This window comes from Paramisgurnus dabryanus, chromosome 12 (assembly GCF_030506205.2).
Source record: "Paramisgurnus dabryanus chromosome 12, PD_genome_1.1, whole genome shotgun sequence".
Classification (NCBI taxonomy): domain Eukaryota; kingdom Metazoa; phylum Chordata; class Actinopteri; order Cypriniformes; family Cobitidae; genus Paramisgurnus; species Paramisgurnus dabryanus.
Window position 1 is genome coordinate 23,859,626 of NC_133348.1, and position 72,089 is coordinate 23,931,714.

A 72,089-nucleotide genomic window follows, 5' to 3' on the forward strand; every position below is an offset into this window, starting at 1 on the left:
ATTGTTTTTAAAAACAGTACGGAGCAGTAAAATGTAATGAATAGTTCACCCAAAAATGAAAACTATGTCATCATTTACTCATTCTTATGTTGTTACAAACATGTATAAATTTCTTTGTTCTGATGAACACAAAGGAAGATATTTTAAGGAATGCTTGTAACAAAATAGAACTGGGGCCTCATTTATAAAGCGTGCAGCCCCGTATGCCAGTTCCAACGCAAAGGTTGTGATCTATAAAAAACAAACTTAATGGGAGAATTGGCTTGCAGGGTGGGATATGAGGATGATTCATGTACGTACACTTGCAGGTGATCTGTGATTTATAAAGGGAACATTGGCTTTGTTTTATAAGTCTTAATATTTTTTGGCGTATGACATTTTTGGCTTTTGTGCGTACGTAGACTTTAAGTAAGGATCTTACGAACAGTTTTATAAATGAGGCCCCTGAAGCTCCATTAACTTCCATAGTATTCTTTTTTATTTGGAAGTCAATGGGGCTTTTGATTGGTTTGGTTACAAACATTCCTCAAAATATCTTCCTTTGTGTTCATTAAAGCAAAGAAAATAATACAGGTTTTTAACAACATGAGAGTGAGTAAATGATGACAGAATATTCATTGTAAGATGTACAATAAGAAAAATATTCTGGATTTTGGTAAATTTAAAATGTTACATTTCATGTTGAAATCTAATATTAACAAATCTGAGCTTATTTTCTGACATTGTTGAGACCTCTTTTACATTTGTAAAATTTCTGGGTCTTTTTCTCAAGAGAATTATTTGGGACACAAGAGACCGAAGGTTCTGTTTGCCCCCCATTTAATCTCAGTAATGTCAAAGAGAAATAATTAAGATTTTGAAGATATCCCATCTGTGATTTTTCTTTCTAATGGGTACCATCTACACTGTTAGAAAAATGGTCAAAATATTTTCCACATACACGGGGCTGTACCCTTTTAAAAGGTCTAAATATGTACCATTAGGTACAGATCTGGTACAAATACCTTTGAGATAATATGTATAATAACTCTCAAGGTGCACTTTTTGAAAGGGTACAGCCACAGTATTTTGACAAATTTTTTCTGACAGTGTAGAATTCAGCTATTATGTTCCAAAATACAGTTACCAGTATAAACTGGGTTATACAAATGGGTTACTTGCTGTCTTCAAAGGCAGTTGCCTATACTGCAAAAAAAATTGCACTACAATTTTTAAGTATAATCAACTTGGAAGTCATTTCAACTTTTTAAAGTAATAAGTTGATGTAACTTATAATATAAAGCCGAGTTAGTTTAACTTATTTCAACTTATCACTAGTTAAGATAAAAAAGTTGAAATGACTTCCAAATTGATTATACTTAAGAATTTAAGTGCAAAAAGTTTCACAGTGGACATAAGTTTAACACTTTATGTTGACATTTTTTGGAACAGAGCTAATACACCACCGTATGAAAGAAAACAAACAAATCAACATTTCCAAAATTAGACTTTTATTGGTCATTTGGGCTGCGATGGGTCATAATATCAACAAGTAATTGCAAACAGAGCCCACAGAACTCTGGACAGCCATCGTTCATTAAAAAGCTGTTGATCATTATATGGCTGTCAGTTTCATGAGTGGACTGGTTTTCTTCTGCTCTTTTAATTGGCGCTACACAGGTCATCTCTGACTGCATCCAGTAATACACACACACGCACGCACACCAATACGCTTTTCTAACAGGCAGAGACAGTTATGATGGGGCCTTCAGTCCACCACTAAAGTTCAGTCCAAAAACGAAGATCCCAAAGGACTGTCTGCGATTAGAAATATGGCATCAGAGCCTCGAACGTCACTCGACCTCTTTGATCCATGAGAGCGGCCCAGGGGAGAAGACGATGGAAATGAAGAACGTAGAAGAGAAGAACAAAGAGAAAAATTGGAAGGTCACGATGAAGAGATCCTTGACAATAGACGTCAAGATGTGAAATGAGAGAACGCTCGATTGAAAGGTGGTTAACTGGGCCAAACGGCGAAACGAAACAGGAATGTTAGTAAGAATGAAAGGGGAAGGGTGGAATTAAAAGGTATCTGGACCGAACTACCGCTACTCACTTATTGGCTTTAGTCTCTTTGTCTCCTTAGAGGTGGGCATTTCTTTATTTGTGTGTAAATCAATTTCAGAAAGACTGTTTTATACGGAAAAGATAAAAACATGCAAAATCCTTTTGTGTGTAGTCCAAATGATACATATACAAGTTCTTCACGCCCTGTTCTTCTTCATAGACTACATCAAAAAAGAGGAAAAACGAAACAAAAAACTATGTACACGCCATTTAATTTACAGTGGAGTAAAAAACTAAAGAATACCAGGCATGAAAGAATACCAGGATGACTAAGGCAGATGACATTTGAAAAAACTGTATGTTTTCATTTGCAAAATACTAAATCACTTCAAAAAGAAAATGCAGAGAAAACAAATGAACAAAACAGAGTTCTGCTACCAAATAATTATGATGCTCGTCTCTCATTTGCAATTGGCTGCATAAGTTAACGTTTTGGTGGAAAAGTTATGCATATAAAAAAAAAGAAAAAAACTGAAATCTATTTTCTAGCATACTGTACAAAGCTGTTCTCTCTAAGCGTTCTCGTTCTCCCAAAGTCTTGGTTTTGATACGTGACGTGAACGAACAGCGGTGAGAAACGCAAACCAAAGCACGTAGAAGCGTAAAACATCATAAACGGGCTCACGACAAAAACACTCCAAAACTCTGAGCCATCAAAGCCATCGAACAGAAAAACAACATCGGATCAAATAAACAAGGACCTAAAGAAAAATGTAAAAACAAAAAATGTACAAAAAGGCACGTAATATCCCAGTGCTTCTGTACTGTGAGATTCAAGTGTAACTTAGCATTCATTTAAACGTCCTTCGATTGTTCCTTCATAACGTTTGTACCGATAATCCTTCAAACTTAGGCAAAAAAATCCTGGGCTGAACCGAAACGTGTCACATTTCCTTCATTAGACCCCCTCCATCTATAACAGAGGGCCTCGGAGAGACCTGGTTTTGTTGCCATGGTGATCTTCCTTTCTGTGTCTTTATTCTCTCAGGGTATATTGGTTTCTTCATTGTTTTGATTCTGCACACTGTCACGTCCCGCGATAAAAAAAAAGTGCCACACTGTTTAATTTTTGATGTTGTTTTCTTTTAATTTTCTCCGTCTTCCCTCCGTCTCTTTTTGTGGTCCTGCGGTGATGGTGCGAGCTAGTCATCGTTGCCTCCGTACATGTCGGCAAGTTTGCGGAAGCGAGGCCCCCAGTCGTTGAGGTAGTCATAGTCCTGGTCGCCTCCGCTGCTGGAGGAATGAAGGGAACTGAGCGATCCGGCCGTGGAGCCACTGCCCTCGTAGTCAAAGACCAGCAGGGAATCGTACGGAGGGGCCGTGGGATCCGTGTCGGCTGCTTTGAGACCCTGAAGGACATGATGAGAAAGAATGTGGCTTTAATATAGAAACACAGCACTGAACACAGATGTAGATCTTTTCTTGGTAAGTTACTCAAATATAGGGTTATTGTCTGAAGTACCATTATTACTGTAATACATCTAACATGTGTAATGTCTTTGTACAGTTTAGGAAGTACGGATCAGTACTGCTAATCTGAGTACAGCTCAATGTGGAACCTGTTTGATCTTACTGACAGTTGCATGCTGGCTTTACTTTTAAAGGCACATCTGAATGATCACATACAATTTTGGATTTTATTAAAAAAATATAATTTAGAAGTAAGGGATTGTTTTAAGCCTCTATAAAAAGACGTTATTAATGATATGCGTGTTACATTCAAGACTTGGAGGTAAATGCCCACTGCTCCTCTGAGGATCTCATTTTCCAAATTGTTCTTTTAAGTCAGAATAGAAAAATAACCTGGACATATGTTCTTACAAAAATATGTTCAATTAGTATTTTAGGGATGTGCAGATGAGGATTTTTTTCACATTTTACAGTTATTAAACACAGCGCATATTTTAAATGAAAATAAATTTGGCAAAGAAGTTCAAAAGTTGGCTACATTTCATCTTTAACATTAGATTATTTAATATTTTCATTTATTAATAAAATAAATTTTTTAAATGTTTGTTCATTATTACTCTTAACGAAAAACTCAACTCCAATAAAATAGTAGCTCCAATGACAAACTTGCTTATATTAAACAGCTTGTTTATTAATAAAACGAATTCGATGGATGGTATCTGCGTTAAAACACAAATAAGTGAAAGACATAATTTTTCATTACTACGAATGTTATTTGTTCATTATTATTTTTTATTAAAACAGAACAACAATAAATAAGTAAAATGATTTGCTTATATTAAACAGAACATTTAACAAAAACGAATAGACAGAAAACATTTTACCCGCCCTATAACATAAATAAATCTAAAGATCCTTAGATTTTTCAAAACAAATGATTGGTTTCCGTATCCTATGTATTATCAAAGCTTTCAGACTTTCACATTCACGTGAATTTTGTAAGACAGGAAATTATTTACACCATATGAGTGCAGTATAATTCGTGCTGTGCTGGTGTGATTTTGTTTTTAGCGCTACAGAGGGCAAAATACTTCAGTCGACCGTTCATGCATTTAAGAAATCTGTGTTCTGATTCGGTCCGATAGGTACCGCCCATATAGGCATCGGTGCCATAATGGCACAGCGTTTCGGTACCCAACCCTACCTGAACGTGAGTGTCTCTTTTATCATGAACCCTTCCAACGTGTATGCAGCAGGCACATATTTTGATATGATGCGTGATTAACATAGGTTCACATGACGTACGGAACATATTTTGACATGACGATCCACACGTATGACGATATTTTTGCAAGGTTTCGCATTCGTGCCCCCTCAGAAAAGAAGTCACGAACCACCACTGGTGTTAGCTGCTGCAGTGTAAATTCAACATAATAGACCTGCATGTCTTTCATGTTTTTAATATTAATAATACAAAAGCAAGAAAATGAAAACCCCTTATTGTCACTGCTCATGGCTGGACAACTTCGGGAACTTATAAGTATCAGGGTTGGTTTCCCAGACAGGGCTTATCCTAGTCCCAGACTAAAATGCATCTTTGAGCTGCCTTAAACATTTTGCACTGACATATTTTAAAAGCCAATGTTTTGTCGCAACATGGACATCAGTATTGTTTTTTGTAAAAACTACTTAAATGTCCTATTATAACTAAGGCCTAATCCTGAATTAATCTAAACACTGTCCGGGAAACTGCCTCTTAATGTTTAATATCTCATCACAGTTATTTATTTTACATGTATTTATTTATTTTTTTTAATGTTTGCTTGATACTGCTGTTAGATAACTGAAAAACAATTTACATCTCCTGTTTATATTGTGCTGCTGCTAGTACTATTCTGTGACTGTTTACTTCAATCATTTCTTCAAGTCTTAATGTATATATATATATATATATATATATATATATATATATATATATATATATATATATATTCAAATATGATCAGAAATTAGCTTTTGCTAAAACATCATAGTTTCTTTCGAAAATCCAGATATTTCCTCTATCGTGTGAACCCGACTCAAACCAATTAATTTTTTCTTCAAAAGCAAACTGATTATGTACTGTATGTTAGAAGAGGGCGACGGAGATGAGGAAATGAAAAAGCAAAGGAGGAGGAGGGGAAATGGGAGGAGATGAAAGCAGAAAGGATTGGGGTCGCCGTGCCAACAGATGCTGAGCTGTGGAGCAGGCTGAAGCATTTATAAGCAGTAGAGTTGTGGAATCAGCACGGCTAAGCGCGGTTGTTGAAAGATCGCTCGATTAAACAACGGCACACAAAAAACTCACTCGAGCAGTGGATGAGGGCTGTTTTACTGCAAGAACGACTTTAAGTAAGAAGAAGACGGATGCAAAAAAGAGGATTTGCAGAAATGAAATCAGTGAAGATAAAAGAACATACCAAACAGAGAATGCAATACAATGACCTGTTTTGATGATCATCGGTGTACTCGAATCAAACATTTGGGCTGTCTAAATAAAGAGTAATACACCTGTAGTCTAAACCAATGGTAATGCATATATAGTAATATGTTAACTTGTTAACTTTTGTTTTCATGTTTCTATTCTATAAACGTCCAGAGAATGTTTCAAAGGTATAAGAAACACTTTTGTATGTTCAACTTAACAAAAAAATAAGTTGTATTTTTAATGCTGGTATACAGGAGTTCCTTTAACTTAACTAGTCTGAACAATAAACAGACCATAGTCAACCAGCTGTACCAAAAAGACGATGCTATGCTAGACCAGTTTTATAAGCATGCTGCATGCTAGTCAAGATGGCAAATCATGGCATACAGTAGCTATTGTTTACCAGTAACGCTGTTATATTAGGGATGGGCACGAGTATGCGATTGCTTGAGTACTCGAACATGGCATCGATGTTAAAAACATTTAATTCATTAATAATGTGGTATGCTGTATAATGTGAAAAATTAAGTTTTATTTGACTGTTTTTAATAAAAAAAAAAAAAAATTTCACAATGACAATTTGATTGCCCCGCCCCCGTTAATCGAGTACTTGTTTTTCAGACCTATAGATTAATCAAAATGAAAAAATGACATAAATGCCCATCCCTATTTTATACTGTGTGATACCACGTGGCTTGCTTACTTTGGCTCAGACTTATTGTTAAAGTTGTTAAAGCACCTTTACTGCCGTGACATCATCATAAACGCGACACAAACAAAAGTTCAAAATGATAGTAAAGCAGATTGTCGATGGAATGGTGTTCTTGATTCTCGGCATGCATATGTTTTTACTGCTAAAAGGTAGTTTGGGAAATTGTACACTAAAGCACAGATGATGACATCACTTGTTGACAGCACACGATGAAAGGATAATCTAGCATTTAGCAGTGACACTAGTAGTAACGATTCTCTCTGACCAATCAATGATATGCAGTGTTACACGTCACGTTTTATTATCAGTACGGCTTACTGGGAACCTCAACTGAGGTGGTACTTAAAAAGTATCGGGTGCTATTTACTGCACACAGTTAAACCCCAAAAAGTACAGAGCCGTACTATCTAATGAAAAAAAATTGCCTGAATTTTTAAAACAGTCACATTCGCTTTATTCTTAGCATAACATTGTCCAAACAGAACACTGACATAGACTAAACAATCTATAGATGTTCGCTTGATGTTATATTGTACGGTGAATCTTACATTCACTTGTCCAAACAAATCCTCCGACACGAAATGACTATAAACAAAACTCGACTTTCCAGTCAGATTCACTAAAAGCCAATCATACTAGACCTAAATGTAATCCGTACCCCATCGCAGCACCATGATGCTATAAAAAGACGTCTAAAAAAATCCAAACTGACATTTTTCACAAGTATAGATCATTTCACAGATTGGCAAACGCTGACTTCTCCAGCGCCTGTCTGTCTTTTAAGCGACGCTTCTTACATTTAGCACTAATGTTTAATTCATCACCTGATTTAAGCAGTTTCTCACTAATCTCACACTGCTTTGAATGCAGTAACGCGGCTTAAAACCCGTGAGGTTTGCATGTGTGTGTATGTGGGAGGGCGAATATCCACAGACTGTAGCTGGAGATATTGAATCCCCAGGCCTGGCTAATGACCAAGGAAACTAAAAGGACCTCGGTCCAATTAACCAATCAATCACCATTAAGTCTTATCACTGGTGCCATCGAGCCATTTTATATGGCGAGACTTCAGACGGTAGGACACACAGGCGTGCGGCGGTGCACTGGCTGTACCTCGTGGATGAACTCTCCGATGTCTCCAGGGTGGGGTGCGGCCGAGCGGAGGGGATAGTTGGGCTCGGAGTGCATCGGCCGCTCGTCCAGACGGCGGATCCCGACGGGCTTGATCATGTCTGGCTCCAGAGTATCAGGCTGCTGTAGCTGACTCAGATCGTAGTCCTACACAAACACAGACAGGGTTAGCGCTACGTTAAAAGCCATGGATTATCTGGAAACATTAGTGTCAGTACTGGTAATCTAAGTACTTTCATTTTAATTTGCTTCGTTTCATATCAAGCTACGTGTGCGGTCTCACTTGGGGGACAAATGTATTTCTGGGAGTTTGCTTAATGTGACAACACATTTCTTTGGGTTGTCATGAATAAAATGCATTTATAAAATAGTTTCCTATTTGTGGCTCCGCCCACAATTCATATAGGTCTAAAATACGTACAATGCGTACGTCCTGATTGGTTGTTATTTTATTGTGTGAACATGCATGTGCATGGGTTTTGCCTACACATGCAATATGAGGAAAATTGCTTGTGTCTAAATGAAAAGGGTAAGGTTTAAAGGTTAGGAGATTTCCCTAAATGTCAGTTAAAAAAGAAACAAGTATGCGTGTGACACCATCTTGAATATCAAAGTGTTCCTGATATGCAAGTCTTCCAGTCTCTCACATCCTCGCTGACACCAGCGGGCAAAACAGGATCTGCTTCATCAATTTAAAATTAGTCTCTTGCTTGCTATGACTTAGAATCAGCGCCGGTCGCGAAATGAATGCTGGAAATTATTCATCAAGATATCACACCGCACCACACAGCTCAAATTAAATCACGATGACTGAATAAAAATACTGTTTAACATCCCTTTGAACAAGCTAACTGCCTAGATCTAGATATTAAGGTGTGTATGCCACAGCGGTATACCTGGTCTTCCTCTCCTCCGCCTTCTTCGTCATACTTCAGAATGTTGTCGCGCACGTCGTCCTCTGGGTCGATCAGCAGCTGCTTGGCCTGTCTCTCTTTATCTCGCCTCTTCATCCACATCACAAACATCAGCACCAGCACTGCGGATAGTCAAAGAGATCGATACAAAATGAGCAAAAGTTATGTTCTGTGCCAAGCAGAACATGTCTGCTGGAAATATTACGAACTCCACAAAAGACACCAAAACTGTCTATGTGCGTATCTTACCCAGCAGGATGATGATGCAGATGAGTATGGCGATGATTGCTCCGGTGCCCAGCCCGGCGGCCATGATGCGCTCCATGTCCACGCAATCGCCGTGGTGATCGCACTGGCACACTTTGATGCGCAAGAAAGTCGTGTTGGACATGGGCAGGTTGCCCGAGTCTGTGATGCTAATGGGCACCTCGTATATCCCGCTTTCCAGGTAACTGATCTTAAGACTTAACTGAGCGTGATCGCCTACAAACCAACCATACATGCAACAAAACCTTAGCGTTTGGTAAAAATGTAAGTAATTCAAATATGTTAATATAGTAAAAGTCGACGTACCACTGATTCGAGTAAGTGTCCAGTTTCTGCGTACATCGGTGGGTCGGTTGGGCAGGTCGAATGCGTACGGCCCAGCGTTGGGGTTGAGATCGCCGTCTACCGCCGTAATATTGATGGCGTTGGGCTCCGGGCGCTCACAGACTTCCGCTTCCTGAGGAAAGACTCGGGGAGCGTTGTCGTTTATATCCAGCAGGTAAATCTGCAGAGTTCCTGTCCCGCTCGCAGGTGGGATACCTGTCGAAACAGAGAAGAGATTAAATATGAGCACAGTTTTGTGTAGGCAGACACCTGGTCCACATTGCAGATAGCCAGAAACCACCCACTAAAACAGGAAGATGCTGTCAGGATGAAATACAAAGCCATCTCGCAAAAGCGATAAATGGCCCGGTTTATAATTTAAAATGTAGATCGAAAGTGTGCTCAATTTCTCATTTGCTTACTGCCTCAAATAAATGTCAAAAGGTCTTGTATTACTCTTAACAAGAGTGTTTCCCACAAGTCTGATAAAAATCTCTTTACCCAGACTTCTGGAAATTGTGTCGCAGGCAGCCAATCAGATTGGGACTGGTGATTCCAGTCAGCTCTTCATGTGCAACCATTAAAAATGATACCAACCAAATCTGGTTTTATCAGTGGCCATGAGCTATCTGCAAACAGAAGCTTATGTAACCACCACAGTCTGAATGTTCACAACTGGAGCTGTGGTTTCTTGCAAAAGCAAAAGACCTTTCGACTTCACTGATCTATAAACAAAGACCTGCCAAAAGTCGAGCAGATATGTGCTGCAGCCTTATGTGCGGTTGTCCATTTTGCCCCCGCCAACTAAATCAAGTATGTCTAACTATCCTTTAATTTACTGAATCAAGTGTATGACTGGATGCTAAAAGGTCTCTTAGTGGGAAAGGGAGCCAATCAGCACCGTACTACTCCTAACGCACAAAGATTCTGCTTAACTGAGTGTTTCTGGGGAAGAGAGTTTAAATTTACAGCGTGTGTGTGTGTGTGTGTTAGAGAGGGAGTTTGTTTCACAGCTCGGATGCAGAGAGAATGTTAAACACTGCAGCAGAATAGGGCCAAGCAGACTTCTGTAGATTCATTCACACAGAGAGCAGTGTGAGAGAAAAAGAGAGAGAGAAAACTAAAGAAAGAACGACCAAGAAAAGATGAGCCTAAAGGCTATAGGGCGAAACACGACATGCACAATTTATGATAATGCCTCAAGTTCGTAAAATCAATTTAAATTATAATTAAATATAATCTAAAGCTGAAAATGATATACAAGCATTTCACATTCTTTGGGGGAAAGGAAAGCATCACTCTAGTCTATTTGCATTTACCTAAAACTTTGACTAAACATAACTTTTCATAATTTTAAAATCATTCAGTTATTGCAAACCATTTACCTAACAGGTAATTAAAGGAAAACACCACCATTTTTAATATTTTACTATGTTCTTACCTCAACTTAGATGAATTAATACAATGTTAGCATTTAGCCTAGCACCATTCATTCCTATGGCTCAAAAAAAAGTTTTATTTTGTGCCACCATACTTACTGGTGTAACTACTATAGGGAAAATAGGGAAAACATGGAAGTGTTTAGTGGCTTTTGAATTCATCCCTGTTTGGAGCCATTGGAAAGAATGGGGCTAGGGTAAATGCTAGCACATTCACAAGGTGCTGTACAAAGATTAAAAGTGCAAAAAAAATTTAAATATCGGTATGTATTAATTTGTCTAAGTTCAGGGAAGAACTAGTAAAATATTGAAAAACAGTGTTGTTTTCCTTTAAAAGTAGTTATATAGATCAGTGGTTCTCAAACTGGGGGGCCCACAAGATGGTGCCAGGGGACCCCAGTTTTACAACATTTTATAAAATACATTCATTTATCATAAATTCTGTGTAATTAAACTTCAGAAAACGAAGGCTACTTACCAACAGCACTAAATTGTATAATTTAATTTCACGCATGTACGTTTCAGTCCGAATTCCTCACACTCATCGAAGGGGTGGAGCCAAGACTTTGATACTGTATGTTCCCTTATTTACACATTAAAGGGTCCCTAACCTACGTGTTTTCAGCAATATAAAAATAGTCTCTGGTATCCCCAGAATGTGTCTGTACAGTTTCAGCTCAAAATACACCACAGATCTTTCATTATACGATGTTGAACATGACCATTTGTAGCTGCAATGAAAAACTCGCTGTTTTTGTGTGTGTCTCTTTAAATGCATAGAAAGCTTCTGTACCCCTTCATGTTAGCAAAAAAGGGGTTAGAGTGCTTACACATGTGCTTTGGACTACATCAAAACATGTGTCTCTGGTAGATTTCGAATTATGCGTTCATAAGGCAGAGTCTGTGAGCGGTTATGGGTGGGACGTAATCAATGTGACATCACATTGATAGAGGATCCCAAACAGCCTGTTTTGTGTGACTGTTGCGGTTTAAATGGGATTACACAAAGAAGAATAGATGGATTTGTATAATAACAGGATGTTTCTGCACACACTGGTGACTCATTTTCACACATTTAAAAATGCATTATTTTAGGTTAGCGGGGCTTTAAAAAAGAATTCCTCTTTACTTACCATTGTCAGAGGCCATGAATGTGGCATTATAGATGTTGTTTCTGACGTATGGAGATTCTCGATCCAAAACAGCGATGGTAGAAATTCGTCCAGTATTAGAGTCAATCTCCAGCCAGCTGGCGGGATCAAACAACTTAGAGTACCTTTAAAACAAGAAAATATTGAATAGAGTTGAGATTCCCTTTTTTTGGAGGATAGTCTTAAAACACTAAGGTTACATTCAGAAAAGCTTTCATACTTTTTCCTGCAGTGTACTAGACCATGAAACATTTGCAAAAAAAAAAAATTCCATATGAGCATATTGTGCTGGAAACTGTACCCACAATGCAATGCACTTGAACTGACATTCCAATTTAAGTGTGATAGATGAAACAGAATTAATATCAGTCACGGTATTTAATGAACTGCAAAATGTTTGAATGTTTTCTCAGAAAATTTGATTAAAAATGCAAATGAACCTATTTTTTCTTCAGGATAATTACTGTATGACACTCAATATTTGTGCACAAATATGCACAAGGTTTCTATTTACTCAATGTGCATTTGCGTTTGTGTTTTTATACCTAATGGTTTGCTGCATGTATCTGTCTGGATCATGTGCCGTGAAAGGCGTTAACATCGACCACTGCGGAAGACCCTCCTCCAGTTTGATCGGTTTGGGGTTCTGGTCGAAAATTGGGCTTTCGTTTACGTCGATGACACGCACTGACACGGTGGCGGTTGACTGGCGCGTGCGATGGATGCCGCTCACCAGTGGCACCTCATTTTCAGCCACAACAGTCAGCATGAATGATCGATTTATCTCGAAATCAATTGGCTGTACACAAGGACACACAAAACACACACAATCAAGTTAATGTTGCAGCACAATCTGTTATAATCCAAATATACAAACGAATGAATCTTGTTGCAATTAAATACACAGAGGAAATGTTTGAATAATAATTAATGAATGACTCATTCTCAATTAAGAGACATATAAACCATTAACTCGGCTGAACGGCAGGTGGAAGTTGTTGTCATGGAGACAGTCTTTTGCTCTGGATTTGAACCCATGCCTGGGGGACTCTCAGAGCTTTTAGGTAATAGCAACACGTCCCAATAACACCGTCTGTACAATACAGTATTTGGCTACTTAAGCCACACCTAATGTTTGGGTGTCAGTGCATAGCGTTGTCTACTCAGCAATTACTTTCAACCAAATGGTCCCAATGCCCAATTTGACTTAAAAAATGTGCTTGTGCTTTTAAAAACAAATGTCTCTTTGTCTTTTGGGGCTCTCTGTATATCCATATCTCTTGTTACCTTGACGACAGTGACGAGACCTTCATTGCTAACGGGGTCAGTTGGGATGGAGAAGCGACCGGTCGGATCCCCAGATATTATCCGGTACACGGCATTCCATGACGGAGTCCCCGGTTCATCTTTGTCTGTCACGGTGAGATTCGCCACTATCACATTCACACGGTTCTCTGGGACCTCGCCATGGAACTACAAAGAGAGATGGAGAGATCGATTTTCAGCAAAGATGGCTTGTGCGAGACAAGCGTTTAAGTGCGTGAGCGTGTGTGCCGCTTACAGTATCGCGGGTGAACTCTGGAGGGTTGTCATTGACATCCAGTAGGCGTATAACGGCGGTGGCTGTGTTGGACAGGCCGTACATGGGGTTTCCTTCCATATCAGTGGCCTGGATGATCAGGGTGTACTGAGGCACCTTCTGCTCGACAAATAAAATTAAATCAATTGAAAACATGTGATGACCATCCGAGAGTGAAACAGTTTATAGTGCCTGTGTTCACAACAACAACTGTGTTTACTAACAGAAGTGACTCTGGATCTTACAAAAGAAAAACGTAAACAAATGCCTGTAAAAATAGTAAAAGTAAACAAATGTCTTTAATAAAAAAAAAACAGAAAGTAATAGGACGAACACACCAAATGTGAATTCAACGATTTGCGCAAGTAGATTACATACAAAGTCAATGCAACGACGCTAAAAGACACAAATTCGCCTGACCCAACGTTAAATCCAGCAAGTAATATTGAGTGTGACTCTGGATTAGGGATGGGCATTCGATTAAATTTTTTTAGTCGATTGTCGGGAGAATTAACGATCGACTATCGAATAATCATTCTTATTTTTATAATGATAAATAATTATTTAACTTATTATTCAAAAATGTTGAATACAAAAATACAGCGTGTTTTCCTCCATGAGACCTTTATTACAAGATCAACTTGTGGCAAACAGTTAAACTACATTTAGTTAGACAAACGGACCATATATGCGCTTGAATATGCGTGCTCTAAAGCAGCGGAACCTGCAGCTGCGAGCCGCATTCTTAAACAAAGACCTCATTTGTTAAAAAAAATCATGACCTCTTCATGATTATTTTTTTTTTTAATCAAAACGGAAGGTCACAGATAACGGAGTATGGTGTCAAATATTGCACCCTGGTGGTAAAATGTTGAATCGCTGCCACACGGTGAAATTCATTTAATTGCTTCAAGACACACGATACGCTAGGCAATGCAACCTGCATTAGATAAAAAAAGTATTCGATTAATCAATAACAAATTAACGTCATCGAATAAATTCTTAACGATCAGTTATCGATCGTCGATTGATCATGCCCATCCTTACTCTGGATTTTTCAAAAGACAAACGTAAACAAATGCCTGTAAAAATAGTGAAAGAAAACAAATGTGTTTATTTAAAAAAAAAACAGAAAGTAATGGGGCGTACACACCAAACGTGAATTCAACGATTTGCGCAAGTAGATTAAATACAAAGTCAATGCATGACGCTAAAAGACGCAAATTCGACCGGGCCGATGCGAATGATGTGGATTGGGCGGTATTCGCCTCAAACGTGTCTTGCGCACAAGCTGAAAAAATTCAACTTGAGCAAAAAATTTACCTGACCCAACGTTAAATCCAGCAAATAATACTAGGCAAAAAACGTGCACCGAATGTTATTTTATAAACAAGTCATATTGAAAAGCAAGTTTATTCGTCAAACATGTTTATGCGTAGCGAGACTTGCTGCCCAATCCCGTTTTATTCAAAGGTTTACCGATATTGACATTTTTTAAATCATGAAAATATAACGCAATAATTTCGATTAAAAAAAGTAGTTGTCAATCGTTTTAACAAAACTGTAGCCTTATTTAGCACTCTAGTCAAACGTATTTTGCTACTATGTGAACACAACCAGTACTTTCGCTAATTGTCACAATTACGCTTTTCCACATGTCCGTACCTCTCGGTCCAGGCCGGCAGCTACAGTGATGATTTTGCCGGTCTTGTTGTTGATAGTGAACATGTTTGAGGAGGGGCTCTCTGGGGTCTGCGACAGGATCTTGTATCTAAGCATCCCATTGGCTGTATTTGGGTCATCTTTATCCTGGGCGGTCACAGTCATCGCAAAAGTACCTAGAACCCAACAATCACGACACTGTTTTTGCACAAAAGGGGAAAAATTGGTCAAGGTTGGTCAAAACCATCAACGACATTCACGTACCTGGTTTGGCGCCCTCATCCACAGTTCCGTTCCAGATCTGGTGCGTGAACTCGGGCCTGTTGTCGTTCATGTCGATGACGTTGATGATGATGTCAATGGGGTTCTCCATCTGGTTTCCGTTAATGTCAACGGCATGAGCGCGTAGCTAAGGACACAAGCAAATAACCTTTACGTAAAATTCTTGATAAGAGCTAGGAAAACAAACACAGTCAACAACTAAGCAGCTATATAACCAACATCTACCAACTTTACACGATGCTAGTCCTCGTGCCCGATCAAGTCCTTGATAGTTGAACGATAACTGACTGCTGACTGTGTTATAGCATAACCAGCCAATAAGATGGTCTTACTCAGCCAATATTAAAGATATTAAGGTTAACTTTCTTTATTTCACCATTGTTATAAGCTAGTTTCAAGTTACCAAATAAAGTTTAAGGAAATCAATTTGCAAAAAACACACTTGCTATACATTTTTAGGTGTATCTAATTCTGCAGTTGCCCTGGTCGCACTTTGCGTGCAAGAGCACTCCTACGCCTGCTGCATATATTCATGAGCTAACCGAAGGGAACCTAAAAGCACCACCTTTGGCACCATTAGGTGGTAAATCATTAGATATTCATGTAATCTCTGCAGTTATTTGAATCTGAATGCGGATTAGGCAGATTGGGGGAGGTAAAACAGCCTTTAAGGATCAGTAGTAAAGTGAAAAGATATTGAAACAATGCAGGAAGAGGATGGAACTACTTTCGGGAAAGATTGTGGATTGTCCTTACTTAGAAAAGCCAGATTTAAGAAATGTCCCCCTGCGAGCACAATGAATTAAAGTGTCCATGTGAGACTTAGTGTTGGGGTAAGCTTCTCCGAGTTTAATTTTGCCTGCTCTTCTCTTCACGGTACAGTGGATTAAAGTGATGTCAAAGGTCACATTCTCAGACTGGCTGCCATGGTAACACTGACACACGCAATTTATTGGCTGTTTTAAAGTGGGGTTTTTTCACATCCTTGATGGAATGGATCCAAAGTATTTGTGATGTACAGTCATACGGCACACAGGCATACACTTACATGGAAGTTGGGGATATGTTCTCTGTCAAGCGGTTTGGTGACAGACAGGATTCCTGAAATGGGGTCGATGATAAACAGACCAGTTGGGTTTTGGTCGGCGCCTGGCCCGGTCACGCTGTAGCGCAGCGTGTTACTCTTATCTTTATCCGACTGGATCTGCAACACACAAATTTAGCAGGATAAGTGTAAAAGTTTGAATGAATCATTGTTTATTTTTAACGAATATTTCCGAACGATTTTGTGCTGATGTACTCACTTTGACGAGTTCTTCCGGGAATTGTTTTCTGGAGTTCTCAAGCACGTTGACGGGTGGGATGACCCAGTCTCTTTTCACACGATTCACGCTACCGTCTCCCATGACAACCACACTGTGCTTCGGAAACACTATCTCTGGTAGCTGGAAAAAGAACAGACGAAGAGAACAACAGTTACAAACAAGTTAGGTGATCCGTACAGACACAAACGCAAGGGCTGCGGTACATCTGCCCCGGCCCTAAATAATAACAGAATTCATTTTACTCTCTGTAATGGGGTCATAAATATCTCTGCTGCTTCAACATTAAAACCCACAGTAGCAACACCCACATAATGACAGTATGTGGTAGGGATGAGTGATATAGTAAATAATCTCTATATAATCACAATGGTTTCCTAAAAAGCATGTCAATAGATCAGATTCACCCTTTTTTCATCTTGTGACTCACAAGTATTAAAACTGAAATGTTTTAAAGCATTGCTGAGTTTAGTAGCAAAAATGACACTGAAGTAGTGTCATTTAATTTGGTTTTATTGAAGATTGATTCATTTAACTGAATTAGTAACTCTTATAACTCTTTGTTGCCATGAATCGATTCAACAAATCATTCTGAACTGACTCAATTTAATGATTCATTTGCATCAAAGCTCAAGAATGTTCACTGAACTTTCCATGTTAAACTGTGAATAAATAAATGAATTAAAATGTTTTTTTTTTATTTTTTAAAGAATATTTGTGTAACTGTTAAGTACTAAATATTTCTTACTGAACGAATAAAAAAAAAAAAAATTCAAAACATAACAATGGTAAAATATAATGTTATATACCTAGACTATTTTATTTTACATCATTCATTAAACCAGTGGTTCTCAAACTGGGGGCCGTGGTCTTTCATTGGGGGGGGGGGGGGGTCCTAAATGGTGCAAAGGGGGCCTTATAAAGGGGGCCAAAAATAAGGCTTATAACCAACAGCACTACACTGTATAGTTAAATATGTTTTGTTTAATTCAAATTTTAAGTTTGAGATTGATTTGTAATAAATTTTCTTTGGGGGACCCAAAAGGATGCATCCTACACAAGAGGGGGCCACATGCCAAAAGTTTGAAAATCCTTTCGATTGAAAGAACTACAAAAAAAAAAAACTTTAAAGCAAATGGCAGAAATATCAAAACATAGGCTACATCAAATAATGTCCGCAGGCTTAAATGTCAAGACATGTAAATATCATCAATATCGCCCAGCACCACTGTGCATGTGTAAAACTTGCAGCACAGTTGCATTTTCTTTCTTTCTGAGCTTTGTTATTAAGTGGCCTAGACAGCCAGAGATGTGCTTGACCAGCCATTGGCCCTGCTCTTCATGATACACAGAAAACTGAACAAAATATCTCCATGTGTTCAGTTAAGAGTCCATTTCTAGACCAAAAAAGGCAACAGGATTCTTTATGCGTGTACAAAATCTCTGCTTGTAAGGAGTTTCAATGTTTTCTTTCATTTGATATCAGCTAAGCCTCCCTCCTCCTTGACCTATAATCTCTCTCTTCCTCTCTTGAGGTTGAGATACTGACGGTAATGACAGCGACATGGAGTCGGGCCGAAGCTCTCTGTATTCTTTCATTTCTGCTATGACTCAGGTGATTAGCCGTCTCATTACCCTCAAACCTATTCACAGTCGAACCTCTAACTCTCCAAACCAACTCAACATCGAAAAAAACCATGATGGAAAACAACTTAAAGGGATAGTACACACTAAAATTACAATTCTGTCATCATTTACTCGCTCTCAAATGGTTTCAAACCTGTATAAATGACTTTGTTCTGCTAAACACAAAGGAAGATATTAGTAATCAAACAGGAAGAAACATTGACTTCTATGGTAGGGTAAAAACACTTACAATATTATGTGGTTACAAAGATATCTTAATTTTCAGCAAAACAAAGAAATGTATACACGTGGAACAACTTGAAGATGAATGAATGATGTCAGAATTTCTATTTTTAGGTGAACTATCCCTTTAACCACAGTTAACGTTCCTGCTAGACTAAATAGGTACATAATTTACAAAGAAATAAACATTTTATTCACAGTTTTACTGTCAAATCAGTGTAAAATAAGTAATGTATATATTAAAGGCGGGGTGCACGATGTTTAAGAAATGCTTTGGAAAAGGCACTCGGGCCGAGTACCAAAACACACTTGTAGCCAGTCAGCAGTAAGGGGCGTGTCTGGGTTCGCTGCCTGGGTTGCATATGTGTGGGGCGGGTCTATCAAAAGAAGGTCCAGATTCTATTGGGGTAGGGACGTGTTTAGGTGATTTTAAATGTCAACATTGCCTTTCAGAGATCGTGCACCCTGCCTTTAAAATACTATAAATCTAATAATATAAATTTGTTTAGTTTGAAGTAATCACTGTTATTAGCTATGTTTCGATCACCCTGACTTTATGCACAGTTTGAAGTATCGCATAAGAATGAGCGATGGAAAAACAACTTTTTAAAGGATTAGTCCATTTTCTTTAAAAAAATCCAGATAATTTACTCACCATCATGTCATCCAAAATGTTGATGTCTTTCTTTGTACAGTCGAAAAGAAATTAAGTTTTTTGAAGAAAACATTCCAGAATTTTTCTCATTTTAATGGACTTAAATGGACCCCAACACTTAAGTTTTTTTCAACAGAGTTTCAAAGGACTCTAAATGATCTCAAACGAGGCATAAGGGTCTTATCTAGTGAAACGATTGTCATTTTTGACAAGAAAAATAAAAAATATGCACTTTTAAACTACAACTTTTCTTCTTCCTCCGGCTGTGTGACGAGCCAGCGCGACCTCACGTAATTTGCGTAGTGACATGGAAAGGTCACGTGTTACATATATGAAACGCACATTTGCAGACCATTACAAACAATAAACTAACACAAAGACATTAATTAGTATCATTTGACATACAACACATCGGAACGGTCCTCTTTCTCAACACTTGTAAACACTGAGGCATAGTTTCGCATACATCATCCGTGACCTCTTGACGTGATGACGTTTTGAGTAAGGTCGCGCATCACAGGACCAGATATAGAAGAAAAGTTGTGGTTTAAAAGTGCATATTTTTTATTTTTCTCTTCAAAAATGACCCAGATGCGATCGTGGGTAAATTATCTGGATTTATTTTTAAGGAAATGGACTAATCCTTTAATAAAAATCCCTTAATAATAAAAAAAGTTTTTATGCCCCCTTAAGGTGGTTTTTGACTCATGCGAAAAAGAGTTAAGGTGAATAATGGGAGATGGAAAAGCATTTGCCAAATAATTTTTGACGTAGCGAACATTAAACCAACATCTAGCTAAATCAGCTGACGTTGTATTTCCCATATATGGAGCCTGGCATCATCGTAATGCCCTTGCTGCTAGTTCCTGCATTAAAATGGCAGCATTTTTTCCTGTAAAGTTATAACTTACCCAATCGTAACTAAATGCAGTCCTGTCTTCATTTCTTCTAAGCGTGCCTTGTTTTATTTACTGTCATTTACTAGGTTACCAATACAACCGTCATTCGCTCAAACAACTTGATGAAAACACACCTAATTCGCATTTGCTTGTTTTTCTAAATTAAAAAAAAAAAATCGCTTCACGTTTGGACGGAAACCCAGCTATTGTGAATAATGTTTCCTCTTGGCTGGTACCTTGGATTTCATTTATTTAAAGTTAATTTTACAAAACAACAGTGACACAAAATGCAACAAACCCCAGTTACATTTTCACCAACTGTACTACTACTGTAGCAAAAAATGACACTAAGTAATTTGTGTTTATTTTTTCAAAGCAGCTCTAATATCTCCTGTGAGTCTCCCGCATTTGGTATCTTTTCACCCCGCGGGATTCTCTTATCTCTCTCTGTCCAAATCCACCCTTCACCCTCTCCTTATTTTTCTTCTTGACCATCTCCTCTTTATCTCGCCCTTCCCCACCGACTCCAGTCTCGCTCCTCTCATCTCGCCCTCCTTCCCCTTGGAGCCGATGTGTGTCGGTAATAAAGAGTAAATTCTGCCTGTCTCTGAGCAGAAGGCAGGGCTATGAGACATATGGTTAGTGTTCCCTAGCCGAGGGTCCAGATCTCCACCGTCTAACGCGTCCTCCTGCCTTAATGTCTCTTTAGCATCGTTAAACATTAATTACAGGCCCACTATCAACGTGTTAGTGCTCTGCTAATTTTCTAATATAGTTTTATTAGTGCTTTGGCATTGTCACAGAGGGCTTCGGATAAACGGAGACATTTTTTTGTGAGCTCACATTCGCACAATGGCTGTTTGATGGCGTAATTGCAGCGCGAGGCTAGTTTAGGAAAGCCATGAGCTGTCAGCGATCTAACACGCTTATAAACAGCAAGGGTGCGAGGCCGCTCATGTTTGACTTTCGTACCTGCTTGGGTAGAGTGAAGTTTACGTGAACCACCCACTGAGATGTCCCATCCTTGGCTTTAATCTCCAAGCCTCGCCCTTTCCTCTCGGAGAGCAGTAGGGTTCGTGCGGCGAATACCGTTCCGTCGGCATCTATCCGGAAATCTGCAGGGTCTCCGCTGTTGAAGCGCAAGCCAGAACCTCTGCCACAGTCCACAAAATCCACTGCAAGAGAGAAAGGGAGAGAGAGACTGAGTGTGAGGCTGCTTTTGTTTTTAAACAGCAAACATCTTTTTCATATAAGAAAACAAGCACACAGGAAATCACATTCTCACTCAACCGCAAGGGAATAATGTTTTTACTTGAAAAGTGAGGACGAGGGGAGAAATGGAAAGTGCACACTGACAGAAAGACACAGAGGGAGAGAGAGTTAGGATGATCGGGAGAGAAAAAGAGCAAAGGAAAGTAGGAAAAGAGAGCAGGTACAAGTTCTGAAGCTCTCCTGCATTATTCATGTTAAGACATCCCCTGCAAGCCCCCAGGTGTGCTGAGGAACGGAAGAACAGGAGGACGAGGAGACAAGAAAAGAGGGATGAGCAAAAAAGAGAGATACTGAGGGAATCGCATTAGGGGTATAGACATAAATAAAGGTGCTTTATTTATTATGTTGCAATTAGAGAACAGATACGGACAATTACACACCCAGAAGTGAGAGATGCTCTGCTATCGGGACGCATTTGTTTGGGAGAGAGCTCGGATTGACTGTGCTCATTTCTCGGACATTTTCCATCTTTCGAGCAGAACGGCACTGCTCATTACCTGGGCCAGGTGGAGGGCGCACGTGATTTCTCTCTGTGCCTTTATGTGACATGGTTTAGCTTGAGTGGATGGTTTATAATAGTATTTGTAATACCAGCTGTATACCTATAAAGTCACTTTGATAAATCGTCTGCCAAATGTATAAATGTAAAGTAATAAATATAATTATTTCTCATAACATTTTCAATTTTGGAAAACATGATTAAAGCGTAACTAAACCCCTGGTCAGAGCCTGAAAAATGCAAGAAAAGTGGGCAGATCCCAACGGAGATAGAGGGGACGAACTAAGTGTGTGGTGAGATCGTAACAAGGGCGTGGTGAGCTTGAACCTGCTTACGTCACGAGTCATTTTTTAGACCCAACATCCAATAGGAAAATTCAACTGCAGTTGCCACCGTTTAATCTGAAGAGGGCAGCACTTAGACGTTTTTACACCATATATTGCAGTATTGAAACACTTTATATCCAAATGTCAAAAAACGTATCATTTTTTTCATCATTTCTCTTTTATTCTTTTCATGAAAATGCATTATTTATACAAAGCACATACAATTCATTTGAATTTTCCTTTACATTTCCATGATCAGAAAGGAGCAGATGGAAGAATAATATTCTTATATTATTCTTATACAAAATCAACGAACAGCACTAATAAAGCATAATTCTTACAGATCATTAACTAAAAAAAGTTGGTTTAGGGGTTTAGTTACTCTTTAAATAAATATATTTGAGATGCAACAATATAAAATTTTCCCACAAACAGCTAGGCATGCTCCGACCGATTGGCCACGGATCGGTATTGATCGATCTTCGTATTAAACGACTTGGTCGGTTCTCAACAAATTTACCAAGCTTTCTATTTACTTTTGTCATCATAGGGCTCATGATTGCGTCCGCAATTGAATTCTTTCCCAGCCATTGACGAGTTATCTTGTCAATTAAGAGAAAACATTTCTCTGCCAATGATGCTTTACCTCATTTTTATGGTAATCTGTAATCCCGTGTATTTAATTCTGTAAAATTTTTGCTATCCACTGGACCTCACCCAATATATTTAAAAACTGATGCAAAAACAAATTGAATACATTTTAAACTCCGTGTATGTTTTGATCTTCATTCTAAATCTGATCTCTAACAAAATTTCCTTCACAAAAATGCAATTATTTCAGCTTTTTGTTCAATATTTGGTATTTTTGAAGAAAATTTTGATTCTCGCGAAATTAGACTTATGAGGTGTCATGAAACATTTTGATAAAAAAAGTAAATACAAAGTAAGGGTATCAAAATAAGAAGCATACAGTTACAAACATCTCTTCATGTACTATTTTGCACATGATTTCAAATGACATCATACAAACCAGATTTGTTGTTTTTTCCACATTTAAGGGGAAATTTTCATTACTGCAACTTGTCCATTACTGGATTTGGGTTCTTTGACATGGAAATATTTATAATTTAAAAAATCTAAAAAGTTTCAGTGCATGTTATACTATAAACATTTACAGTAAAGAAACATGTGGTATTTGGTGATCGTTGACAATAATAAGGAATATAAATGTGTCCAAGACCAATTTTCTCATCCTCCGCAACAATTTTCAATCATTGTTTAAGCCCTTAAGGAACTAAAAAAAAAAAAAAAAAAAAATGTTGGAAGGGACATAATTGACTGTGACACTCAAGATGGCTACCATATAATCAGTTCTTATTTTATCTCTCCAGATAAAAGTTTACATTTTGTTTGTCATAGTACCTAGACAAATCTTTACTTCTCATTACCGAAACATGAGTTTGTAAATGCATATATTTAATGTAATTTCATGTTGCGGTAATGACAATCTTTGATAATGATAATCTAAAAAATGTAAATAATTCTATAGGAAATATTTTTAAATCCTCTAAAAATAATGCCTAAAGTAAGTTCAGACCTTAATCTTATATGTGAAAAAAATTGGCTTCAAGGGCTTTTTAAAAATTTTGATGCTGGACACCTTCGTGAGAATCACCCACCCGTAAAAATGTAGACAGGATGAAACATTTTTCCCCGTTTCGTTTGTTTGTAAGCAGAGGGTCTGTTATTTCATTATATTTGTATGTTTATATATTTATAGAAGAAAATTTTCCTGGAAAGCATTTTGCGAAAATCACAAAAAAAAAAATGCTGCCTGGCAACTTTTTTTAAAAGGCTGACGGGGAATGCGAGCATTTTTACAAGCCTTTGCTCATGTGCGACCTGCAAATTTGGATTTCTCTTTCTGCCTTTACAGAGAGGGCGAGCTCTGGTCCTAACAGCCCGAGGCATCTTCACATCCCCATCAAACAGCGTATCCAACACATATATATCGCAGACATTACATCTTTATGACGAACGTTTATTATTTTCATGCGTTTAAAAGTTTTGACAGTTTAAACTTTCATTTTCCTCAAAGCTGCTCTTGTCTGCGTACACCCAACAGACATAGCATGTCTTCAGCGCACGTGTACAGAGCGATCTCTCTCATGTCTTAAAGCTACAGTAACCCTTATTTATTAATCAATAATATTTAAAAAAGAATCATTCTCTGCTCTTGACTAAAAAGCTGTTTTACTTGATAAGAATCAGTCTATATTTAATTTATACTCTGCAGACTGTGAAGTGTTTTATTTGCATTACTTTTAACAGGCACAAGCCTTTTTAAAGGCATATTAAATTGCTCTGTGTAAAAGGGATATTTATTGTGCTTTTTTATTTGATTCTCTATTAAAACTATAATATACCTAATTTCTGCAAATGATAAAACCAAAGCAATATCAGTGCTATTACTTTTATCTAAAAAAAAGGTTAACAGTTACAGTCATCAAAAAAGCTTGTGTATTGGCCGATCATGACGGCAAGAAACGGTACTCGGTATCGACTGGAAAAATCCTGATTGGAGCATCCCTACTGACAGACGATTATCCAAACTGATATCTGCTGACACCAGTGCAGATATTAATATCTTGGTGGTTATATTAACTTGCATTAACTTAATTCTGAAGATTACAATTTCTGAATGTTATTCATTTCTATTAGGGATGCTAAACAATTAATCGCGATTAATCGTTAGCAGAATAAAAGTTTTTGTTTACATCACATATGTGTGTAAACTGTGTATAATAAATATGTATATATAAATATGAACACATTCATGTATAATTTTAAGAAAAAAAATTATATATTAAGTATTTATATATAATATAAATTATACATAAATATACAAATGTATATACACATGTAAACATTTCTAAAACATATACATGCTTGTGTGTACATTTATTTATACAAATGTATTATACACAGTTCACACACATTTATGATGTAAACAAAAACTTTTATTCTGCTAACGATTAATCGCAATTAATTGTTTAGCATCCCAAATTTCTATAGTGACCATTAAAATTGAACATTAAACTAGGGATGTTTATTTACATTTTCTATACACCAAGCTCAAATTCATTGTATTGTCCTGTTCTCTTCTGATTGACAGGATATATCGGCCATGACTATCAGTTGTTTTTAAAATATCGTCCGATAGCCGACACTTAGGTGGTTGTAGTAGGCAGGTATGAAGGCCATAGTGAATAAAAAAAATAAAGTCCCATATACTGTTAAACTTTACAAATCTTTATTAAGGCACAGTATGCTACTTTCAAAAAGCCTGAAGGTCTTTGACCGAATTGCTGAATTTTGGTGAACTCAAGCTGTATTTCTTTTTTGTGTTTGCTTTTTGTCATATGCACATTGTTGTGTTGCGTGAGCTAAAATGCTGATGCGTTTTATAGTAATTATGCCGGTCAGTAAATTATACCTCTCACTCCTGTTAATCACCATTTATTATGTAAGGACCTCTCAGGGTAATACAGTACGCAAAAATAATCAGTCACTAATATTAGACATGGCAACCTATGAGACCTTATTACTGATTATTAGATAAAGAGAACCTGAAGGGACCGAGCAATTATTATGTTTATCTGATTGTTCATATTGGTCGTCCCGGTGTCCTTGTACGTAAAGTGGCTCTGCATTGTTTAATTCCGCCGATCGAAATTAAAAGACTCCCTTTCCTGGCCCCTGGTGTCTCAAAGTAATGCGTTTAATGTAACGCGATTTTCCTGATAGCTGAAGATCCCCGGCTGGGCAGGTGTGAGTTGGGTGCTGTTGGTGTGTGTGAGTCTGTGTCGGTCTAGCTTCACCAAGCCAGTGTTATTAGATGGCTGCACCAGTTTCGCCCGCAGCTGCATTTTCTCGTGCACTTTTCATGAGTGGGGGGTGGTGGTTTCGAGAGAGAGGTGCTATAAGTCTACCGAGCTGTCTGCTTCAATTACGGAGCCCTGCTCTTCTAACGGGAGAAAGAGAGAAAACAGTGTCTTCGCTCGCATTGAGTCTTTCTTCTAGTCGCAATTGCTTTATGCGTCTTTGCAAATTCGTCTGGGCAGTGAGGCTTAATGCAGTGCAAAAAAGCACCATTACTCATCGCGTCTGCCGAGGTAAACATGGTTAAAACAGTGAAAGCTAATTTAATTATAAGGGTGATTTCATTTGCTTAAAATAAATTCATTTACTCCTGGGGAGCTTGTGTGTGTGCTGTTTCTGACAGCCCCTCGACAAACAAGGACACGTACGGGCAAAATGATTTGGATGAAGAAAAAAATCGAGATTTTAGTGAATAAACCAAGTTTCCTCTATTAGATTTGGTGTGTTACAATTTTATTATTGATTTCTTAACATTTCAGACCCGGTTATGTTTATCAGCCTCATTCTTATCAATTGAAGAGTCTGACATTTATGTCTGGTGTTATTTGCTAGCTACTGATAATGTGCCACACACCGACATGGAATATCGAATTTGTTAATGTTAATACAGCAGGGAACATAATAGGTTTTTGATTTATTTGTAATGAACAGATAAATATCGATACATCTTAGTAAAATGAAAAACATTTACATTTATGCATATGGCAAACACTTTTAATAAACAAAAGTGCATTTAAAGCATACAATTTATCTTAGAACATGTTCCCTGGGTTTCAAACCAACAACCTGGTAGGAAAAAAAATTTCACACATGTAGAGTACCGCATCATTATCTTAAAGAGCCCCTATTAACTCATTCCCCACCAGCCTTTTTTTGTGTGGAAAAGTTGCCTTCAAGCATTTTTTGTGATTTTTACAAAAGTTTCACAAAATGCTTGCAGGAAAAAAATTTCTAAAAATATATAAACATACAAATATGTTAAACAAAAGAACAGACCCTCTGCTTTCAAACAAACAAAATATTTTTTTCTCTTAAATACAGGGTATTTTTCTTAAAAAATATTTTTTTTTAGAAAAAAGCAGAAATAATTGCATTTTTGTGAAGGAATTTTGTTAGAGATCAGATTTAGAATGATTATCAAAACAAACACAGTTTAAAATTAGTAAATAACTTTTTTGCTTTAGTTTTATTATGAATTGGGTAAGTGCGCCATCTAGATGATAATAGCGGTATAACAGATTAACATAAAAATGTATTAGGAACACGTTTTTCAATGTAATTTTTTATCTTAATTGACAAGATAATTTACAAGAAAGAGTTAAATAGCTAAAAATAACATTATTTTGTGTATTTTGTGTAATACAATGTGGTTTATGGTTCAAAATACAAAATTATTTTCCACATACCATAGATTTTTGCTGCTCCTCTATGCCCTGCCTTTCTGATTAGTACATGGCTCATCGTTCTGAAAGCACGGTGTGCTCCGATTTGCCAGCTATCCAGTACATCGTGTTGGCCAAGTACCTCAAAGCATGTGTCGGAAATGTGACGCTCCTTACAATATTTGGAAGATCAGCGCACAACAAAAGAATATATCATCTTTACTACCTTTACTAAGGCTACTAAAACAATCCTTGCGTTCATTGTAGTCCAAAAAAACAGATTTCAGTCGGAGACGATAACTTGCATTTACATTTCATTGTAGACTAGGGATGGGCACGAGTACTCGATTGCTCAAGTACTCGAACGTGGCATCGATGATCTATCACGAAAACGATGATCATGTGGGTTTATTTATTTATTTATTTATTGTGGATATGGCGGCATTTGGATGTCTGGTTAGCATTACAAGCGCATGTGGTAGTAAAGACTGGGTCTGGAGATGCGTGTCCGGTTAAGTGCATAATTCCCAAAATAACCATCTGCACACTAAAGCTTTTTTACTGTGACTTTTTGCGCAATTAAGGAAAATATATTTAGCATACTTATTTGATCAAACGTGCCTATTTATTTTCTCCTAAACACTGCCATGGTTAATAATTACTAATGTTCTTGTAACTTATTATTGGTTTGTAACAAATTATTGGTTTTTACATTTAAAATTATAATTATATAATATAATTATATTATGCTAGATTTAGCAGAAAGCACTATACATATTTATATATAGTGTGTGTGTGTGCGTGCGTGTGTCTGTGTGTAATTTAATTGTTCAAGAAAAATACAGTAGTATCGGATCGGCAGGTATCGGAATCGGCCGATACTCAGAATTCGGGTATCGGAATCGGATCGGAGATGGAAAAAGTGGTATCGGTGCATCCCTATTTTAGATTTGAGAAGAAGTCCAGCTGCTACATTAACAAAAAGTTAGTTGTACTAGGGAAGGCCAAGGCCAATTGAAGTAACAAACAGAATACATCATTTTAGATTTGAGGAGAAGTCCAGCTGTACTTTAGGTAGCTGTGCTAGGTAGTCCAAGGCCAAGAGAACCAATAAGAGACCAATGAGAAGAGTGTAAGTCATCTCATATAAGAAGTGTTTGATCTTACTGTATAAAAATACAGTCAGATGTTAGGAGGACAGATGATCTTTAAGCAACTCTTTGAGGTTTTTTTTTAAGGGTCTCACTTGTTTGCTCGAGCTAATAAAGTTAGCTTTGTTTGGCACCTGGAGCCTTTGCTTCTGTGTTTTTATTATAAAGATTCAAGCTAAGGCTTTTTGCCACTACAGCTTTTACTTATGTAGAGCATTCCAAATTAGTCACGTATGAGGATCCACAATGGTTAGAGGTGACTAGATCCGACGCGATTGCATTTCCACGGGCGCCCTTTAAAACGACTGGACAAGAGTTCGTTTCACACTCTCTTCAAAATCATCACAAAGCTTCTTGACTTGAGAGTGAACGGTTTGCAATTTAGAGCGAGAGCAATAGAGTAACTATAAACCCAGACTTTTCAAAAATGTAATAAATGAAGACACCGAACACAAATTCCCGCAGAAGTGCTGATCTGTGAGCTGACAGAAGTGCGATGTGCTCTGTAAGCAATCTCATTCAGCCATTAGCGATTTGCATTCAACACCAACTTCACATCTCGACAGCTCAAACGTCTCCGATATTTCCTCCCAACAGGCCTCTTACTCCTTTTAAATACGAGTCGGCCTCAACTGGTTCTGGCTTTTAGTAACAGCACGACATAAATGGGGATAGTAATGGAAAAATAGTTTTGTTTAGGACCCCGCCCCCATGAGAGGGCGTAAAATCGCTGCCTTAATGTAGTCGTTTGGAGTTTCATGGTCTCCGAGACGTACCGGGTCCTTCTGCGAAGGAATTCAGATGGATGTGGCACTTAGGACCTCGCTCGGCACTGAGCATGGCTGCCTTTTGTACCGCCTGCCTATAATTGCCCTTTTTCCATGACTTTTCTAAGGGTACATTTCCTCTAATGGCCCCATTGCTCAGGCACGTCCCTTGGTGTGCATGGCAACTTAGGCTTAACTCGAACGCACTTCCACAGCCACAAATAAAAAAGGACAGACACGTTCACACATATGACGGAAAAAATATACCGAATCGATTTTAAAACTAAAGTGCACATTAAACTGTTAGAGCTTTTCAGCTCATAAAAAGATTCATTATCTCTTAGCTTGAATCTTTTGCAAAATATGTAGCTCCTATAATTAGCCAATGGCTATTGATTAGTTGCCAAAATGCTATAATGGTAAGTAACGGCAGCTTTCATATGTTATTCCGTTAAAGGGACAGTTCGCCCAAAAATGAAAATTATCTCAATAGTTGCTCTGCTTATTTTTCAGTGGAACATATAAACTGACCCCATTTACTATGTTGTCTACTACATGACTAAATAGCACCAGTCTTAATGTCTTGTGTGACCCGATCGCTGAGAAACGTGAGAACTGGATCAGTGAATGAATCGCTCTTTTCATTGAACCGGTTGATCAGGTTTGCAAACTTGACTGAGCGTCTCTGAACATACTGACTGAGAGTTCAAAGCACTAACCCAATGATTCGGTCAATATGACCATTAATGGTGACTACTTGCTTGCTGTTAGGAAGAGCTATTTGTGAAACTGAAGTACTTCTATTGAATTTTGAACATTTACAGTCAAGAATATAACCATAAAATGTATGTTATGAGCTGGGGAGAAAACCAGCTCTCACAAGCATTAAACAGCATCTGTCGCAAAGCACCGGACATGTCGATATGACCGCATTAAAGTATATTCTCACGAGCTTCTCTAAAGAGTTCAGTATAAAGTATTTCCATTGTATTTTACATTGCAGCTTTGTCCTGTAGCCTTTTTAACTTAGTGTTTTGCAATCTAATATAGAGTAACATTACAGATAGAGGTTCTCAGTGTACTGCACAAAGATGAAGTAAATCAATAATACTATTTGTACTTGATCATTTCCATTATCATTTCACAGCGATCACATTGCAAACCTACACCTTTGATTCAAAAAAACACAATCTTTTAAAAGTTTAAGGTCACTTATTAATTTTGTATTATTGCATTTCATTTTAGAAAAACAGTAATGCAAGGACAAAACCTGTAAAAAGTAAAATCTAAACTACGTTATATTCTAATATTAGCTTTTTGAGGTATCATCCTGAGATGCTTTTAAAACAGTATTGAAGGAGTTCCCCATCTATACTGGGCTTTAATTGGCTGTTTAATTGTTTAATCGGCCTCAATGCTAGTTGTGTATTTAAAAAAAGTGTAATGACATAAATGTTGCCACAATTATATTTTTATCCACATACTAACTAAATTAAAGGGGACATATCATGAAAATCAGACTTTTTCCAAGTTTAAGTGCTGCAATTGGGTCCCCAGTGCTTTAAATGTAAATAAGGTCAACCCAGTAACTTAGTTTTGGTAAACCGTTCTGTGCAAGCATGTGAAAAAATAGGTAATTGAAATTTGGCTTCCTGTGATGTCAGAAGGGGATAATACCACCCCTTAATCTGCACTAGCCAACCACAACACTGCCATTAAGTGCAGAGATCAGCTCATTTGCATTTTAAAAGCTTACACCTACAAAGTGGCAATTTTAACATGCTATACTAAATTATCTGTGGGGTATTTTGAGCTGAAACTTCACAGACGTACTCTGGGGACACCAAAGATTTATTTTACATCTTAAAAAGTCCCCTTTAACAATTGCAGACATAGGTCTTCAAACAAAAAAGATTTGAAGGCCATGCAAACCCGTGTTTCAGTCAAGTGACCCTGAGCTTTGAAATAGTAGTATACTATATCTAACAAAACAGTGCATTTGCTCAACCCATTCTGTAACAGTAAGCGAGGACATGACTTCAGTTAAAGCTTATTCCCTTCACATCAGCCCTTTTAAAATATCCTCTCCACTCGTTCCTCGTTTGTTCAGATTTTTAATTTAGATCAAAGGAACATGGCGAATATCACGCCTGATTAAGCTCAATCTCGACCTGTTAAATGACTTGATCACATGCAAATGCATACACACTCGAACGAATGTAGAGAGAACACTGATATTACACTCATTTTCTTTTTCACACCAATATAATGTGTTGTCTGTGCAACATGATGCTGTATTCAATTTGTTCACACCGTCTGACGTAACATAAATATCAGACAGTCGAGTCCACCAACAAAAAACAGTGGTTATACCATAAAATACTATGGTACTCTTTGAAATACCTTCTATGTAAATACCACGTGGAAATGTAATGAGAACTGTGTAAACACCATATGGTAATCCAATTTTTATAAACAATGGAAAGTATATATGATGTAAAGTACCATGGTGGTTATCACAGTACTACGGTATTAACTCCAGCTGCACAACGATGCCCCCACAGCGTTTTTGTGAGGGTCACTTGGTTGCTTTGTGCTGCACATTTGAATAAGATTTGAATTTCTGCAAATGGCTTGGCACTTGGAGAAGTTGTGCACTAATGTGTTATACATAAACATGCAAATAATTGCCAATAATCACAGTACAACAAAATACTAGATGCAACATTGACACCTAAAATGTGTTAACTTTTACTTATTAATGCCAAAAGACAAATGAAAAAATCCTGCTGTATAATCCTGCCACTCACAAACTCATAAACTGCATCATAAATTAAAATCACTTTTCAATCATAAATTTTTAAGTATGGTCATAAAGCTCAGTGTGTATGTTTGTGCAAACATGCATGCGTGCAATGCAATTATAACCTCTGACCCAGCTAGACTATGAATGTAGGATTTATGACTATGCACAAACATTCGGCATATGGCAAGGGCGCATGCCGGGTGAGGAAAAAAATCTAACTGTGCTGTGCATTCCATTGCAGAATTTTTCACACACACACACACACACACACACACACACACACACACACACACACACACACACACACACACACACACAAAAACACATTTTCACCGTTACCTTACAAATTTCTTGTGTTCATAATCTTTGTCTAATTGTCAAGCATATCTTAAGCCTTTATGGGCATCCCAGCAGTTAAACTTAATATTCCTTCTAAAAAATTAAGCATACAATATGCATATATCCAGAGGCGGTTCACTACCTTCACCTCTCACCATTAACCACAAACAGTTTAAAACACATCAGACCGTGTCGCTGCAAAATGGCTCCATAATAAAAGCAATTTTGCACGTGTCTATTTTTGGGCTTATTTCTATAACACCATTTATAGAATGCACTTTTACACTTTAATGTCGATTTACTTAAATCGTAATGATGTGTAACTACAGACCACAAGAAAAAAAAATAATAATCGCGTTTTACACGCTGTTCACTTTGTGCATCATTTTTTTCCACAGAAAATATACAGTTAAATGGAGTCTATTATAATGTGTGACCAAACATCCCTGTGAATTAGCTTTATTTAGGTTTGAAAAACCAGGAAATTGCTTTTGTGACAATGTTGCCTTTGGGGACAAGGACTGGGTCACGAAATTTGTCGCATGAATGGACAGACATTACAGTAGGAGTCTTCTTCCCTTTGTCCTGTACATGCTGTAATACAACTACATACCCCCAAAAAACTCACATTTAACAGAACATGAATATATGAGGAGAAGATATAGTATACAGTCTAGGGCTGTCACTTTTTTTTCGATATTTGAATATGCATTCGAATATGACGTGAAATATCCGTATTCAAACTATAAATAAACCTTCCGGTTTTTTTAAATGCATGTGTAGCGTATTTTTTACAGTAAAACTCGTAATAGGAAGGAGGCTGAGAGTGAGACCAACGACGGCAACTGTGCGCAAGAGAGGGAATCAAATGGGACCAAAATGAACCTAATGTGCATGTCAAGATAGAATTATAGTTTGTATATAAAATGACATATTGTTTATAGTGTTAAATATTATAGCAGAATAAAAAGCTTGTGTTAATATGTTCGCATTATGAAATTAGCATGTATGAAGATAATTTCATAATTTTTACAATGCAATGTAAACTTTAATTTAATTTCATCTCAAGTATCAAAGGGTTTGTGCTCTCTATCATTGAAAACGGGCAAGCACTTGTACTTGTATAGGCTTGGATAGGCTTTGTATGTGTGCTGGTTGTCAATGACCGTTCTGGTCACAAACACGCTCAAGCGCGGGATATTTGTGCTTGTCAATGACGGGCATTAAATCCGCTGAATTTTCTGCCGAAATCTGCGGGCGCGAATTCCGTTTGCGTCTGCCTATATACTCCTGCTGCTATTTAAGTTGTCACGTTATTGTTTGTAACTTTTCTGAATCGTTTTTTTATATATATAAGTTTGTTATTCATAAGTTGATAACCTGCTGTTTCAAACATTAAGTAAAAAGCAATCCAGACAACCCTGTTTATGACTGTTATTAATTTTGTGATTGAATCTCCATTACGGTGGGTTTTTGATGCGCATGGGGGGGGCGCCTAGATATTCGAATATATTCGGATACATTGCATGATATTCGAAATCCGTTCGAATTTGATTTTTCTCAAAAGTGACAGCCCAAATACAGTCTTTTTGTTTTAGACGTTTTAATCTCCAACCACATTTATTTTTCAATCTATTTTATTAAGATACCCACAGAAAATACTGGAAATATGTGTACATATATATATATATATATATATTTCAGGACTAAATGTCTTCTTTAGGCATCGTCTGTGTTTAGTGTGACCTCTCTTGGCACTAAACACATCTTGAGTTTTATACAATTTTTAATACTATATACACATTTCAGTATTTTCTGGATGTATTCTTTTAAAGAGACTGAGAAACAATTATATATGATCACTATAACATTGCAAAAACAACTAATCTAATTGTGGCATGGTGGCCTAAGACTTTTGCACAGTACTGTATATATATACTGCTTTTCCTTAAATATTCAGTCATCTATTTCAAAAATAGCATTAAAAAAAAAAAATTCTAATTACCAAAAAAAAAATTAAACAAAGAATAAAATGCAATTTGAGTTTATGTGGTGTCTATAGCATCGCTCTATTTAAATCTTGCATGCTTTAAAAGGGATCTGAAGCATGGTTCTCAATAACCAGAGGGGCCAAAACTTTAAAAATCATACAAAATAATATCTGACTGAGATACAGAACAACAGAACAAGACTGATCTATTGCACACTTCTTCCAGGACAAAGCACACTGTTTACAAAGAAAAAGTGAATTAATTCAGGGAGGGGTTTGAATGTGTTGTTCTATAACAAAATAAACATGTTGACGTGCTGTACAAGAAAAGCACATCAAACAGAAACCAGACCTTTAGACCAGTGCACTTCCATGTAATTTCCAGCCGTTAGCGTAACTTGATATTTTTAAAAGTCCCTCATATTGAAAATGATTACATTGTGAATCATTCAGACCAATCCTACTGTATGATTCACTTACTAAACATACAAGACTATTTCATCTTAGGAAGTGTTACTTGATTCAAGAAAAAAATCTAACTGCTGTTATTTTGCACTAGAATCATCTATATTTAGTTTAATCAGTTTCATGATTTTTTCAGGCCTGGAAAAGGCTATTTTTAAACCCCCCTGATATTTTTCATGAGAAAATGAGAACCAGCTTTAAAAGGAAGTATTTGGCTCTGATGACTAATATTTATTTTAGGATTATGCAAACATGCACATGCACTTGCCGGTTTGGAAGTGAAAGTGAAATGGATGATAAGACATAGGAATCATTAATTGGAGGTTGATAGAGACTAATTTGAGATTATATCGGTGTAGGTGTGAGTAGAGTGACTGAAGACTTTATCGGGTAAGACTGACCACTGCAATCGCTCTTCATTGTTTATCAGAAAGACTGACGTAAAATAATTACAAACATCTGCACGTTCTTTTACAGCCCTGAATGAATGTCATTTAGCATGATTGCTCAACAAACTATACTCTGCAATATGTGTTAAAACATCTTTCGTACTAAACAAAAGTATGTGGCGCATAACACACAGATGCATTTTAATCCACAATAGGGACTTACACATTTTATAATCTCAATCCTTCTACAAACATCTTTGCCTTTGTACCTGTTGGCATGTGCGTGTCGGGCGCATTTATTTGCGAAGCCTTGTTAATCTGTATTTAAAAAACACAGATTGAAACAAAACAAAAGAAATCAAAAGCTGGATTAGACTTTCTTAAATCTTGAATTCCCGGAAAATAACAGTGATTTGAGCTCAAGCCCTGATTAAATTCATTGCGTTGTTTCTTTTTGAGTGCTTCTTACTCTTTGATCTCTTCATCTGACACAGTATCTTACTGCGAGGGTGATAAAACCGTGCCTGACGGAGATGTGTCAATAAAGGTGCAGTCTCGCAAACAAAAACAAAACAAACAAAAAGATTCGAAGATTCAAAGAGATAGTACAACACAAAACCGAAAACATTGGGAAGAATCAAGTTAGTATTTGACCCCGAGGGAACGATATACGGTATCATTTCTTCCAGAAAATCTGCATCGAGACTTCACCAAGCAAACGAAATTGTGAACGAGCCACTTTTCCCATTACACAGACATACTCGGACACACTTGAATGTGGTGAGGATAGAGAATTGTGGATATCGATTTCTTCTCTAGCAGAAATCCATAACCTTCTGTTTGTAACAGATGCCCATTAGATCCTGCAGTTCAGGAAGAAACATCCTTACAGTGCAACTAGAAATACAACGATACGGCGAGTGTTTGTCGGCAGTGGGTGTGGGAAAGTGAAGCACCTGTCCTCAGGTGCGACAGCGATACGCGTAAACCATATGAAACGTGATTCCGGTGAGACTTCGAAGGTCTGAAATATACCCGTACAGCGCGAAATGAGCAATGGAGATCGACTTTCAGTACCGACACCCCTGTGTGAGATACTCAATACTCTAGCATTTTACTAAAGGACTGTGAGAGATGGTGAGAGAAAGATTATACCTGCAGTGAACTACGGCAAATTGAGTTTCCTGCGGACAGGAAACAGACAGAAAGTAATGCTCGTACCGACGTGCAAGGTGTTGTTTGAAATACTGGGTCACAACTACGTTACCCATAATGCATCAGCATGGCAGACCGGAGTGTAATGAGATTTGTACAGGCGCTGACCCAGATAAGCAAACCCGCAGTGGAGGAGTGTGCGCGTGTGTGTGTGTGAGCCTCAGTGATTTGTCTTTGCCTGTTAGAGAAAGGCAAATGTACACGTGCATTGACTTGTACGCATCTTTAAACTGATGAAATAATGATCTCATTTTGTTCCTGGTGTAATTTATGTCTGTTAGCAGAAGTATGTCAGCTTCTGTGTGTGACAGCTGGAGAGACAGTGGGATACAGTATTACGGACAAGGGCGGACTTAGTACTTTGATATGTGTGCGAATTCCAGGGGGTATGCATACTATATAGTCTGTGTGTCAGGATTATCGCCAACTGAGCAAAAGAAAAATAAGCATTGTATTTCAAAATCCTCGAATTACATAACTGTGTGCAGATGTTACATGCTCACAAAACTATCAAACATCCATACCAGACGAGCATACGCTTTTGATTTGTAAAACTTGAAGATGTCTCTGGCTGTGCGGTCACGTTTGCGCCTCTTCTTTTACGAGCTAGTTTTCTGTTGACTCAGGAACAATGCTCCCTGCACAACTGCGCTCAGCCAAATGGGACGAATTAGGCCAGGTTGCCTAGCGCCATGCTCGTCGCCCCTGACAACCCCAAAGGCCTCTAGCTCGGGAGCAAAAGGGAAGGCTTTTTGAAAAGGGCAGGAATAGAGTTTCATTCGGCCGCATGCTTGCACAAAAAACCCTCCCCCCAGGCTCGCGAAACAATGTCGGCCATGTCAAATCAATCGGCAACGCCCAAGGACATCAATATGGGGCCAATAAATCTCGCTGGAGGGGAGACCACTCTCTCACCTCTACGGCCGTATGGGAAACGCTGTAACGGCACAGTCGTGATGGTGTGTTAAAACAGATCTGCCTGCTTGGACATTTAAAGAGCGCTGTTGCGCATGGGCGCTACCGTATTAAAAGGAGGAATTTGCACAGGTGATAGACTAGCCTGCAATAAAAGACCGAAAGGTGATAGCGAAATAAAAGTGGGGCTTGGAAGAGGGTAGTCAACAAAAGCACTCTCCTTTGAGGAACGGCTGTGTGTAAAAAACTGCGAGAGTGAACGCTAGTAAAGATGCTTCAAAGGAGACAATCTAACACAAAGACTGGAATATCAGGGAGGATGAGACATGAGGAGAGAGAGGGAGGAGAGAGATCAAGACAAAGAAAGACAGACAGACGGAGATGATGTCATCGCTTGAGGATCTTCAGATGGGCCCTCTAAGGAATGTCCTATTAACAGTTTTTCCTGCTGATTGCTGTTTTACAAATTAAAATTAGATCATCACCCTCATGTGGTAACTTATTTTCTGTTTTCTATGAACTGGAAAACTAGATGTTTGCCAAAATGATTGAACTAAGCTGGTTACAATACCAGTGTGTGAGTCATTAAAGTCCTTACTAACCGTAAATCTTCTTTACAGTATTTCACAAACTAACATTTTAATGCTTTCACCACATCACCATCCACTTCTATTGTATGAAAAAGAGCTGCTCGGACATCCTGCCTCGCATCTTACACCTTCTTTGTTGTTTAGGGAAGAACGAAAACAATACATGTTGAAAGCAATATATGCCGATTCTTTTTTTGGGTGATCTGCTCCTTTAAGGATAAGAAGAGAAATCACACGAGCCGTTCCAATTATCACCTCCCGCACCCACTAACTCCTGCACCAGCTAATGTCCTTTCTCATTAAACACCAGAGAAATCATTTTTAATAGCTGTCGCCTTCCTCTCCTGTTGGTAAAAAAGCCGACCCGTATCAGGCACAGCTGCGATCCATTGTCCTGAATTAAGGTCATGCTGGCTTTACCCTGATCCAAATATATCCCTCCATCTTACGGGAAAGGCAAAAATTCAACTTCACACTCCCTTTCCTCACTTAGCCGCTGACACACCTTAATAGACGAGTGAGCTGATAGCACAACCAAAGGTGTGAAGGGAAGGAAAACGAGGGGAAGTGTGTAATAATAACAAGAGAAGCATTCATTCAGATACTGCAGTAACCTGAACCGCATCAGAGATGGACACAAGCCAGTCCAGCTGTCCCTTCTCTATCTGAACTCCTGTATAAACACACACACACGTTTCCTAACCTTATCTAAATGAGGACATACCACAGTTATCTATGGTTTTTATTTAGAGCTGATGATATGCTAGACCCCTTAAACGTAACCCTCGCACAAACCTTTCAGCATATGGAGATTTTTTTTCATTAGGATGTTATTTAGTACGTTTATAAAATGTAGGTCAGGACCAACAAAATCTAGCCTGCGCAAATGCGGCTTTTATATAAAGCTTGGTACACAATAGCTGGTAAGTTTACAATAAGATTGTATGTATTTGTTAACATTAGTAAATGCCTAAGCCTACATGAACTAACAATGAGCAATACAGTTTTCAACATTTTCTTTTTTTATGTTGGTTAATGCCAATACAATTATACATGTTACAGCGCATTAGCTAATGTTAACAGACTTTGATTTTAAAAATGTATTAAATGCTGAAATTAACATAAACTAAGATTAATTGCTTTAGAAGTATTGTTTTTTGTTATTTTATGTTAGCTAATGCAGTAAATAATGTTAACAAATACAACATTCTTATAAAGTATTACCACGTTTTGCATTATAAGAGAAAAACATGATTATTGCAAATAATTTTTTTTTAATACAAGGACATCCCTAAAAACAGACATTGGTTGTTGGCACACCATTGTGGCCAAAACTATAGCTAAGCGAACCCGCAGACACACACATTTACACAGAAGGGGAAAAAATGACGCATTGGTCTGAGACATGCCGATCTTGGCTTATCCTAAAAGTCGAGGCGGGGGAATGATGTACTTACAGCTGTCAACCAGTCGGTCTTGATGGCATAATATGTCTATACACACACACACACACACACACACACACACACACACACACACACACACACACATACTCACGTGCTAACAGGAAACGCAAAGTTATGGTCAGATGCTATTAGGGACAGATCACCTCATCATTCACCATTATCAAATAAACGGCCTTTAGGTATTAATAACCCATGCGTGATCATGCCAACAACTGTAACCCTTTATGGATAAAGATTAGAATAACACAAATACCAGCCGGATTAGGGGTGGGGGAGGGTGTTTCGGATGAGTGGCGAGACAGAGACATGAAAGAATGGGGTGACGGGCGACGTCTGCTGGGTTCACCGGAATGTGAGTTGATGCATGCGAGCGTGTACGTGAACTGTTGACATGTCTGCGGTAGCCGCACATGCCACAAGTCAAGGCAACATAAACACTAATAAAGCATTTAAAGAGCCGCAGACAGACATTCAAAACCATACACACTTCCATCCAACACACAGGGAATGCTAGGAGTGTGTCCCATATCTTCCCTTTGCAGGGTGGAATAAGGAGAGATTTGGCAGAGCATGAAATAGACCTCGGCTGCAGTCGCGCATCTACACACATGCAGGCGAGAAGCGCGGATGAGCGCTGCTCTATTCAGTGGGCTGTTTTAGCATGGGGCTGTTTTGTTTACGAGTACGGTGAATCATTGTGATGCTATTGATGACATCATAATTGCTTTTCTATGTAACTGCGCCACGCTAACAGGATTTGGGAATGATTCACGGATTCACAACCGCCATCTAAAATGAACAAAACAAACAAATCTCCCAGTAATTTATTTCCAACCTTTCTTTCTTTCTTTCTTTCAGTCTCTGGGTTACATTGTCTTCCAACTATTTATTTTCGAGTCTGGCTGATTTTGAATGATGAACATCCCACATTACACATATTTGGGTGGTTTTCCGGACAGGGCTTATCCTATTCCCAGACTAAAATGCATGTTTGAGCTGCCTGAATTTAAAAACATATTGCACTGGCATATCTAAACATATATCAGTGCCATTGTTTTGTCTCAAGATGTACAGCAGTATTTTGTCTGGTAAGATATGTTTGTAAAAACTACTTAAATGTAAAAACTACCTAATATACATAGGGCTAGTCCTGAATTAATTTAAACCCTGTCTGGAAAAATTCCCATTATATACATACATTGCTAACAAATTACTATATAGTTGTATTTGTTCTTATCTCAACTTAGACAAATTAATACACACCTATCTTTTTTAATGCGTGCACTTAATCTTTGTACAGCACGTCGTGAATGTGTTAGCATTTATAGCCCCATTCATTACTAAGGATCCAAACAGGGATAAATTTAGAAACCACCAAACACTTCCATGTTTTCTCTTTATTAAAATACTGTTACATGAGTAGTTACACAAGTAAGTATGGTGGCACAAAATAAAAAGCGATTTTTTTTAAGCGGATAAAAATATGATAACTATATTGTATGGCGGAAAAGCACTTTATTTGCAGAACTTTATCCGCTTAAAAATCGCCACGTTTTATTTTGTGCCACCATACTTACTTGTGTAACTACTCATGTAACAGTCTTTAAATAGAGAAAACATGGAAGTGTTTGGTGGCTTCTAAATTCATCCCTGTTTGGAACCTAAGGAATGAATGGGGCAAGGCTAAATGCTAACACATTCACAACGTGCTGTACAAAGATTAAGTCCACGCATTAAAATCAGATTTGTATGTATTTATTTGTCTAAGTTGAGGTAAGAACATATTAAATATTGTAAAACAGCAATCAGCAGGAAAAACAAGTAAAATATTGAAAAACTGTGGTGTTTTCCTTTAACAAACTTAACTGTAAAGTGTTACCCATTTATTTATTTATTTAATCTTGTATTGCATCAGATATTTATTTATTATCTACAGTTACTTCCTACTCCGCGATTTCTATATACTGCTGCAACACCTACATTTCCCTTAGGAGATGGATAAAGTACTATTTTACACTACTATACCATACCAGCTACTCAACCTAACCAGTGAACTTTTCAACCACTATGCCCCATCCGGACGTCTAACACGGTCACAACTATATTTGGCAACATTGCCTTCCTCATCTCGTTCCACTCTGAACTTTCAAGTGAACCTCCATATCACTCCATCATTCACCCCCTTCCCTTACAGAAAACCCTGACTGCTGATTGAAACCAGACTTCAGTGTAGTTCAGCCACCCCCGCATTCTCATACTGATCCTGCGCACAGTCACCCAGGCATGCACCCAACCTCAAACTTCTGGCACGTAGAGGTCAGCAGAACTGACCGGTGTGTGTGGGAGAGATTTGAGCAGTGGGCTTTTGAACCGCAGGCTTGTTTAGCCGCGGTCACACTGCCATAACACAGTAAGCACAAAAACTGCCTTTTGTAGCTGGATTTACTGCATAAACACTCACTCATACACGGAGCGAAGGATGGCGGTCCGATAAGGATCTCTTAGCCTTACCGCGTAACCCCGCTGTGCTCAGCATACACGCCACATAATCACCTGTTTCCTGTGGTTAAAGGCCATTAACGTGTAAATTATGTCTTAAACGCTTTAAGCATCCTATTAAATGATCAATAGCATACTTAAGTATGAAAACACAAGCCACACCCATATATTCCTGTTTTTTTTCATTCATCAGACTCTTTTTCTCTCCACACCTCCTCTTGAGCCAATATAGTCAGCACAGTTGGAAGGAACCGTCTTTACAGCGGAAACTAGGCCATCCCGTATAAACTTGCGTAACGTGTTTGGAAGCATGCGAGAGGATGCGCGTGCATGCGGAAGATAAAGAAAGTCATGCAGAAAATAAAGGGACAACTGAATTTTTGGGTCACCTGACCTCCAACAACAAAAAGCTTGTGAGAATAGAGTCAGACAGTTGCCATGACACCAAAGCACCCAATAATAATCCGCCAACAGTCAAAAGGGGCTTACACATGCATGTAACAGATAGAGAGAAAAAGCCAGAAAGCATTTCGAGTCTGGTTTGTGTTTGCACCGTGTTCCAACACCCCCCAGCGGTCTGAATTCCGCACGGTTTGGCCGTCCATAAACCTTTACTGTGATTTTTGGCAATGACCAACAAACACGGCCCAGGTCATTTCTGATGTCATCTTTTACTCTTCAAAAACACAGCTTGTGCTTTTGCTCAAAGTGCTTCTCTAAAAATATCCGTCTCAAGGACTGATGTCACTTTGGATGGGATCCATACCTCCCTCCGCAGTAAAAGAGCTTGAGACCAGCTGACTAAAAAAAACATTGCGGTGCTGAAACCGAGATTTTTTACCGCAATTTAACGCGACATTAACAGGTGCACATTCGCGCAGACATTAATGAGAAAGCGCCTGATCTCGTGGTCCACGGTAATCCTGGAATGTCTGGTACGGACCACCCAATAAGGCATCAGGCTTTGAAACAATATTAAACTATAACCCTCTGAAGGTTTATTTTCGGTCTCTCCCAGGTTCACCACCCAAGAATTAATCCTTTCTTGCTTGCTTTCTTTCTTTCTCATGCACATCAGCTCTCACACACATACTCTCTGATCAATACTCTTAGGGTCTTTGTTTGGCTAGATCGATTTAGGATAATGAAGTCCATGTGGCCAAATCCTACAGACAGAGAGTTTGTCAAGCATAGAGTTTTGACCGTATGAGGATCAGACGTTTGGGCTTCAGAAAAGTCACAGCCATTTTTAAACAAACAGTACCTTTCCACACCAGGACACCAGGGTTGGGTCAGTATAGTCGGCTAGTCGTTCAAACACCTGACCCAATATATATATGCATGCTCCAAGCTCAAGATTTAAAGTGTGCATATCTGTCTTATCAAAAACATATTGATCTTTTAAAACACATCATGAAAGGCCAAAAAAACAACTTACACAACTTAAACATATGAAAACTGAAAATTTTTGGTGTTAAACTTAGTAAATAGTAATGGTACCACCCTATTCTCACCCGGGTGTTTTTGTCTATTTTTCTTTAATTAAGAGTGTCAGCTCATTATCACATGCATAGACGCACATAACAAAGAATTTTTGGTTTAACAAATAAGACAATAGCACGCTTGGTAATCTTTAGACAGCTCATTAAGTACTTCATATTAAATTTAAAAAGCACTAAAGGGACAAAACACCAGGAGTGCACCCGACTTATCCCCCACCTCTTTTTCTCTCTGTTTTTCACTCACTCCCCCAGCAACTCTAATAAGGTCTGTATTCCCGTAACCGTTCTTTAATTCCACCTCAGTCAGCCCATTGAGGGGCAGTGAACCGCATGCTGACGACCTCAGTGCCGCACTCCGATTGGTCCAACTGGTTGACCAGGAGCCCCCAAATGGGTCAGACAAAGAAGACACTCTCTGTGTTTCCGTCACTATCTCCCCCTCTCTGTGTTGACTCAGTATTGTTTTTCTACTCCTTTCTTTCACCTGTTCTCGAAAACATGCAGCGCTGAAAGTTTTGTTTCGTTCGCTCTGATCGGAAATCATCAAAAACAAACACCGCCTTTCAACGCGCGCCCTTGTATGTGAGCAATACAGTAATCACCTCTCAGCCATCTCACATTCCTCTGATCATCTGTTCTCTCCTGCTTTAACACAGATCAAAAACTAGTTCCTGTGAAAACAAGGAAGGCCAATAGGGAGAGAATTTCGCACAAATTCGCTGGTTTAAAGAGGATTTAGTAAGGTGTTTCAAAAAAGGAAAAGCTACAAAATGACTCGTCTATGTCTGGTAAAACAAGATTATTAAACTTCAAAGACACTTCTCTTTTCAGGAAATTACAAAGATACGAGGATAATAATAATAAGTGAGATTAAGAAGACCAAAATGAAGACAAATAATGGCTAATATATCTTAAATAAAATATATAATTCTCATAATCTTGCTGGTGGTTAAGCAACAATCTGCAATGATTTTATTGCACTACTATTTTACTTGAAAGGTACACTTCACTTTTTTGAACATTTTGGAATCCATTCAGCCGATCTCCAGGTCTAGCGCTACCACTTTTAGCATAGCTTAGCATTATCCATTGAATCTGATTAGACCATTAGCATCGCACTCAAAAATAACCAAATAGTTTCGATATTTTTCATTGTTCATTGGTTATTACGCCAGAATGAGAGTATAGCTCCTAGCCATATCTGCCTAGAAAATCACAACTTTTAAGGCTTAGTACACAATGTAACTAGAGAAGAGTCAAGTTTTAAATAGAAAATATATTTAAACTCTTTAGTTATTTTTGAACACGATGCTAATGGTCTAATCAGATTCAATGGATTGTGCTAAGCTATGCTAAAAGTGGTGCTGCCAGACCCGGAAATCAGCTGAATGGATTCCAAAACTGTAAAAATCAAATGTTTAACTCTAGGGAAGCTGAAAAATACACTATTTTCAAAAAAAAGTGGAGTGTCCCTTTATAATAAGTAGGAATGCACTGATAAATCGACCTATAATCAGTATCCGCAGTTTCCCATTAAGATCAAACATCGGCCAATCGTTAAAAAAACAACAGATTATCGGCACAGAAATTTTGTATTGTTGCATCCTTAAAAAATATATATTTTTAAAAAAGCAAGTTGATTTTTATGATTACACTTTTGTATAGTTTCCAAAGTGAGATTTAATAGTGTCTGTCTTTTAAACGTCACATTTAAGTTCGATTCATGTTCTATTATTTTCGCTTATATTGATTTAACTAAAAACTTTCCTTTGTAAACTTTGTAAGCCTTGAATATTTCAATTAGACTTTTACTGTACTTTATTACATAAAAAAATCTACTGGGCAACAAAGGCTGGCTGGGCAAATGATGGCTCCTCTCAGTGAAAATGAAAAATATAGCAATTTACTTGTTTTACTATCTCGCCCTAGGAGAACTGAATTAAAATTCTCAAGGAATAGCAAAGACTGCATAAGCACATTCTTTCGGTGACAATCACGGAGTCGGGTCATTGAAACAGCACTAACTGTACATTCCTGTATCCCACTTGAAAAGAAAAAGAGGATCTGAGGGGGAGAGAGAGTGAAAAAGAGGCTGCAGGGGAGAAGGGAAAGTCTTCTTCTCTAAGTCATTTGCCTAAAAAGGATGTGATGAATGAGTGTCAGGGACACAAAACATCCTCCTCATGTTTAACAAGAGACTCCCCCAATCCTCAGTTGGGGGGAGATGGACAAAGAGTGAAGGGGAGGAGAGAGAGAGAGAAGGGGAGAAAGAAAAATGGTGTTTTGCAAATTCCAATGTCCATTGGCAAAAGCCACTGTGCGTAACAGAGTTCACGTTGACTTACAACCTAAACAGGCTTTTTAAAGCGCGGCATGAAATGGTAATGAAATCATAGCCGGCTTTGTGTTTGTGAGGGCAACGTGATATCGTTCACCTTTCTACTAAAAAGGACATAGGAAGTGAATGAGTGAGTCAACAGTGAGATCAAATGACTGGTCTTTGTGAGCCTAGAAAACTCGGCCATCAGCAGATACTGACACATACACACACACTTGGGAAATTCCTATCGGGGTGTGATATGTCGCCTGTCAGTGTGAAATTTTATGCTGGAGGTTATCACTTATATAGTAATTGTCACAGCTGTGTGTATTTGTGAGTGTCTCTGGACAGTGTAATCTCGAAAACACTTGATGAACCTATGAATAAGTCAACGAAATGCAAATACAAAAAATATTTTACTTTAATATAAAAAGTCTCGAAACGCTTTCCAACCAGACAAAAAGCTTTTCCCTCTAGCTCTTTTCGCTTCATTAAATTAACAACAAAATACTTTGTTCCAAAATGTAATAATGTATATATTATCGTGAAAGAATTTTGAACAATCGTTATAATTGGTGGTTTGGTTTAGTTTATCTACTGGAAATGTTAAACTTGTAGTATTGCCCATTTTACACACCACCAATTAAACATGAAGCACAGATGTTATAAGGCCTCCCAAGTTTACAACCGCAGCAGAAATGCCGTACTGCCAGGACTCTGAGACAGTCGGAACGTGATTGGCTGAAAGCACGGAGTTTGCTGAGTGTGATCCGTGCCATTGATTGACTGTATGGATACGGGATGGGCTGCTCTGATCGATGCTATCGATCGCAGGGTGGGTTTTATCTGTGTGCGAAACCACAGTGGGGGTGGGTGATTTAGCCGCCCAAATATTTCACACCGAGACCCTTCCAAACACATTCCTCCAAAACACCGAGCTGCATACCCCCCTCAATAAACACCCCCTGCTAAAGCAATCCTAACACTTAATTCCCTCCCCCTCTTCGTTCTTTGACACACACACACATAAAGCCTCGCCCCTCCTCCACTAGCTTTCTGACGGACAGTCTCTTCCCAACGGCCGCTTGTAGAGAATCAGGGTGTAAGCCACGCCCTGGTGAAGACCGCTATGCCACGCTTGACACAATTTAACATTAGTGAAAAATAGTAACATCTTTGTTTACCTTTGAGCAGAGCTTGTCCCTCAGTGATGAGATCACTGGTGATGACGTTGTACTCTTTCTCCGTGAAACCCGGCTGACACAGCATCGCCCCTGTGCCCTGGACTGCCACCTGCCAAAATAAGGAGCAACAGACAAATTAATCCCCTGATTAATGGTGATTAATAAACATCACCCCTCAGCATGGGCCAACATACACCACAGCGAGAGCCAAATATTCAGAATCCCCAGAGGAAACGATGCATGTAAGGATCACGCTCTTTCACCGTAAACAGAGGAAATGAGGCAGAACTCTGCTTAAGAAATACGGGGCTGTGAGACGTCAAAAACGGGCGAGAGCATCGATCACATTCAAAATGAACTCTTTGAATTAGCAATACTATTGTATTTCACCGATTACCAACTAATTTACGGTAGATCTGCTAAATTGAATAAGGTCTTTGCAGCAATAACCATGACAATTTTCCGCGCTGCTCCCGAATTATTCCATTTTTCTTGATTCTCTCGGCTTTACCCGAAGGATAGCAGCAAATGGTTTCCATACCTCCTCCCCCCTCCTCTCCGCCCTCCTGTAGCACCGGGGCATCTGTTATTTTGAGGTGGGTGTAATTAGACTGATGAGGTCAGGAGGGTGAGACGTTAGAAAAGCAGAGCTGACCGGGCTACACGTAGAACGGTGTGGTCTGGTGGAGCACTTATCATATAAAAACACAAACACACACACTCGCACAGCTGGTGTAAGTACTCTTCTGACACAAGTCACAAATCCCCCTTTATGACTTACGCTTAAAACAGGCACGCACACCTAGGCCGTTCAACGGTTAGCGGTTAGGACAAAGCCGCATTCATTTTCACTCTACCCCTCTATTAGAATGAACATAATGCATTGAGTCAATCCATCTTATTGGAATGCTAGAATCTGATGCATAAGACATCTCACTGTGCGAATAGGTATACAGCTTTTAGTTGATGCTTTAAAAGATCAAAGGAAGAGTTTCAGTCCTGCCGTCCACCGTGAAACAGCCTCTTTGTTTTGGAATAAGATCAGAGGAAGGAAGAAGACGACCGGTCATGCTTGTTAATAGAAGCACAGTCAATTTATCAAACATGTTAATTGCTTGTTAGCCCTATAGATGCTGACTTGTGCCCTCCTGTAAACAACGATTGATCAAACATTTGCTTTACTTCAAACAAAAATCAACCACCACACAGCAGAACAGTGAGCTTGTTAAAAGCGTTTGTGTTCACGTGATTAAACTGATCAGGTTTTCAGATATACCAAGCTGTACTTAAGTTGATGATAGTCCCTATATAAAGCTGGCACTAACAGGAGTGCGTTTGAAATTCTGACTTTAAACTGTCCTGTCAGCAATTGCTTAGCAATATGCTGCCTCGGCACATCCATACAGGGGGAATGAAACTAGATGGAGCTGCACCAGCGGCCCTGCTGACATGAGAAATCAGTGAGAAACAAACGGGGACGAGGCAGAAACCCCACTGAAATCGGATAAAGAGCAGGTCAACTTATGGCTTTACTGTGTCTGGGACAAATTACAATGGGATTCATGAACACGTGACCTTTAGGCGTTTAAAAATTCGAATTTGAAACTGACGCGCGCGTGCGCTCTCTCTCTCTCTCTCTGAAAGAATGCGCTGCGCAACGATCCCCCAGCACCCTGAACAGCAGCGGGCTTTAAACATGTGGGACCGTTAGAAAACAAGCGCAAACAACATTAGCGGTGGTAAAACGCGACATTTATGTTCCACTTAAAAAACTCGCCCCTTACACGACATTTACGAGATCACAACTGCTACTTTGAAGCACAAATTAAAAACAACATTCAAACCCGTGCCAAATGGCTGCTGGCCAAATGTTAACTTTATTGCTACTATGCGCATTTCAAAGGTTTGGTTCCGTCATCACAGTAATTTCGCATTTGAAAATATAGCATCAGCTGAACAATATAACAACTGACTGCTCCCAAAATGATAATTCTGCTGGATCAGGCATTTTCAGCAATTCCGAGGGCAGCAGACCCCAAACCTGACAACACGGCTCATTTCTCCTCTCGCTGATTCAGGTCAGAGTGATTTTTCATATTATTTAGGTTACGAGGGATTTGAAGTATTAAAAGAGATGCGGTCAGCGCGAAGTCAGCGCAAGACGACGCTCGCCTCGCGGCCACTTCAACGAGCTGTTCATTAACCGATTATCGTTAGATTTGTTTCATCACTCGGAACTGAACCATTCTGACCTAATCACCACCCGAGGGCAACTTCCATGTCTCTTGACGCGACAACGCGTTTGAAAACCCGCATTCATCTGCGACTGGCCCCGTTTCAGCACGGGACAGTTTAACGGGGCTGATCCGCGGACCGTTGCTGTATGCTACACGATGTATAAAATCGTAGCAACGTCGCACGTTGAGAAACATTTGGTAACGTTATACAAAAACAAGGCAGGAATTATACTAGATGCGACACCCAGTCCCCTACCCCTTCAGACAAACGAAGCGCATAGGATTGAATTCAATCAATATAAGCACTATCGCCCTATTTCAATATCCTTATAACATATAAGCATTGAATTGTAATAAAAGCACACATATTACAGCATCAAACGAACATATAATCTGACACAGAGCACAAATAACATTCATTGGCCAATCCAAAATCCCGTTAAACGCAGGACAGCATCGCTACCAAGCGTACATTGCCGTTCGGACACCGAATTTTACCTGCAGAGCCGCGAGAAGCGCCAGCATCACGCCTCCCGAACAATACATCGTTTAAATTCCGTCCTTTGTGAAGAAACCGATAGCGTTTGGTCGTTTTCCGTGAGGACCGCTGGGTTATAATGTTCCGTAAGGTAGCAGCAGCGGCGGCGGCGGCATGAAGCGACGTATTCGTTCCTCCCTCTCCCTCTCTTTCTAGCACCGATCCGTACTGCTCACAGTCTGGTACTGAAGCTCAGCTCACTCTCTCTCAGTTCAACCAGAGAAGCTCGCCCAGTAGCGCCCTCTAGCCGCGATTAGTGGTAGTGGACCGGAGAAGGGGCTCATTTTCCTTATGTCACCCCACTTCAGCCTCCGGAAGTCACAGTGAGGAAGACAAGACCCCGCCTGTTTTGATACAACAAAAGGAAAATCTTCTTTCTTTAACCCCACCCAACCCCTTAATGCCCACTAATCGGCAGGAGGGACTGAGAATTCCTGGATCAGAAGCACATCGCTCATATTGGTGGTGGGTTGCTTTAAAAATGCATTACTTCTGAAAGCACTGTTAACATCATGTTGATGCAAATAGGCTACAGTAATTCAATGCAAGCTGATCTGACAAAGTCCCATTGGTATTACATTGCTCATCTTATGCTGTGAGTCCTAAATAGTTTGAATTGACAACGTAAATTGATTTTTATGACAGCTTGATTAGGGATTTTGCACAGGTGATGTCTTATTCTGCCGATGTCTCGTGGGCACGACTGTCTTGACAGGCAGCGACAGGAGCCGGAAAGCTGGCACTTGGACTGCCCGTGACAGCAGCGAATGTCTACGTAGCAGATGTCCTGTGCACTCTGAGAGAGTCTCCGGTCATCAGCGCGCACCACCATCTGCTCATCATTACCGGCCGGCCGAAACACACAAGCACACACACACGTATGCACACAATCCGTAGAGCCGCCGGTCTGTCTAAGTGACGTCAGAGAGTTTGGCCTTGACTGAGGGAGTGATAAGAGATAAAGAGAGAGAGAGACACATTAGCCAGTTATCTTTATTTCTTGGTATTTTTTTAAACCTAAAAGTCTGAAAATAATGGTGTCTGAGAATTAGTATCATTGCTTTGGCTTTGCCATGGTTGCTGTGAATTTATTGTTGACCGGTTAATAGCACTGGACATGTGCAATCTCAGTGTGCTATTAAAAATAGCGGCCAAATCCTGAATGCAAAGCAATTTTGAATTTTTGTAAAAGTTGCCAGCTGGATTGCAAAGAACAATTAACCTTAATATTATCTTCCTTTCATCTTATTATGGTCCTAAAACCACTTAACGGCAAGCTATTTCATTACACCCTTATAACATTGTATCAACTCATTACAAAAGATATTAAAAAGTGTTACCTTGTGCCTTGCTTTATCTTTACAATAATGGCAAATTCATTGAGGTCGAAATGGTGATTTGGTCCATTATGAATTACTAATTACAGTGACTACCTAATAGTCACACATATTTAGCTGCTTAATGAATAATTCGGAAGGAACTTCATAACTTCTTCATAACTATTATTTCCAAACCATCAACTTACAAACTCATATAACATGCACACCTGTACCTGCTTGCCTTTAAGCATCTTTGTGTATCAAGTACAGAGTGGGTTTTGTTTACTATCACTGACAATTTATGTTATGCTAAATTTATGGTGTGTGCAATATTGGTCTGTCATATCTAGTTTGTCAACAGGATATCTCTCAACAGTTGCTGGCAATATCATAAACATTTTAAAAATAACAACCTCTACTCTGTTTAAAAATAATGTCCAATAAAGGAGCACATGATGTTGTGATGATGTTATGATGTTTGAATTTTGCTACATTCAGAAGCTCACATCATGAGGTGTCATGGCAACCGTCATGATTTTATTGTGAAGTCTAAGATAACATTGTGCGACATGCACTACAGCAGTGCTGTTCTGTATTTAAATTAAGTTACTGACAGTCTTTTTGTGTGTAAACACCCCTCCTTTCTATGTAAATGAACTTTATTCACAAAACTCACTCCTCGTTTCCTGGTGCAGTTAACATTGAGCTATTACTACCTGTGATGGTTAACAACATGTTATTTAAACATTTGTGTTCATTTTCTGTCGATCTTCAGTCATTTTCCAAATAATGATGAAGAGATGGAGGACCACAGTGTGTTATAACCATATATCAATGTGAACGCCGTGCACACTTTCAGCATTTTAAAGCTGCAATCTGTAACTTCTTTCATAAAAAACCAACAGAAATCTGTTACTGAGCAAGTACATAAACAATCAAGAGTTGAAAACCGCTTATAATAATTTTAATATGAGCTGTCAGACCGTATTTTGTGAGAAATGTCAGTTCCAACAAACATAAAGATAAGTACCTGCAATATTATGTTTCAAACAAAGATGTTGATAGAGTGGCAAAAGATACAAAATGCAACTTTGATAAGCCGATTTAGGTGTCTGAAATGCAATGGAGTGATGACAGTATAGATAAGAACATAAACAAACGTCTAGTGCCTCTAGAGTAGAATATTTGTGATAAAAATACATTAGTTTATATCATAGCTAAAGGGTATCCACTACTACACTGAGTATATGTTACTGTGGAAAATGGATGTATACAATGTTAGGCACAGATGCTTGAATTCTTGCCTGGCTGCTGAACCTTTCTTCACACAAAGGTGATCCATGCTCGCCATTTCCCCTCATCTTAAGGAAACCAAATCTTCAACAAGGTATTTGTTCCAGAGGTTTGTTTTGCCACTAGCCAGACCGATAAACAAAAACAGACGGAGTTTAACTTCAGGCCAGGTGCGTAACCGTGAAAATGCGCGCGCGGCTGGTGAAACCGTATATATAGTTCCAGTAAAGTGTACTCGATTGCAGAAGTCAGCTGTGGTCCAAGACATAACACTCAGGGTCGCAAGATGGTTGGATTGCACTGTGCAAAATACTTTGAATAATAATGATATACATTATGTACTTTCAAGCCATAGGCTACTACTCAGTCTTTTTGCAGCAATTTTGGAGGATCTGCATTAACTCAATTCTGAAATGCATTTAAATGTCTCGGACATCGAAATTCAAGTAGTGCCACGCTGCATGCACCACGTTGTTCCTAAACACATAATACTGGCCATAATACACACTTGTTCCTCTCTGATGCCCTCTGTAATTTCTTGAGATATTCCATTTTGTAAGCCTTGCCTAGACCTCTCTCACTCGCTCTCTCTCTCTTTCTCTCTCGCTCTTTAATTTAAAAGTGCTTTATTGACATGATAAAAACTGTACATTATTTTCAAAGAATTTGCAGCTGGCCTGTAGTGTGGAATTAAAAGTAAAAAAGTAAGTTATAGAAATAAGAATAAAACGAATAAAAACAAAACCTAAACACAAAGTTACAGAATAAAGTATTATATAATATACAGAATAAGTAATATACATATAATAGAGCAACCCTGTGTAACGAAATTATCTTTTCTGTGACACTGACATATTTTTACGCCTTTTTTTGCGTGAACACGTCACGTATTTCTGTTAACCTGTCACTGTCACGTATTTGTTACTCAACTGTTTTGTCCTATTTTCAAACCATTGTGTCAGTGTCACGAAAAACCTTTGTAATTTCGTGATATATATATATATAGTGCTTTTTATAAGTGGTAATTGTTCTAAAACAGCTTTTTTCATGAAATAGAAACAAAGAAACACAAGAAGAAAAGAAAAACAAAAGTGTGGCTGTTTTTTAATATAGTTTAAAACCCAGACCGCAGTCGACTTTGAGCCGGATCCGCGCAAAAGTCAGCATCATGTTGAGTACATGAAGTTACATGGACTTATTCACACTTATTTAGTTATTTAAATAATTAAATAAGTAATATTTCAAACTATATTAGGAACATAGTCCGGCGTACATGGAGGTATTCTACACTAGTCAACATTCGAAGTGGATCAAAACGTTTTATAAAAGTTTACATAAAACCAATACCTAATACCCATTCTTGTCGTAGGACAACTTTGACAAACATTTTTGATCCACTTCAAATGTTGACTAGTATAATTTGTTACTAATAGAAGAAGGCAATGATACTCCAATTTCAAGCTATATCTTTGAATCTCTTCCAGAATTTAAGTAGGCTACATGGAGGTATTCAAAATGATTTCCTGATAGAATGATGTATTATGTAATGATAAAATAATAGTACTAAATTAAAGTAGCCATATCTGTAAGATTGTAACTGGACCATAATAATGAAACATTAAGTCAGGTCAAATTGGTTTTCTCTTTTATGATGACATGCAGAGATGCTAAAGACACCAGTCATTGTGTTCTCCAACAGAAATATCAATTTCTCATCATTATTATGTTTAATATACCCCCCTCTCTCTCACACTTTAATTTCATTGCATTATACATAAAACAAGAAACATAAAATAACACAATAGTAACTAACATAAAGGTGGAAATAAGCTAAGGTGCTGGGTGATTGATGAAGTACTACTGCAAATAAAGTCAAATAAAATAGAACCAGAGGATATATAAAATAGACTTTGAAATTTGAACATTTAAAGTATACAAATTTACATTTACGGAGGCACGAGAGGTAGAATAAAAGTACTGTACATGATCAGGGCTGTAGATTATTTCTGAGGATGTGTAACTGGTAAATGAATTTAGCAGCAGCTGATGGCTCTGCTCTCTCTCTCTTTCTCTCTCTGTCTCTCTCTCTCTCTCTCTCTCTCTCTCTCTCTCTCTCTCTCTCTCTCACTCACTCAATGAGCCTAATTACCCTTATGCAAAAGAGTTCAGATCACTGTATTGAGGTGACTTGTTTTAGCAAATGGGAGACTGGTGAGCACTTATAATGTGCAATACACATGTGCACACACACCTGCTCACACAATGTTTAGGCGGCATGGGGTTTTGAGCAGATAATTACATTTGCAGAAGTAAAGAAAAGAAAAAAAGATGCGAAGAAAAGGAACATAGCTCTTTTCTCTGTTCTTTTTCTTTACGCACCCTTGTCTTCTGCCTAATTATCAGTGAAACTCTGAGGCGCAGTTAAGAATTCTCACCTCTCGCTCTTCTAAGCTTTATATTCTGTCAGTCTATTTTTAGACACAGAGAAAACAAAACCTGCGAGACTTCAAACATGTATGTGCACTTATTTAAAGGTGATATCTAAGTCTTATTGTTCATGGAGGCTTCAGTGAAACGGCACAGATATACACAAGCTGATGGCTCTTATTGCTGGAGGCTATGAGCAGTCGCCTTGGGGATAAACATTTTTAACCGCCTCCCTATAGAGTTGAGATCATATATAAAATCGGATTGTTCATTTTTATGTTTCACTGCTAAGTACTAACAGTTAACTTAATTTAGTTAAAAATAAAACGAGCACATACAGTGTAATTCTTATAAATGTTGTCATAACTTTTTGGTGTAGAACTCAAAAAGAGAAGTTTAATGTAATACATTCTGCGTCTGGCCTACAAAATTACTATTGGCATAAATGTAGCATTGCTGAAAGAGAGCAGGGGATTCCCAGCATGCTTAGCATGGGACTGGATTGTGAGAGTAATGTTGAAATTTTATTTGTTTTGGGGTAAGATGAGAACAGGGGGAGACTATGTTGAATGTTTTGTTATGTTAGGTTTGATACAGTTTCTGTTATGTTAAAGGTTTGCAGGTTACCAATGTGGTGAAGAGGTGGAACTTGTGCTTGGGCTAAAATAGGTACATAAAGTACAAGTTTTAATCCATGCTTCAGGATGTTAATGTGTTAACAAGTGCTAACCAGTACTGTACTTTAATGCAAAAGATTCAGTAAAGTTGTTAGTTTATGTTAGTTAATGCCTTAAAGGGCCCATTACCTAGGTGTTTTCAGCAATAAAAAAATAGTCTCTGGTTTCAGCTCAAAATACACCATAGATCTTCCATTATATGTTGAACATGACCATTTGTGACTGCAATTAAAATGTGCTGCTTTTTTGTTTCTTTAAATGCAAAGAAAGCTTCTGTTCCCCTTCCCGTATGCAAAGTAAAGGGTTGAGTGCTTACACATGTGCTTTGGACTACATCAAAACATGTGTCTCTGGCAAAAGGTTAAACTACACACTTATAAGGCGGAGTCTGTTGGGGCGTAATCAATGTGACATCACATTGCTAGGGGATCTCCAACAGCTGGTTTTGTGTGACTGTTGTGGTTTAAAGGAGATTACACAAAGAAGAATAGATAAATTTGTATAGGAAGTTTCTGCACAAACACTGTTTTCTCATTTTCTGATAGAAACACATTTAAAAGTGCATTTTTTAGGTTAGGGGGGCTTCAACCTTACAACCTTATTGTATTTGACACCTTATTTGACTATGTTTTACACAGTTTGCATTTGATTTCACTACAATTTGACTTTTTTATTAGTGTTGCTGATTATTATCAAGAAAAGAAAAACACAATAATTATTTAGTTATTTTTTTATATTGAAAGGGGGTTGACGACACTCTTTGACTTCCAAAGTATTTTTCCAACTATGGAATTTAATGGGTGCCATCAACTGTGTGGTTACTATAATTTATCAGAATTAAATTTTTTTGAACTGTCCCTTAGAAACGGCACTGTTATAGAAAAACAATGCCACCACTCCCTTGAATATTGTTATTTACAGCGATTTTACTGTAATTCAAAATTATTATCAGCCTTATTCAACCTTTTATTTTTTAAGTCAATCGATACGCATCATACTATGGGCTAAGACAGACATCAAAACCTGCTGTATTACCGAGTTTGCGTGAAGTAGTAAATAAATAATACACTCCAGATTAAGCTTTAAAAGTTTTTGTGCTTTGCAAGATTTATTTGCCCCTCTTGCTTCAAAAAGACGTTCTTTCTGTGATATATTGGGTTGTGTAAGATTTTCAGAATATAAACTGTCTCTCCAGCTCTCTCTCGCTCCAGCTTATTAAATAATGTACTTTGATGTTTTTTAAACACATATCAGACGTGTGGGTTGCTAACCAACAGATGCCTTTAGGTATTGTAGCAAAAGAGGTAAAGAAATAAGGGTTAGTTCACCAGGGTACCACATTAACTCAGTCTTTACAAGAGTAATTTCTTTATCCATTTCTGCAATTTTATATTAAGAGGGCTAACACATATACGCCCTCCGTTGCTGTGAAATAGACTGTTTAAGGATGTTTTTTACCCCGTCTATATTTCAAAAGATCTCAACGCACACTAAAAGTAAATTTTAAATGTATAGTGGATTTTTAGGGCTGCCACCCTTGCCATTTAAAAGTCTATTTCACCAGACCACTTTAGTGATGCAGAAATTCACCCTTAAGGAAAATGTGGGTCATACTAAGTATGTATATGTATTCCCTTTGATGTTAGTGTTTCATTGGCCCATAAAATATCAGCAGGGCGGTGCGTTTTTATGTTGTTAATGGTCCAGAGATTTTTCATTTGTTTTGCTTGTTTCAAGACCCAATTTGTACTGCTGTCAGACCTCCCAGAATTTGATCCAAATATTACCCTTAAAGATGGGATGTATTACTAGGGCTGTCACGATATCAGACTTACTGTAACAATATTATTACGAGATAGATAGATAGATAGGTAGATAGATAGATAGATAGATACAAACTGAGTGAATCGTACAAAAATATAAGATTATTAGAAAACAATACAGTGATAACACCCACCCATAGCCCCGCCCCTAAACCCAATGTCAGGGGTGAAAGCAGATTGTACAGAAACGCACAAATTTGATTATACGAACTCATTATAAAATACATACAAAAAGCCATGAGATTGCATTGAATAAGATAGCTCAGGAAAAATCCTTAAAAAATAAAGGACAAAGCAAACTGTTGGTTGTAAATGGAATTTATTCAATACAATATTTTTTCCACATCTTTATTTAATCTAATAAAATGTAAGCTTTTAACACAATAAAGTCAATAGTTTAGCAATATGCTTATCACTGTCATGATGGTCTGTGTTGCTGTCTATGTAGAATGTCAACCAAATCAATCTATGTATGTAGCCAGCTATCCATCAGCTATCAGTCTATCTATGTAGCCAGCAGATAGCAAGACAGCTCGGCTTTCAGGACAAAGCCAGTACTTGTCTTGCCCATTGTATTTCCGACACACATACACCAACGTCATACTTGCTCTGCTCCACGGTACACCTTCTCATCATCGTCTTCTTGCTCCTTTCACAACCACGATCCTTTCACCTCTGACCCCTGTTGCCATGGCGCCCTGCTGAATACCCCTTTGTGTCACCTGCACTGTCATGTCCTGTTTGCGCAGGCTCACTTTCCTCTGATGTTGCTGTCTTTGTGTGTGTGTGTGTGTGTGTGTGTGACTAATACTCTTGACCCAGACTGTCTTTGTGTCTTGAAGGTTGTGCTAATATTTGACTGCCAGCTGAAATATTGTGACCTGCCTCACAAGCCACCAGCACCCAACCTGTCAATCATTATCTACGCAGCTCCTCACTGTCCATAAACCTGTAAAGCGGTGATTGGAATGCAAATATATAATACTGAAATACTTGGAATATTTTAGATTTCGCATTGTTAAACAAAGCTTTAACGTTAAATTAAAAACATATGGAATGTCAAAAGATTATAATGAATCATAAATTACTTTTATAATTAATTTTTAATTAAATTACTTTTTTAATGAATCACATTTATCAATGTGGTATATATATATATATATATATATATATATATATATATATATTCAGAGTTTTAAAATAAATCTTTAAAATGCTTAGGATAAGGTTAAATGATTTCCACCAGGCTATAACAGACGTAAAAGGAAATCATTGATGGTTGTCACTAAATCTTTATTGTTGGGGATGTGGCAAGCTGTAAAGCATTGATTTAGGAAACAAGTTGACCAAACGTGGATATTTTCATGTTGCTACCTCATTCTGATTAGCATGCAGAGCTTTTCAAATAAGATGCAAATGAAAGGTGAGCCGAAGTGAGTGATTCACATGCATGAGACAATAAAGGGCTGAAATGAATGTGCAGACATTGACGTGGTCAAGACGACAGGGTTATAACCTCCCCTAAATAATATCAGTAGCTTTTGTTCACCTTTTGTGCTTGTGTGTGTGTGTGTGAGAGAGAGAGATAGCATGCAACCTTGAGAAGCCATGGATCGATACTCACCCTGATCCACTTTCAAACCACTTTTACTGCATTCACACACACACAGGGCCACAAACTTCTCTTTTTATTGAGTTGCACCACCTCAGCCCTTAAAACCTTGATTACCATATAACCATACAGGGATGTCATGCACTAATTTGTTTTTTTTAAGGGGGCACAGTGGGCACACTTCATACTGTAATCACAATTATTAACGTCAAGTAATAGAATACATGAAAACCTTTTTAAATGCCATATTCTCATGGACTACACAGACAAAAAATGTAAGATGCATTTAGAAGTTAATTTATTTGCTATTTTACACATTAATGAAAAACTGAGTAAAAATACACTTTTACACCGACAACTCATTTAAATGTTATACACTCACCTAAAGGATTATTAGGAACACCATACTAACACTCTGTTTGACCCCCTTTCGTCTTCAGAACTGCCTTAATTCTACGGGGCATTGATTCAACAAGGTGCTGAAAGCATTCTTTAGAAATGTTGACCCATATTGATAGAATAGCATCTTGCAGTTAGTGGAGATTTGTGGGATGCACATCCAGAGCACGAAGCTCCCATTCCACCACATCCCAAAGATGCTCTATTGGGTTGAGATCTGGTGACTGTGGGGCCATTTTAGCACAGTGAACTCAATGTCATGTTTAAGAAACCAATTTGAAATGATTCAAGCTTTGTGACATGGTGCATTATCCTGCTGGAAGTAGCCATCAGAGGATGGGTACATGGTGCTCATAAAGGGATGGACATGGTCAGAAACAATGCTCAGGTAGGCCGTGGCATTTAAACGATGCCCAATTGGCACTAAGGGGTCCAAAGTGTGCCAAGAAACCTCCCCCACACCATTACACCACCATCACCAGCCTGCACAGTGGTAACAAGGCATGATGGATCCATGTTCTCATTCTGTTTACGCCAAGTCCTGACTCTACCATCTGAATGTCTCAACAGAAATCGAGACTCATCAGACTAGGCAACATTTTTCCAGTCTTCAACTGTCCAATTTTGTTGAGCTTGTGCAAATTGTAGCCTCTTTTTCCTATTTGTAGTGGAGATGAGTGGTACCCGGTGGCGTCTTCTGCTGTTGTAGCCCATCCGCCTCAAGGTTGTGCGTGTTGTGGCTTCACAAATGCTTTGCTGCATACCTCGGTTATAACGAGTGTTTATTTCAGTCAAAGTTGCTCTTCTATCAGCTTGAATCAGTCAGCCCATTCTTCTCTGACTTCTAGCATCAACAAGGCATTTTCGCCCACAGGACTGCCGCATACTGGATGTTTTTCCCTTTTCACACCATTCTGTGTAAACCCTAGAAATGGGTAAAAGTGTGAAAATCCCAGTATCTGAGCAGATTGTGAAATACTCAGACCGGCCTGTCTGGCACTAACAACCATGCCACGCTCAAAATTGCTTAAATTCTGACATTCAGTTTGGAGCATTGCATTAATGAAAAAATGAACAGGTGCTCCTAATAATCCTTTAGGTGAGTGTATACAAGCACATAGACATGTGATACTGTGCCCCCTCTAGAGGTGAATCTAGATAAAAACATTAAGAAATGGACTTTGAACCATTATCTTTGTACACAGAGTAAACTGAACATTGCGGTAGCTGCTGCGTTTGGAAAGTGTTGCGAGCATTTGTGATAGCTTTAAAATGTGTGCCCCCTTAGTTTACATGTGCATGATGCCTCTGGCATAATACAACAAAGCCACATTCTGTGAATAAAAACAATGCAAACACAAACACGGCTCTGTTTTCCCCACCCACAACATCACGTCCCACTTGAAGCCCCTTAAGGCTCTTAGCATTTTCTCTACTTACATTATTTGAAATAAACAATATAGTTGGTTATTGTGAGCTGCTGTTTGCTGATATTTGCCAATGACAGTGCTGTACCGGCGTAATCAGATTTAGCTATGTTTGACTTTCATCTCAACCGAACAGTGCCTTATCAGAGTGGACTGCTTACTAGTTGCTAGGAGATGGGCGCATCCAACTGTCTGACAACACTACAAGAAGTCTTTGTCCTCCGCATCTGCAAGCATTTGATGATTCTGAGAAGAACTATATATTTTGTGTACAGCAAAACGAATAGCAGTGAATCATGAACTGATGCAATAGTGGTAAACAGAAAAGCAATTCAGATTTAGCCCTAAAATGTAAAAGTATGTTAGGAGAGGACTTTAAATTTATCCTCTACAACATTAGGAAAATTAGACATTTCCTATCTGAGCATGCTACGCAGGTCCTATAGCTCTTGTCCTGTCCAGACTGGACTATTGCAATGCCTTACTGGCCGGACTCCCAGCCTGCACAACCAAACGCCTACATATGATCCAGAATGGTCCAGCAAGAGTGGTCTTCAATGAGCCAAAGAGGTTGCATGTCACTCATCTCTTTGGTTGCACTGGTAGCAGCTCGCATCAAATTTTCAAGCTTTGCTCCTGGCCTTTAAATCTACCAATGGGTCAGCACCCCCTTACCTTCATTCGCTTATACAGACTTATGTAGATCCCTGCGGATTATATTTACAATCCACCAGTCTCTGATTCTAGCCAAACCAGTATTCTTCTTCTATAAAGGCAACATAATATCCTACTTTCTGAAACAACCTTTGTATTTGTGAATAATGTGGTATAATACAGGTAGTCAGCTCAGTAGATTATATAACAGGGCCAGTGTATTCCAACTGTCTGTCTTTTGAATGAAGTAAAACAAAGTGCAAGAACTACCGAATTAATTTCACAGGCTCTGTTGACCACTGAACTGTGCTGATGAACTTGTACGGTTTTATTTGTGAGTCACGGCAATAGCATCCATTCTTTCTACAACAACCTTGAATCACTAACAACCTTCACAGACTCCCATTAGTCTCTATATCGTGCTACGCTAACCCTTAGCTCACCATTTGTTTCCTGCATGTCCTCTTCTCCGCTGTAGACCATTTGCTATCTTTCTCCAAAGTCCTCTTTCTCTCTCCCTCTCTATTTTATTGGCTCTAATCTGGCAGTGGTGATTTATCTCCACTGTCTTCACTCTGTAGCAGATGCTGCTGACCTTGCAGACCGTCAGAGCGCTGTGTGTTTGTCTATGTGTGTGTGTGTGTGTGTGTGTGGATGTTTTGGTGTTTGTGCACACTGCAAGACTTTATGGATGTATCTGTGAGATTTGTGTCTGGGTGTCTCTGAGCTTTAATACAACTTTCAACCCTTATGGTTTGTTGAGATTGACTTTAACATTGTTTGGGGTCCCAGAGGTCCCAAAGATAATATTCATACATATTAAATATCAAAGTTTATATTATATATTTATTACAAATTTTATTATGTTTACCCCCTAAGATCTACTTTTAATGTTTGTAAAGAAATATGTTATGTAGTCTCTCTCGTTCTCTCTCTCTCTCTCTCTCTCTCTCTCTCTCTCTCTCTCTCTCTCTCTCTCTCTCTCTCTCTCTCTCTCTCTCTCTCTCTCTCTCTCTCTGATCTTTAAAATGATACGCCCACTTTTACTCATGGGGTCAGCCTTTGGCTGGTTACTTAGGAGATTGCATAACTATTATCATGCAGCCAAAAACATGTTTTTCAATAGAGCACAGCAGTACACACCGCTGCTCTCAATTTTTAAGGTGTTTTTTAAATTATTTCAAATTATTTTCCCCATTCATTTTTTTCATAGGGAACTCACTGGACTACATTACCTTTGATCCATTGCATACTGTCATCCACCATTTTTGATTACCGTCTTCACATGTTCACGATTCCCTGGACTCTATATACTCACCATTGTCTTTATCCATTGTCTGTTCTTGTTAAAGGACAAGTTCGGTATTTTAGACTTAAAGCCCTGTTTTCAGATTGTTTATGGTGAAATAGAATGGTTTTGACTGAAATTTCGACATTTGCGGCTGCCCTGAGAATTTTCGTGTGTTTGTGTTTCAGCTCAGACCTCTACAATGGGTTTAATGGTGCACTGGAACAATCCTTCCTAAAATGACGTGAAAGACGTGAAACTCACCGAGTGGTCAGGGGTGTTCACTGGTATGCTCACACAAAAATCGCTGCAAAAGACGCATTCCAACTGCCGTTTTATCGTAGTTTTTACCAACTCCATTGACTTGTATTAGATGTCCTGTGAGGTACGGTATTACTCCGCGCCGGGAACTTTGTTTCTATTCTTGCAATTGGCAAAGGCCACCACCTGGGCTGGAGTGTCTATTATTCAAGCTCTAAGCAGAAGAATGTACGGGTGTGAGTCGTTTGGAAAAATAGGTCCACAAGTTAACAACGAATGCTAAAACAGCTGTTGGAAAGCATCTTTTGCAGCGATTTTTGTGTGAGCATATCAGTGAACACCCCTGACCACTCGGTGAGTTTCACGTCTTTGTAAACGAAAGTTTAATGCATTTTAGGAAGGATTGTTCCAGTGCACCATTAAACCCATTGTAGAGGTGTGAGATGAAATATAAACACGCGAAAATTCTCAGGGCAGCCGCAAATGTCAAAATTTCAGTCAAAACCGTTCTATTTCCCCATAAACAATATGAAAACAGGGCTTTAAGTCTAAAATACCGAACTTGTCCTTTAATGTTATGTGTATTATTGCCTGTCATCTTGTTCATCATTCCATTAAAGTTAATTGTTACCTGTTGTTTAGCTGTACACATCTCGTGACATAAATACCAAACTTAAAGAAGAAAGGTCCTTAAAAAAACTATTTCTTTCTTACCTTTATTATCTGAAGAACCTCATTCACTTTTGTAAAACAAAAGCACATTTATTTTTAAAAGTGGTCCTATTTGACTTTGCAGTTTGTCTAAATACAGAATCACATTCAAAGTGGTACTATGAATAACATTTTATGAAAGCCAAAATTAAATGCAAGAAAGATGTCATTTCAGCCGTGCAGTTCTAGGAAGTCTTTCTACGTGTTCACACAGAGCTTTTGTGCAAATAGGAGATGGAAATAAAGTACTGTTAATATAAAGAATGCAATTCATTGTTAGTTGTGATGTTAATACCAAAGGCAAAGTCATACGTGTGAACCCTGAATAAACATTAAATATTTCATAGTTGGAGTATTTGTTAGAGAATAATGATCTTAACATGCACCCTTCTACCCATTCTATCCGAGAAGAATGCATGCTAAGCTTAACTCGGCCAAAAAGCTTATTTTGCTGCTTTATCAATCTTGTCTTCACCTATCTTCCCTGACAAAAATGATGTTTAAATGCTAGGCCATTTGGTCTTCCTAAACAGTTTTTATATTAATATTATAGTCCATATAGCTTATATTATAGCCCATATAGCTCATATAGCCTAATTACTCAAAGTTTGTACCAGGTATTACACTCCGAGACAGTCCAAGACATCAGGTGATAGCGCATGCATGAACTGTTGCCATACTTTTACTGCAAACATGGTGATAATGTGTTAATATAATTGTTATGTATAAAGGAACACTGCTGCTCTTTTAATTGAAGTTTTCACAGGCCGAGCCCGCGCTTGGTGTCAGATGTGACATGTGACGTGATTTACAGTATGTAGCTGTTTTTCTCGACCATTTCATTTTTCATGCAATGTTTCCCCAAGCCCCGTTTTTTGACACCGCTTCAGATTAAACCAAAGTGGTTTATTGAGGGTTTTACTCAGTGTTTTATAGGGGAGGACCTGGGTCCTGTTTCTCAAAATGTCCTTAAGAGAAAATTATTTTCTCGTCTTACATTCTTATTTATATAAAGCTTTGTTTATTTTTTGTTTTCCTAAAAACATTCTGGTCTTAAGAAAAAACTATAAAAAATGTTTTGATAAAGTCCTTACAGCTATCATAAATTCCAAAAGGTGGGATGTTTTATACATTTATTTGGTTGTTTCATATGTATTGTGTAATCAGAAATAATACCTTTGGCTGTTTACTTTCAAAATATTTTTTTTTAGTAATGAGGAATTTTATATTGATATATTAATGATAATATGTAACTGCCTTACCTCACACTGTAAAAAGTTAAAGTTCACCTATTTCATTGCTTGAAGCAACGTTATTTTGTGTACACTGTAAAAACTGGTTTGCTGCCTTCATTTTTTTTTGTTGAATCATCTCAAATTTACCTTTCATTTAACTTATTATTATTTATCAAGAGATGAGTTGCTACAACTTATAAAATTAAGTTGACATATTTCAACTATATTTTATAAATTATAACAACTAATCTCTAGTCAAGGCAGCACATTTTTTTTTTAAAGTGTACTTGGTATAATACAATGTTTTTGCGTGGTTTAGGGTATAAACACATTATTTTCCACATAACGTACATTTTTGTTGTTACAGATATACTGCTTTTCTTCAAATGCATTGATTTTGTACAAAATTCATTATTCTGAAAGCGCTGTGAAGTCAACAAGTATGCGAGTCAATTTAACTTAGAAATAAATATGATAAATTAGAAAAACAAGTTGAAATTGTTTAACTTAATTTGTTCAGTTAAAGTAACACAAAATATATGTTGATATATAAATATATATTTTTTACATGAACTCTTAATAATTACAAAACTGAGCTTTTTTACAGTATTCTGAAGCAACTCAAAACATTGGAGTGGGGTCACAAATATGATCTAATACACCCAAAAAATATAACAGCGATTTACTATTTGATGGGGAATTTCATTTAAAATATTATGTGTTCATATATATATATATATATATTAATGATTGTGAGGTGGTTAATAAAAAGTTATCAGAAAGAAAAGTTTATTGTTACCTAAGCAGGCTAGAATAATCAATGGCGAAGTTTGTCATTTGATTCTTAAGAGATTAAGATCAGAACATTTTGGTCAATCCAGTCCCTGATCCCTAGGATCCAAGCCTGGCAATGTTGGCTTAAGATTGTCAGTCCGCTTCTTTTCCTGCATCATGTCTAGAAAAGAGACCAAAAATCTCAAACTATCAAACCAGACTAGTTTAACTAATAAATTCATTAGGCAGTAAGTGTGTTTACATGCACAGTCTTACGCGGATTATGCTTAATAAACTTGTGGGGTCATGTAAATGCATAAAACGGTTTCCTTTAATCGGGGAAAGCCCATAAATGGCGTAAGTAAAAAATGATCGGCACAGGTAGTTTTTTTTCCTCAGAACCCCGATTTCATGTGGCATGTAAACACCTTAAATGGCTTTCTCACCATTTTGTCCATGTGCGCATGTCTCTGCATCTGAAAGATAAACACACGGAAGCGCAAAGTAAAGCATAAAAGTCTCCACTTGACTAAAGTAGTTGGCAGAGAAACTGTGAAAATTAAAGCTCATGCTACATTTACAGGTTCTGCAGACACAAGATAGCCTGGCTCCGCCCTCCTACATGTTTCCGCTTAATTTTCATTTAGCTTAAGTACTACGTCTGGGACTGCTCTGTAGAGTTTTGTTTTCTCCTGCAAAAATCTGCAGGTCCAATCAGCGAACAGAGGGGGGTGGCTATGACGTTGAAGTCGTGCGTCAGTTTTTAGTTGTAGTTCAGTAATGGCAGCGGAGAAAGACGTGAGAAAAGCTATTTGGTACGTTGTTGCAAAACTGCAGAATATACAGAAGTTAAAGCTGGAGCAAGAACAATGTTTGGTAAGCTTTGTTGGTCTGATCATTCGGACTTGTTGTTTCTGGCCGGTTTCGGCGCATGATATACGTCACGACCACACGTTAGCGATCGTCTATGGTAGATACTGAGTGACTCTGGGCAGATCCAATAGTTTTAAACTTCAGCAGAGGACCCTCCTTAACGAAAGTAACGCTTTGCAATGGAGCATGGCCAGACTCTCTGTACAAATTAAATAAATGTACGAGAGTCTGTGGAACAGTTTGTCCATTTAGGGCTACTGTAGAAACATGATGGCAACTTCCATGTAAGGAGACCTGTGGTGTATGTAGATAAAACTGCTTATTCTAAGGTAATAAAAACAATACAGTTTATAATGTAAGGTCTTTATACACAACTACTTATATATTTATGTATACAATATTGCATTTCTGTCAAGATAACCTTCTAAAAGTTACACAATGCACCTTTAAGGCTTCCAACTGCATTCTATTATATATTTTATGTTGTCAGTATTAAGGGTTCCCCTGCCACTTTGCCTAAACTCCATCTGCTGGTGGATTATTCAGGTCTTTGAGTTCAGCACAGGTTTAGGAGGACAATGCGGGTGGTTCGGCGCACCAAATATCACATATGCGCTTCACCCTGCAAAGTGCTGTATTGCCCCTACAGTAAGCGAGAGCTAATAATTCTGGACCTGGCACTCCGAGGGCATTTCACCAGGACTGTTTATCACAGAACACATGAAACATCTCAACATAATATATGATTCAGACCTGTAGATTCAATTTGCAGCGCTGAGCTAATGTCTTTAATTTTCCACGGCTGTCAAATTCATTACAGTGTGAAGATTAAAATCACCAAGACAGCTAAGAACCGGCAGCAAATATTTCCCCTTCCTACGGAGTTTTGTGGGCGTTTTTCTCTTCCTCTGAAATTTTCTTCAGGAATAAATGGAAGTGACAGTTGTTGTTTGTGAGTGTGTGTGTGTGTGTGTGTGTGTGTGTGTGTGTGTGTGTGTGTACGTGCGTGTGTGTGTGTGTTTGTGTGTGCTCTCACTAGAGATGTAAGCCAATGATGCCATATGGAGGGGCTATGGATTTCCATTTCACAAGAAGTTTGACCCTTACTTACAACGTGTGTGTGTGTGTGTGTGTGTGTGTGTGTGTGTGTGTGTGTGTGTGTGTGTGTGTGTGTGTGTGTGTGTGTGTGTGTTTACAGGTTTGTGAAAGGACCTTAGATGTGTGAAGACTGTGGTAAATGTCAGGGTACACAAAGTATCAGACATACACAAAGTATCTCCAGAATATCATAAGACCTGCATAAATCCTCTATTTTTTATGAAGTTTTTGCATTCAATTTGGCTGGCATTCATCCTAATTATGTTCCCAATTAATTTTGCAGACATTCATAAATTTCACGTTAAAGCCAAATAACTTACTTAAGCACTTCAAATTGAAAAGAATTCAAAACATACCGGGCAGTGAATACTATTACCTTGAAACACTACTTGAGATGACGATATTTCTGTTTCTTTCAAAACTCTTTCTCTGTGAAGGCCAGATGATGGAAAGTGTGATACACGAGCAAAGACAATAACGCCGATATGAAGGAGAAACTGCTTGGCTGTGCTTCTGTCATATAGGTAAATTCTTCATTCTGTGATCCACAACAGAACAGCCTTGTTAGGGAATGTAACACATCACCCAGGGCCAGAAAATGGGAAAAATATTTGTCAAGATCAAAGATCGGCACGTTATAATTCATGACACCAGGGGCGGTGACACGGTTTGGCTTAATGATCAAAGGCAGCGAATCGACGGCGTATCAGACAGGCGGCAGCCAAACAATGAAGCACGACGCCTCATCATATTATATTCTGCTGACAGACCAGGTTAGCATGAGACCGTGGCAACCCGCCCTCAAACGCATCCCATTGCCAACATTGTTCCAGAATAGCCTCTGGCACACTTAGTATGAAGCTACATTGACAAAGTGCCTTTATCACATGCCACCAGCCCATCAGCCCAATGTCATTATGGTCAGAATTTGTAATAAGTTATCGCAACATGAGAATACTCTGACATTTTACACCTGAGCTAATTGAAAGCATGATGATTTAATGTTCTGATGGTCTGAATTTAACCTTTAAATACTGTCATTGGATTTAAATTGTGTTTTTACAAGTAAATGTATTATTATTATTATTCTTATTATTAATGTAATTATATTATTATTATTATTATTATTAATGTTATTATTATTATTTATGCTATAATATTATTGTTATTATCTGAAAAAAAAAATCACAAAATTAGCGCCAGTTGATTAGCGCTATTCACTGTGAATGGATGAATAGCAACAAGCTATTGTTTAGCTAACTTTCCCAGACAGCTTTCTCAGTTTCTCCCTGTATGATGCCACTGTCCAGTGCTGTGGGTATGTTGTGGGCTACCATACCTGACAACCACAGCACTTTTTTCCGTCTTTATATTCCCTCTCTTTGTATTCCTCACTTTGTTTGTCATACTTTGTTCTAAGGGACGATGTGGATCAACTTGTCAGATGCTTCTTGTTTTTGGCATTGGCTTATACAGTGGCTCTGATGTCAAAATACCTCTAAAATACTTGCTACGAATGTGAAAATCTAACTTGATCCGAGTTTTTTATGACGGACAAATGTTTCGTAGGCAGCGTGTAAACGTGATTGCCGCAACATGAGGTCTAATTTATTTATTAATGTGTGAACATTTCAGACGACTATTTGGGACCCAGTGTGCAAAGATCTTTACAGTCTGGTGTACATAACCTGTATTAGTGGTTGCTTAGGGCCCCTGAGCCACACCATTTTTTAAATAAATGAATAAATTAACTATTTATTATTTGTACAGATTTAAAGCTGCTTTTTGGGTCAATGTCGTGACGTACATTTTTTGTGTTTAAATGGTTCAATAAGAGTTAAAATTTCAAAATAAATTTGCAGATTACTTGCATACATTCTCTTTTTTGAGGAGACATTTCTGGTTTTATTTCATTTTAAAATAATATTTGGGGGATAATTGCAAAAATGTCAATGTTGTGTAACAAGTCTGTGTCAATTTTTGTAACTTTTTTTTTAAATTAAAATATAATATATTCATAAAAAATGTGGAATAAATTAAAATCATAGTTAAGTGTAATATGATTTTTTTTACATACATTTTTACATAATATGTCAAAGATTATTTAGAAAACTGTTTTCAGCATATGTCCGGACAAATATTACAAAAACGCATTAAAGTTTACATTTAGAAATAACTAATAAAATGTATTTTTGTGTAATATTTACAAATTATTTATTATTATTATTTTATGATTACGCTTACATGCCTCAAGTATGCATTAAGGGATATATACATTAAGTCCTATACAACAGATCCATCAAGGTGGATAAAATATTTAATATTTATCATTCTTTGGAGGAACGTCAGTCTTAACGTTCATAAAAATGGTGCAAATGTAATTTTTTATTGTATAAAATCAACATAAATACACTATGTGCAATGTACCTGATGTTAAGTTAATATTAGTTTGTGTTAATATTAATATTGTTTTGTGGAGGGTTGGGTGACATATTGAATACAAGACATTATAGAGATAACTGTGAAAAATAAACAAATAAATAAACAATCACATAATATCCTAAATATTGAATACCATTGAAAATAAATATTAATGTGCCAAAGACGGCACCAATATTCAATTTCACCCCCCTACCCCCTTTACAGCTCTCAAGTAATACAAAACTTAACTCCAAGATTCGCAAAACGTAGGCCAAGTTTTAATAAGCCGTACAAGAAAATTATATCCCAGACAGAAATTATAATTTCTGATCATTCTCATATATTATATAAGGAATATTAACTTTAGCCATCAAATAGAAGACACAGACTACAATATACTAGATTGAACAAACTGCAAAAATCCTTTGTTTATCAGTTGATAAATGAATAAATCAGAATTGGGGATCCAAGAAAGCCTTAGGAGTTGGAAATTGGAAATGTAGTTGGACATTAGTGTCAATTTTGGAGTCTTATTATACTTTTTTTTTTTTGTTCTTATTGTAAATTATTGTAAGAGAGTAAACATTGTGGGGTGTAAGACAGCTTTTGGAAGAAATTCCAACAATAAAGTAAACAATTTAATTAATTAAACTTTCATTTTCATCTAGCAACAGCAAGCAACATGTGTAAAAAAAGACATGAAGAGGGTGAGGAATTTCCCCCTCCCCAAAATGCCATCTGTATTATTAGGTGTGTAGTACTTATGACTCGAAATTATATGCTGAATATAATATATTTGTCACTGGGACGGTATAAAAGTCATAATATGCGTCATTTAGGTACCTTTGAGGTACCAGCGTGCACCTTAGACGTACCATTATGTACCTTTAAGGTACAAAAGTGTACTTTTTGAAAAGGTACCACCCCAGTGACAAATTCTGTACCTTTATGTACCTTTATCCTGAGAATGTACCTGTTTCAATGTTTCATTTGATCAATAATGAACAAAGAAACTTGAAAACTTCACATACATTCTGCAAGGTTTTTCAACTTTTATATTTATTGAACTGAAAAACGGGAATTGTGCGGATATCTCTATCACTATTCCACACACATCTCTTTTGGACAAAGCCGGCAACTCTATCTACTGCCTTGTAAATTCATTCCCGTTCTTATACGTAGATGGAAGATGACAGCCCCCGTCTCGAACGCATTCTTTTACCTACATCTTCCTGAATCCTGTCTTTTCTGCTGCTTTTTGGAGGCGCCAAACTTGTAAAAAGGAGATGTTTTATTCAGAACCATAGCCGCTCCTTTGTGCAAAATCTTGAATCTAATTCAGGGCGGCGTATTGCAACACCTTACTGACAGCGCCATTGCAGCTGAACTTTGACATACCTCATTTATTTCCTCCCACCAATTCTGTCTCATTTCGTTTCCATGTGTTTAAATGCTGCATCAACATAAGGTCGCCTCATTAGCATAACTCTTTTTATTGAGGCTAGGGATGGGCAGAAGGTCAGTGCAATTGATATTCAAGCATTGCTATCAATACCAGTTGACAATTTGTGCCCCTTTGAATCTACAAGACATCTTTTGAAGAAGTCTGCTCTCCAATGAGCTTATTTGGACGTTTGCATTGGTAAATGTCTTTTTAACATAAAGATTTTATTCATGTAGTAATTAAGACAATAATCTTTATACACAGAGGCAGAAAGATAAACCCTAAATAAATATGAGTGGAATCCCAGTCTCTTTAATAGAATACATCCAGAATACTGAATATAGTATTAAAAACTGTAAAAAAAAGTTTT

The 72,089-nt window shown here is 38.0% G+C and overlaps 1 protein-coding gene across 1 annotated transcript; it reads right to left on the bottom strand.

Annotated features, from left to right (window-relative positions):
- Positions 1-1,469: 1,469 nt before the first annotated feature.
- Positions 1,470-50,197, bottom strand: cdh2 (cadherin 2, type 1, N-cadherin (neuronal)). The gene is made up of 16 exons (XM_065257276.2): positions 49,944-50,197; positions 47,209-47,317; positions 21,162-21,364; positions 16,749-16,889; positions 16,493-16,648; positions 15,427-15,571; positions 15,166-15,338; positions 13,483-13,620; positions 13,209-13,394; positions 12,467-12,720; positions 11,904-12,046; positions 9,314-9,547; positions 8,990-9,223; positions 8,723-8,862; positions 7,809-7,973; positions 1,470-3,455 (listed from the first exon to the last, which is right to left on the bottom strand). Exons 1-16 carry the CDS (start codon positions 49,989-49,991, stop codon positions 3,249-3,251), a joined length of 2,676 nt encoding a protein of 891 aa, XP_065113348.1. The 5' UTR covers positions 49,992-50,197; the 3' UTR covers positions 1,470-3,248.
- Positions 50,198-72,089: the final 21,892 nt, after the last annotated feature.

Excerpts from the sequence above, each read along its gene's own strand:
- cdh2 (XM_065257276.2), bottom strand. The coding sequence starts at position 49,991 with ATGTATTGTTCGGGAGGCGTGATGCTGGCGCTTCTCGCGGCTCTGCAG. Across the intron at positions 15,572-16,492 it reads AACATATCCCCAACTTCCAT|CTACGCGCTCATGCCGTTGA; the intron begins GTAAGTGTATGC and ends TTGTGTCCTTAG. Across the intron at positions 13,621-15,165 it reads CTGCCGGCCTGGACCGAGAG|AAGGTGCCTCAGTACACCCT; the intron begins GTACGGACATGT and ends TTTGTCGAGCAG.